Source organism: Bos javanicus, chromosome 11 (assembly GCF_032452875.1).
Source record: "Bos javanicus breed banteng chromosome 11, ARS-OSU_banteng_1.0, whole genome shotgun sequence".
NCBI lineage: Eukaryota > Metazoa > Chordata > Mammalia > Artiodactyla > Bovidae > Bos > Bos javanicus.
This window is the reverse complement of record NC_083878.1, coordinates 6,879,976-6,952,064: the sequence shown is the minus strand read 5'-3', so window position 1 is coordinate 6,952,064 and position 72,089 is coordinate 6,879,976. Positions and strand designations below refer to the sequence as shown.

The 72,089-nt window shown below is 46.2% G+C and overlaps 1 protein-coding gene across 3 annotated transcripts; it reads right to left on the bottom strand.

The window, feature by feature from the left end:
• Nucleotides 1-23,518: 23,518 nt before the first annotated feature.
• On the bottom strand, nt 23,519-70,897 carry IL1R2 (interleukin 1 receptor type 2). Of its 3 annotated transcripts, none has more exons than XM_061431753.1 (10): nt 70,503-70,897; nt 66,013-66,355; nt 46,364-46,491; nt 45,163-45,421; nt 42,993-43,173; nt 39,374-39,545; nt 36,363-36,425; nt 32,552-32,687; nt 30,865-31,007; nt 23,519-27,492 (listed from the first exon to the last, which is right to left on the bottom strand). In XM_061431753.1, the coding sequence occupies exons 3-10, from the start codon at nt 46,428-46,430 to the stop codon at nt 27,311-27,313; spliced, it is 1,203 nt and encodes a 400-aa protein (XP_061287737.1). In that variant the 5' UTR covers nt 46,431-46,491; nt 66,013-66,355; nt 70,503-70,897; the 3' UTR covers nt 23,519-27,310. The 3 variants fall into 3 exon arrangements, with proteins under 3 accessions (XP_061287737.1, XP_061287735.1, XP_061287736.1); XM_061431751.1 differs by having other exon boundaries at nt 66,034-66,355; nt 70,503-70,883; XM_061431752.1 differs by lacking the exon at nt 70,503-70,897 and having other exon boundaries at nt 66,013-66,444.
• Nucleotides 70,898-72,089: the final 1,192 nt, after the last annotated feature.

Here is a 72,089-nt window from a genome sequence, read left to right as displayed (position 1 = left end):
TATTTCTCCATCTATTAGTGTCCTCTTTGATTTCTTTCACCAGTGTTTTATAGTTTTCTATATATAGGTCTTTAGTTTCTTTAGGTAGATATATTCGTAAGTATTTTATTCTTTCCGTTGCAATGGTGAATGGAATTGTTTCCTTAATTTCTCTTTCTGTTTTCTCATTATTAGTGTATAGGAATGCAAGGGATTTCTGTGTGTTGATTTTATATCCTGCAACTTTACTATAGTCATTGATTAACTCTAGTAATTTTCTGGTGGAGTCTTTAGGGTTTTCTATGTAGAGGATCATGTCATCTGCAAATAGTGAGAGTTTTACTTCTTCTTTTCCAATTTGGATTCCTTTTCTTTTTCTGCTCTGATTGCTGTGGCCAAAACTCCCAAAACTATGTTGAATAGTAATGGTGAAAGTGGGCACCCTTGTCTTGTTCCTGACTTTAGAGGAAATGCTTTCAATTTTTCACCATTGAGGATAATGTTTGCTGTGGGTTTGTCATATATAGCTTTTATTATGTTGAGGTATGTTCCTTCTATTCCTGCTTTCTGGAGAGTTTTTATCATAAATGGATGTTGAATTTTGTCAAAGGCTTTCTCTGCATCTATTGAGATAATCATATGGTTTTTATTTTTCAATTTGTTAATGTGGTGTATTACATTGATTGATTTGCGGATATTGAAGAATCCTTGCATCCCTGGGATAAAGCCCACTTGGTCATGGTGTATGATCTTTTTAATGTGTTGTTGGATTCTGATTGCTAGAATTTTGTTAAGGATTTTTGCATCTATGTTCATCAGTGATATTGGCTTGTAGTTTTCTTTTTTTGTGGCATCTTTGTCAGGTCCTATCAAGCTACCAAAAGTATTCTTCACAGAGTTAGAACAAATAATTTCACAATTTGTATGGAAATACAAAAAACCTCGAATAGCCAAAGCTATCTTGAGAAAGAAGAATGGAACTGGAGGAATCAACCTACCTGACTTCAGGCTCTACTACAAAGCCACAGTCATCAAGACAGTATGGTACTGGCACAAAGACAGAAATATAGATCAATGGAACAAAATAGAAAGCCCAGAGATAAATCCACACACATATGGACACCTTATCTTTGACAAAGGAGGCAAGAATATACAATGGATTAAAGACAATCTCTTTAACAAGTGGTGCTGGGAAATCTGGTCAACCACTTGTAAAAGAATGAAACTAGAACACTTTCTAACACCATGCACAAAAATAAACTCAAAATGGATTAAAGATCTCAACCTAAGACCAGAAACTATAAAACTCCTAGAGGAGAACATAGGCAAAACACTCTCCAACATACATCACAGCAGGATCCTCTATGACCCACCTCCCAGAATATTGGAAATAAAAGCAAAAATAAACAAATGGGACCTAATTAACCTTAAAGCTTCTGCACATCAAAGGAAACTATTAGCAAGGTGAAAAGACAGCCTTCAGAATGGGAGAAAATAATAGCAAATGAAGCAACTGACAAACAACTAATCTCAAAAATATACAAGCAACTCCTACAGCTCAACTCCAGAAAAATAAATGACCCAATCAAAAAATGGGCCAAAGGACTAAACAGACATTTCTCCAAAGAAGACATACAGATGGCTAACAAACACATGAAAAGATGCTCAACATCACTCACTATCAGAGAAATGCAAATCAAAACCACTATGAGGTACCATTTCACACCAGTCAGAATGTTTGTGATCCAAAAGTCTACAAATAATAAATGCTGGAGAGGGTGTGGAGAAAAGGGAACCCTCTTACACTGTTGGTGGGAATGCAAACTAGTACAGCCACTATGGAGAACAGTGTGGAGATTCCTTAAAAAACTGGAAATAGAACTGCCTTATGATCCAGCAATCCCACTGCTGGGCATACACACTGAGGAAACCAGAAGGGAAAGAGACACGTGTACCCCAGTGTTCATCGCAACACTGTTTATAATAGCCAGGACATGGAAGCAACCTAGATGCCCATCAGCAGATGAATGGATAAGAAAGCTGTGGTACATATACACAATGGAGTATTACTCAGCCATTAAAAACAATACATTTGAATCAGTTCTACTGAGGTGGATGAAACTGGAACCTATTATACAGAGTGAAGTAAGCCAGAAGGAAAAACACCAATACAGTATACTAACGCATATATATGGAATTTAGAAAGATTGTAACAATAACCCTGTGTACGAGACAGCAAAAGAGACACTGATGTATAGAACAGTCTTATGGACTCTGTGGGAGAGGGAGAGGGTGGGAAGATTTGGGAGAATGACATTGAAACATGTAAAATATCACGTAAGAAGTGAGTTGCCAGTCCAGGTTCGATGCACGATACTGGATGCTTGGGGCTAGTGCACTGGGACGACCCAGAGGGAGGGTATGGGGAGGGAGGAGGGTTCAGGATGGGGAACACATGTATACCTGTGGCGGATTCATTTTGATATTTGGCAAAACTAATACAATTATGTAAAGTTTAAAAATAAAATAAAATTAAAAAAATAAAAAATAAAAAAGAATGTGTGTGTGTATATATATATATAATGGAATCACCTTGCTGTACAGCAGAAATTAACACAACATTGTAAATCAGCTATGCATGCATGCTAAGTCACTTAAGTCATGTCTGACTCTTAGTAATCCTATGGGTTGTAGCCAATCAGGCTCCTCTGTCCATGGGATTCTCCAGGCAAGAATACTGGAGTGGGTTGCCATGCCCTCGTTCAAGGGATCTTCCTGACCCAGGGATCAAACCCAGTAAATTAACTATACTTCAACTTAAAAATAAATAAAAAATATCACACCAACAATGATCTTCCTATCCATCTTAATTCACTGTACTCTTGATAATGGTGTCTCTAATATACAGTGAAGAGGATGGTGGTAAGGGTATGAACTTTGCAGTCACAGCCCACCATGGTGCAAATCCCTGCTCTATCATCTACTTGCTGTGAAAATTTGGGCAAGAGGCTAGCATTTTCTGATCCTTATCTTTAAAATGCATATAACACCTGGAGCAGGTGTCTCCGGGGACTGTCGTTACTGATCTGTGTCATTCTCTCAAGCGAAAAAACAAAAACTGTGGGAGACCTTTCATACACCCCTCAGGCAGCCCTGGCAACAGCTGGTGACCCCCATAAATCTCCCTTCGTGTGTTTTTTTAATTCTCTCTGGGTTCCCTGGCTCCTGAGCTCTGGAATCCCCTTCCTCATCAACTACCAGCACCCACTGTGTCTCAGAATTTATTTTCAGGAGAGCCAAAACTAAAGGGACTCTCACCTCAGAGGACTGTTCTAAGCATAAACTACCTAGTTCAGAACATGAAAAACATCTGGCCGAGAGCCTGGTATCCACTGTCCCAACCCCTGCTCACGCTCTGCCTTCTTTGGGGTCCAGGTCCCCCCAGCCCTGCTCACGGCCAGCCTGTTCTTCTAACGGGGCCCTTCCTCCCCTTGCTGAAACCTCACTTGCCCTTGAACACCCTTCTCTGACCTCCTGAGTGGGTGAAATACCTAGTCCCTCATCTAGTCTCCTTTCTTATACTTTGCACAATTTCACGTTTTATCTCGTTCCCTTCATGATTGTGGTCTTCTTCATGAGGCTTAAGCTCCCACAGGGCAGGAGACATGTCTGGCTAAGGAAGGAAAAGCTAAGATCCATTGAATGAATAAATAAATGGACTAAATGTTCTTTCTTCTATGACTCATGCACTGTCAGCCTCCCAACAACCAACATACAACCACCCTGGAAGTCATTTCTCCTCTGTGTTCCCCCTGCTTGCTGTCCTAACACATGTCTGCCACACTCTGGTGTCTGAGACACCTCGTCCTCTTTGGCTCTGCCACACCAGCCTTCTGCCAACCCAGCCCACAGAAACACTGTACCAGCTTCTTAGGAAACTAGGCTGTAATAGGTGAAAAAAAGAAAGGCTGCTGGCAGGGTTTTACTCTTGTATAGTAGCAAACTGAGTGTGCAAGGCTGGGACATGGCATTCCAGTCTCCCCTGGGGCCAGGGAAGTCCATGGAGCCGTTTTGATCAATGAGACCCAGTGGAAGCCTGCAGGGAGCTCCACAAAGTGTTTCCAGATGAAGGTAAATACAGAACTGAGGTGTTCTTTCCCTTTTCCTTGCCTAGAATGTAGGTACTATGTCTGGCGCTCCAGCAGTCATTTTGTGACCATGAGGAAAAGTCAAAAACTCAAGAGTCACTGACCATGACATCATTGAACTGCCCAATCTCTATACTTCTAGCAATATGGGAAAAAATAAACAACAGTTTTTATATAAACTATTCTGTTGTTTTTTCTGTTACTTGCGAGCAAAGGCATTCCTCAGTTTAGTTGAGTTCAGTCACTTGGTCGTGTCCGACTCTCTGCGACCCCATGAATCGCAGCACGCCAGGCCTCCCTGTCCATCATCAACTCCCGGACTTCACTCAGACTCACGTCCATCAAGTCAGTGATGCCATCCAGCCATCTCATCCTCTGTCGTCCCCTTCTCCTCCTGCCCCCAATCCCTCCCAGCATCAGAGTCTTTTCCAATGAGTCAACTCTTAACATGAGGTGGCCAAAGTACTGGAGTTTCAGCTTTAGCATCATTCCTTCCAAAGAAATCCCAGGGCTGATCTCCTTTAGAATGGACTGGTAGGATCTCCTTGCAGTCCAAGGGACTCTCAAGAGTCTTCTCCAACATCACAGTTCAAAAGCATCAATTGATGCTTCGGCACTCAGCTTTCTTCATAATCCAACTCTCACATCCATACATGACCACTGGAAAAACCATAGTCTTGACTAGACAGACCTTTGTTGGCAAAGTAATGTCTCTGCTTTTCAATATGCTATCTAGGTAGGTCATAACTTTTCTTCCAAGGAGTAAGCGTCTTTTAATTTCATGGCTGCAGTCATCATCTGCAGTAGAGCTACAGAAGATTTTTAGTTGCCATTCATGTGTGCCCAGTGGCTCCCAGGGCTTGTGTGGTCTGCAGCAGCAGGTACAAAGTATGAAAATGTCATGCCTGCTCTGGCTCCACAAGCTCCAGGTGGGCAAGGACATGCTGGGTCACTCCTGATGAGTTTCCCCCAAACCCTCACCTGGGACAGCATTTACTCATGGTGGGTGTTTAACAGGTTTTTTGTAAATAAATTGCTTCTAAGCAGGTAAAGAACTTGCCTATCAATATAGGAGACATAAGAAATGAGGGTTCAATCCCTGGGTTGGGAAGATCCTCTGGAGGAGGGCATGGCAGCCCTCTCCAGTACCCTTGCCTGGAGAGTCCCCTGGACAGAGGAGCCTGGTGTGCTATAGTCTGTAGGGTCACAATGAGTCGGACAAGACTGAAGGGACTTAGAATACAAGCAGGAAGAAATAGAGAATCTGCTTTGGGCTATGGGAGAAAATTTGTAAGGTAAGAAATACTGGCGTCAGTGAGCATGGGGAGGTCAAGCGGCTCATGGTTCCCCAACTCCCTTCCACTCACCCCCACCTTGGCCACCCAATGCTCTGTGTGCAGGGGATGGTGCGGCAGAGAATGGGAGGCTGATGGTGGTGTCATCATAAATCTTCTCCCCTGAAAGACTGTCATTTCAAGTGTGTTTCAGGAAATTTGTATTTAAAGAGAGGTGAAAGAACATAAAAAACCCAAAGCACTGCCCGTGAGATAGCTCACCAGGACCCTTTCTCTCCAGGAGGTTCCTGAAATCAATCCTGGCTTCTGACTCTGAAGATAAGTCTCCTAAATTTCCTCAGGATGTGCCCGCTGAGCAAAAGCTTCAGAAAAAGGCCTGGCAGGTCCAAGTATTTACCAAAAACTGTGTGCTCAGCACTCGGCATAATTCCCAAAAGACTTTACTCTAAAAATATTTTTATTAGAGTCTAAAATAATTTAATCATAGGCATCTATTAGTCAGAGTCCAGAGTACCCTGTTGCCTGACAGCGATATCCTCCCAGACTTTAAAACAGGAAGCTCTAAGTCCATGGCACAGAAAACATTCGGAACCCTGCCAGGGACTCCGAAAGTCATCCTCCACCCTCACACAGAAGGTATGATACACCTAAAACCAAAGAGGGGATTTGAGGATTCTTTTCACAGAGTGCTCGGGCTGAAGAGACAGAGCCTGGAAGAATTACCTCTTTATGAAACAGCCTCTCTGTTTATGGTTGCCAGAGAGAAGGATGGGGGAAAGGGACAGTTGGGGAGTTTGGGATAGACATCTACACACTGCTGTACTTAAAGTGGATAAACAAGAAGGACCTAATGTACAGCAAAGGGAGCTCTGCTCAATGTTATATAGCAGCCTGGATGGGAGCAGGGCTTGGGGGAGAACGGATGCATGTATCTGTATGGCTGAGCCCCTTGGCTGTTCACCTGAAACCATGACCGCATTGTTCGTTAATCAGCTATATTCAATACATCTTAAAATACTTAAAAAAAAAAAAAAAAGAGCCTCTCTGACCTCTGAGTGCAGGAGGGAATGATTCCTGGAATCAGGTTCTAACCTTCTCTTTCAATCACAGAAGAGAAACATCCTCGTTAGCCCTCAGAACAAACCAACTCCCATGAACACCCAGCAGCCAGTATAGTCCGCTCATCCATTCATTTGATGTCTTTGAGAAATCTGTGGACCTCTGCTTTCTAAGGAACATTTATGAGAATGGATTCATTTAAAGCATTGAGGTACACACAGGAACAGAGATAAATGGGCCCTTAAGGAAGAGCTGATTCTTGGACACTCCAGGAGTTAGGAGTGAGCTTCCTAGACCGACACGGAGGTGGGGAACAGGGGCTGTGCTTCACATGCCCAGCACCCTCGCACTGTCCTTCATTTATTCATTCACTCATTAACTCACCTAGTATTTAGTGGGTGTTTAATGTGTGCTAAGCCTGAGTCATTACTTTGCCAACAAAGGTCTGTCTAGTCAAGGCTATGGTTTTTCCAGTGGTCATGTATGGATGTGAGAGTTGGACTGTGAAGAAGGCTGAGCGCCGAAGAATTGATGCTTTTGAACTGTGGTGTTGGAGAAGACTCTTGAGAGTCCCTTGGACTGCAAGGAGATCCAACCAGTCCATTCTAAAGGAGATCAGCCCTGGGATTTCTTTGGAAGGAATGACGCTAAAGCTGAAACTCCAGTCCTTTGGCCACCTCATGCGAAGAGTTGACTCATTGGAAAAGACTCTGATGCTGGGAGGGATTGGGGGCAGGAGGAGAAGGGGACGACAGAGGATGAGATGGCTGGATGGCATCACTGACTTGATGGACGTGAGTCTGAGTGAAGTCCGGGAGTTGGTGATGGACAGGGAGGCCTGGCGTGCTGTGATTCATGGGGTCGCAAAGAGTCAGACATGACTGAGCGACTGAACTGAACTGAAGCCTGAGTCACCAGGGCAAAGCCAAGGTGTAGAATGTAAAGACCCTACCCTCAGGGAGCTTAGGATCCATTTGAAAGCACAGACAAGGACACAGACAACTGCAGTGACTGGGGAAAGGCAAAATCAGAGGCTAAGCATGTGGCATCTGACTTAGAAAATTAAAGAGCTGAAACCAGGGCCCCAGCTGGGCCCTCATTAGACTCACCCGCAGGGCCTCAGAGGCCCCAGGAGCCCCAGCCATCAGCAGCAGGGCCCACGTGGTGAGCTCAGAGGGCAGAGCACCACCTTCCTCTCTCCAGATGGTCCTGTGAGCAGCCAAGGCTGGAACCTCCCGCTCACCTGGCCCACACACGCTTGAAGCAGGTCCTCCACATCAGAACCACATGCATGGGAGAGGAGGAGCTAAGATGGCGGAGGAGTAGGACGGGGAGAACACTTTCTCCCCCACAAATTCATCAAAAGAACATTTAAATGCCGAGTAAATTCCACAAAACAACTTCTGAATGCCGGCAGAGGACATCAGGCTTCCAGAAAAGCAACCCAAGTCTTTGAAAGGAGAGAGAAGAAATACAGCTCCACCCACCAGAACACCGACACAAGCTTCCCTAACCAAGAAACCTTGACAAGCCACCTGTACAAACCCACACAGAGCGAGGAAACGCCACAATAAAGAGAACTCCACAAACTGCCAGAATACAGAAAGGACACCCCAAACTCAGCAATTTAAACAAGATGAAGAGACAGAGGAATACCCAGCAGATAAAGGAACAGGATAAATGCCCACCAAACCAAACAAAAGAGGAAGAGATAGGGAATCTACCTGATAAAGAATTCCAAATAATTATAGTGAAATTGATCCAAACTCTTGACATCAAAATGGAATCACAGATAAATAGCTTGGAGACAAAGATTGAGAAGATGCAAGAAAGGTTTAACAAGGACCTAGAAGAAATAAAAGAGAGTGAATATAAAATGAATAATGCAATAAATGAAATTAAAAACACTCTGGAGGCAACAAATAGTAGAATAACAGAGGCAGAAGATAGGATTAGTGAATTAGAAGATAGAATGGTAGAAATAAATGAATCAGAGAGGATAAAAGAAAAACGAATTAAAAGAAATGAGGACAATCTCAGAGACCTCCAGGACAATATTAAACACTACAACATTCGAATCATAGGGATCCCAGAAGAAGAAGACAAAAAGAAAGACCATGAGAAAATACTTGAGGAGATAATAGTTGAAAACTTCCCTAAAATGGGGAAGGAAATAATCACCCAAGTCCAAGAAACCCAGAGAGTCCCAAACAGGATAAACCCAAGGCGAAACACCCCAAGACACATATTAATCAAATTAACAAAGATCAAACACAAAGAACAAATATTAAAAGCAGCAAGGGAAAAACAACAAATAACACACAAGGGAATTCCCATTAGGATAACAGCTGATCTTTCAATAGAAACTCTTCAAGCCAGGAGGGAATGGCAAGACACACTTAAAGTGATGAAAGAAAATAACCTACAGCCCAGATTATTGTACCCAGCAAGGATCTCATTCAAATATGAAGGAGAAATCAAAAGCTTCTCAGACAAGCAAAAGCTGAGAGAATTCAGCACCACCAAACAAGCTCTCCAACAAATACTAAAGGATATTCTCTAGACAGTAAACACAAAAACAGTGTATAAACTCGAACCCAAAACAATAAAGTAAATGGCAACGGGATCATACTTATCAGTAATTACCTTAAATGTAAATGGGTTGAATGCCCCAACCAAAAGACAAAGACTGGCTGAATGGATACAAAAACAAGACCCCTACATATGTTGTCTACAAGAGACCCACCTCAAAACAGGGGACACATACAGACTGAAAGTGAAGGGCTGGAAAAAGATTTTCCATGCAAATAGGGACCAAAAGAAAGCAGGAGTAGCAATACTTATATCAGATAAAATAGACTTTAAAACAAAGGCTGTGAAAAGAGACAAAGATGGTCACTACATAATGATCAAAGGATCAATCCAAGAAGAAGATATAACAATTATAAATATATATGCACCCAACACGGGAGCGCCGCAATATGTAAGACAAATGCTAACAAGTATGAAAGGAGAAATTAACAATAACACAATAATAGTGGGAGACTTTAATACCCCACTCACACCTATGGATAGATCAACTAAACAGAAAATTAACAAGGAAACACAAACTTTAAACGATACAATAGACCAGTTAGACCTAATTGATATCTATAGGACATTTCATCCCAAAACAATGAATTTCACCTTTTTCTCAAGCGCACATGGAACCTTCTCCAGGATAGATCACATCCTGGGCCATAAATCTAGCCTTGGTAAATTCAAAAAAATAGAAATCATTCCAAGCATCTTTTCTGACCACAATGCAGTAAGATTAGATCTCAATTACAGGAGAAAAACTATTAAAAATTCCAACATATGGAGGATGAACAACACACAGCTGAATAACCAACAAATCACAGAAGAAATCAAAAAAGAATCAAAATTTGCATAGAAACTAATGAAAATGAAAACACAACAACTCAAAACCTGTGGAACACTTTAAAAGCAGTCCTAAGGGGAAAGTTCATAGCAATACAGGCATACCTCAAGAAACAAGAAAAAAGTCAAATAAATAACCTAACCCTACACCTAAAGCAACTAGAAAAGGAAGAAATGAAGAACCCCAGGGTTAGTAGAAGGAAAGAAATCTTAAAAATTAGGGCAGAAATAAATGCAAAAGAAACAAAAGAGACCATAGCAAAAATCAACAAAGCCAAAAGCTGGTTCTTTGAAAGGATAAATAAAATTGACAAACCATTAGCCAGACTCATCAAGAAACAAAGGGAGAAAAATCAAATCAATAAAATTAGAAATGAAAATGGAGAGATCACAACAGACAACACAGAAATACAAAGGATCATAAGAGACTACTATCAACAATTATATGCCAATAAAATGGACAATGTGGAAGAAATGGACAAATTCTTAGAAAAGTACAACTTTTCAAAACTGGACCAGGAAGAAATAGAAAATCTTAACAGACCCATCACAAGCACAGAAATTGAAACTGTAATCAAAAATCTTCCAGCAAACAAAAGCCCAGGTCCAGATGTCTTCACAACTGAATTCTACCAAAAATCTAGAGAAGAGCTAACACCTATCCTGCTCAAACTCTTCCAGAAAACTGCAGAGGAAGGTAAACTTCCAAACTCATTCTATGAGGCCACCATCACCCTAATAACAAAACCTGACAAAGATCCCACAAAAAAAGAAAACTACAGGCCAATATCACTGATGAACATAGATGCAAAAATCCTTAACAAAATTCTAGGAATCAGAATCCAACAACACATTAAAAAGATCATACACCATGACCAAGTGGGCTTTATCCCAGGGATGCAAGGATTCTTCAATATCCACAAATCAATCAATGTAATACACGACATTAACAAATTGAAAAATAAAAACCATATGATTATCTCCATAGATGCAGAGAAAGCCTTTGACAAAATTCAATATCCATTTATGATAAGAACTCTCCAGAAAGCAGGAAAGAAGGAACATACCTCAACATAATAAAAGCTATATATGACAAACCCACAGCAAACATTATCCTAAATGGTGAAAAATTGAAAGCATTTCCTCTAAAGTCAGGAACAAGACAAGGGTGCCCACTTTCACCATTACTATTCAACATAGTTTTGGACGTTTTGGCCACAGCAATCAGAGCAGAAAAAGAAATAAAAGGAACCCAAATTGGAAAAGAAGAAGTAAAAATCTCACTGTTTGCAGATGCCATGATCCTTTACATAGAAAACCCTAAAGACTCCACCAGAAAATTACTAGAACTAATCAATGATTATAGTAAAGTTGCAGGATATAAAATCAACACACAGAAATCCCTTGCATTCCTATACACTAATAATGAGAAAACAGAGAAATTAAGGAAACAATTCCATTCACCATTGCAACGGAAAGAATAAAATACTTAGGAATATATCTACCTAAAGAAACTAAAGACCTATATATAGAAAACTATAAAACACTGGTGAAAGAAATCAAAGAGGACACTAATAGATGGAGAAATATACCATGTTCATGGATTGGAAGAATCAATACAGTGAAAATGAGTATACTACCCAAAGCAATTTATAGATTCAATGCAATCCCTATCAAGCTACCAATGGTATTCTTCACAGAGCTAGAACAAATAATTTCACAATTTGTATGGAAATACAAAAAACCTCGAATAGCCAAAGCTATCTTGAGAAAGAAGAATGGAACTGGAGGAATCAACCTACCTGACTTCAGGCTCTATTACAAAGCCACAGTTATCAAGACAGTATGGTACTGGCACAAAGACAGAAATATAGATCAATGGAACAAAATAGAAAGCCCAGAGATAAATCCACGCACATATGGACACCTTATCTTTGACAAAGGAGGCAAGAATATACAATGGATTAAAGACAATCTCTTTAACAAGTGGTGCTGGGAAAACTGGTCAACCACTTGTAAAAGAATGAAACTAGAACACTTTCTAACACCATGCACAAAAATAAACTCAAAATGGATTAAAGATCTCAACCTAAGACCAGAAACTATAAAACTCCTAGAGGAGAACATAGGCAAAACATTCTCCAACATACATCACAGCAGGATCCTCTATGACCCACCTCCCAGAATATTGGAAATAAAAGCAAAAATAAACAAATGGGACCTAATTAAACTTAAAAGCTTCTGCACAACAAAGGAAACTATTAGCAAGGTGAAAAGGCAGCCTTCAGAATGGGAGAAAATAATAGCAAATGAAGCAACTGACAAACAACTAATCTCAAAAATATACAAGCAACTCCTAAAGCTCAACTCCAGAAAAATAAATGACCCAATAAAAAAATGGGCCAAAGAACTAAATAGACATTTCTCCAAAGAAGACATACAGATGGCTAACAAACACATGAAAAGATGCTCAACATCACTCATTATCAGAGAAATTCAAATCAAAACCACTATGAGGTACCATTTCACGCCAGTCAGAATGGCTGCGATCCATAAGTCTACAAATAATAAATGCTGGAGAGGGTGTGGAGAAAAGGGAACCCTCTTACACTGTTGGTGGGAATGCAAACTAGTACAGCCACTATGGAGAACAGTGTGGAGATTCCTTAAAAAACTGGAAATAGAACTGCCTTATGATCCAGCAATCCCACTGCTGGGCATACACACTGAGGAAACCAGAAGGGAAAGAGACACGTGTACCCCAATGTTCATCGCAACACTGTTTATAATAGCCAGGACATGGAAGCAACCTAGATGCCCATCAGCAGATGAATGGATAAGAAAGCTGTGGTACATATACACAATGGAGTATTACTCAGCCATTAAAAACAATACATTTGAATCAGTTCTAATGAGATGGATGAAACTGGAACCTATTATACAGAGTGAAGTAAGCCAGAAAGAAAAACACCAATACAGTATACTAACGCATATATATGGAATTTAGAAAGATGGTAACAATAACCCTGTGTACGAGACAGCAAAAGAGACACTGATGTATAGATCAGTCTTATGGACTCTGTGGGAGAGGGAGAGGGTGGGGAGATTTGGGAGAATGGCATTGAAACATGTAATATCATGTATGAAACGAGTCGCCAGTCCAGGTTCGATGCACGGTACTGGATGCTTGGGGCTGGTGCACTAGGACGACCCAGAGGGAGGGGAGAGGAGGGAGGAGGGAGGAGGGTTCAGGATAGGGAACGCGGGTATACCTGTGGTGGATTCATTTTGATATTTGGCAAAACTAATACAATATTGTAAAGTTTAAAATAAAATTAAAAAAAAAAAAAAAAGAACCACATGCATGAGGGAGCAAGGTTGCATGGGGTCCTGACCATTCATACATCAAGAGAACACCATCACAAGGCCAGAGGGTCATCCTCATGAGTCCGAGGGCACAGGGGAGGCCACTGATCTTCTGAGGGTGGTTCTGTAGCTGAATCTGGGCAGGGAGAGAGTGCTTCCCTTGGAAAGGCCTAGAACATTCCACTCACAGGCTTCCCTGGTGGCTCAGTGGTAGAGAATCCTCCTGCCAGTGCAGGAGACATGGGTTCAATCCCTGGTCCAGGAAGACCCCACGTGCCTCGGAGAATCTAAACTGATGCCCCACAACTACTAAGCCTGTGCTCTAAGAGCCCACACGCTGCAACTGCTGAAGCCTGTGCCCTTGAGCCCGTGCTCAGCAATGAGAGAAGCCACTTCAGTGAGAAGCCCAACACTGAAACAGAGTCGACCACCTCCCCACGCCACCCCACCCGCCACCCCCCACAACTAGAGAAAGCCCGCGCAGAGCAATCAAGATAGAGGGCAACCAAAACTAAAGAAATTAAGTATTTTTTTTAAATTGATGATTCATTGCTTTGTTCCACTGAAGGTAAATCATGAAAATCAAAAGAAAAGAAATTTCTGCTCAGGAGGCCGTGGTCCTCAGTGTTCTGGCCCAGGATAGTCTGTGCCCGACGATAACATTCCTGGGGACAGTTTGTCACCAGAAAGGGCCCAAAACACATGACTTAGGGGGAAAGACCCAGTAAGAAGTTCTGAACATGCTTGGTAGGGAAGAAAGGCTGCAAAATGGCCCAGAGCCTGGGAGATGAGGGTGGAGGGAAAGACTACCCTTGCAAATGCCTGAATTAGTCATGAAAGCATCAGAGGCTGAGCTACAATGCACAGGTTGGATTTCACAGATATGGTCACCGTGGTGCTGTTGCTCATGCCTGTTGGAGGAACTGGCCCAACAGAACTCACATTCCCAGGCCATGGGTTATAGACAGAGCACAGCGGGGCCCAGACCTTGAGGAGCACGAGACCACTTGAGAGGGCCCATGAGCAATGGGTCCCGGGCCCAGCCCTCGGCAGCCCTGTCACTTCCAGTGAGTCCCTGGGATGCTGATGCTACTGGTCTGCAGTCCACGCTCTGTGCTGGCACCTGTCTTCGCTTCCACCTCCAGGTACCCCTGAGGCTCTGCTGACACTCAGCACCTGGCTCTGGGAGCAGCATTTGCCTGGGAAGTCTGCCCCCAGAGACCAGTTCAGTTCAATTCAATTGCTCAGTTGTGTCCGACTCTTTCGACCTCATGGACTGGAGCACACCAGGCTTCCCTGTCCGTCACCAACTCCCAGAGCTTACTCAAATTCATGTTCATTGAGTTGGTGATGCCATCCAACCATCTGATTCTCTGTCCTCCCCTTCTCCTCCTGCTTTCATCTTTTCTATGAGTCAGTTCTTCGAATCAGATGGCCAAAGGATTGGAGCTTCAGCTTCAACATCAGTCCTTCCAATGAATATTCAGAGTTGACTTCCTTTAGGATTGACTGCTTTGATCGCCTTGCTGTCCAAGGTACTCTCAAGAGTCTTCTCCAACACAATTCAAAAGCATCAATTCTTCAGCACTCAGCATTCCTTATTGTACAACTCTAACATCCATACTTGACTACTGGAAAAACCATAGGTTTGATTATATGGACCTTTGTTAGCAAAGTAATGTCTCTGCTTTTTAATATGCTGTCTAGGTTGATCATAGCTTTTCTTCCAAGGACCAAGTGTCATTTAATTTCATGGCTGCAGTCACCATCTGCAGTGATTTTGGAGCCCCCAAAATAAAGTCTCTCAATGTTTCCACTGTTTCCCCATCTATTTGCCACAAAGTGATGGGACCAGATGCCATGATCTTAGTTTTCTGAATGTTGAGTTTTAAGCTAACTTTTTCACTCTCCTCTTTCACTTTCATCAAGAGGCTCTTTTGTTCTTCTTCACTTTCTGCCATAAGGGTGGTGTCATCTGCATATCTGAGGTTGTTGATATTTCTCCCAGCAATCTTGATTCCAGCTTGTGTTTCATCCAGTCCAGAATTTCTCATGATGTACTCTGCATATAAGTTAAATAAACAGGGTGACAATATACAGCCTTGATGTACTCCTTTCCCAATTTGTAACCAGACCACTGTTCCATGTCTGGTTCTAACTGTTGCTTCTTGACCTGCATACAGGTTTCTCAAGAGGCAGGTCAGGTGTTCTAGTATTCGCATCTCTTTAAGAGCTTCCCATAGTTTGTTGTGATCCACACAGTCAAAGGATTTGGCATAGTCAATAAAGCAGATGTAGATGTTTTTTCTGGAATTCTCTTGCTTTTTATGATCCAATGGATGTTGGCAATATGATCTCTGGTTTCTCTGCCTTTTCTAAATCCAGCTTGAACATCTGGAAGTTCACAGTTCATGTACTGTTGAAGCCTCACTTGGGAGAATTTTGAGCATTTCTTTGCTAGCATGTAAAATGAGTGCAATTTTGCAGTAGTTTGAATATTGCTTGGCATTGCCTTTCTTTGGGATTGGAATGAAAACTGACCTTTTCCGGTCCTGCGGCCACTGCTGAGTTTTCCAAATTTGCTGGCATATTGAGTGCAGCACTTTCACAGCATCATCTTTTAGGATTTGAAATAGTTTAACTGGAATTCCATCACCTCCACTAGCTTTGTTTGTAGTCATGCTTCCTAAGGCCCACTTGACTTCACATTCCAGGACGTCTGGCTCTGGGTGAGTGATCACACCATCATTGTTATCTGGGTCATTATGATCCTTTATGTATAGTTCTCTGAATTCTTGCCACCTCTTCTTAATATCTTCTGCTTCTGTTAGGTCCATACCATTTCTGTCCTTTATTGTGCCCATTTTTGCAAGAAATGTTCCCTTGGTATCACTACAATTTCTTGTAATTGGGCCCAGAGACGTGATAATCTTGTACTAATATCAGGGTCATTTTTCAAAGGGTGTGTAAAGTGAAGGTTGCACTAGTGGTAAAGAATTCACCTGCCAATGCAGGTTAGATGCAAGAGACTCGGGTTCTATCCCTGGTTGGGGAAGATCTCCTGGAGGAGGAAACGGCAACCCACTCCAGTATTCTTGCCTGGAGAATCCCGGGGACAGAGGAGCCTGGCGGGCTGCAGTCCATAAGGTGGCACAGCGTTGGACATGACTGAAAGAACTTAGCATGCACGCAAAGTGAGATAAGTCAGATAGAGAAGGAGAAATATCATATGCCATCCCTTGTGTGGAATTTAAAAAGAAATGATACAAATGAACTTACAAAACAGGAATGACTCACAGACTTAGAGAATGAACTTGTGGTGGCTGGTGGCGGGGGAGCAGGGGCACAGGGATAGTTAGGGAGTTTGGGATGGACATGTAGACATTGCTATGTTTAAAATGGATAACCAACAAGGACCCACTGTATGGCATAGGGAACTCTGTTCAGTGCTATGTGGCAGCCTGGATGGGAGAGGGGTTTAGGGGAGGAAGGATACATGTATATGTTCGGCTGAGTCCCTTGGCTGTTCACCTGAAACTATCACAACATTTTAATCGGCTTTACTTTTTTTTTTTTTTTCTGGTACGTTTTTTTTTTTTTTTTTTTAAACTTTACATAATTGTATTAGTTTTGCCAAATATCAATCAGCTTTACTTTAACAGAAAAGGGTTTTTAGTTTTTTTTTTTTCTTTTTAAATAAAGGGGTGTGTGGGAGGTCAAGTTGATGACACAGGCCCAAGAAGCCACACCTTTCCCTGCAGACGACAAGGCAGCCTGGACTGTGGTCCCCTTCCCAGACAGAGGAGTCTCCCTGCTGGAACTAGGGAGGAAGGAATTGATGAGGAGGAAACACAGACCTTGATTTCAACATCTGTGAGGTTTGGTTTCATTGTACTTCAATTTACAAGGGCAAAGTAACTTAATCTTTGGACTTTAATGTCTTCTCAGGAACTAGACCATGGGAAAAGGCTGAAAATCAAACGTGGGACTACAGGATAATACCTTGTGTGTGTGTTGGACACAAAACCACAAGCAAGAGGCTCCATTTATGTGCAGCACTAGCTTCCAACTGCTAATGCTTCCCAGGTTTATGGTGACTGTTCTACTGGCTTGACTGTGCTTAACAAACGCTGTTTCAGCCATGTGATCCAGCAGTCCCACTCTAGGGCATGTATCCAGACAAAATTATGATTCAAAACAATACGTGTGTCCCTATGTTCACGGCAGCACTGTTCGCAATAGCCAAGGCATGGAAGCAGCCTAAATGTCCATCAGCAGATGAATGGGTAAAGAAAATGTGGTGCATGGACACAATGGAATATTACTCAGCCAAAAAAAGAACAAAATAATGCCGTTTGCTCCAACATGGATACAACCAGAGATTATCATACTAAGTGAAGTAAGTCAGAAAGAGGACAAATTTCATGACATCCTTATACGTGGAACCTAAAATATGATAGGAACAAACGTACATGTGAGACAGACTCACAGAGAACAGACTTGTGGTTGCTGAGGGGGCGAGGGTTGGGGAGGGTGGAGTGGGAGTCTGAGGTTAGCAGAGGATGGACAAACAAGGTCCTTCTGCATAGCACAGACTATATTCACTATCCTATGATAAAAGTGGAAGACAATGAAGTCACTCAGTCGTGTCCAACTCTTGGTGACCCCATGGACTGTAGCCTACAAGGCTCCGTCCTTGAGATTTTCCAGGCAAGAGTACTGGGGTGGGTTGCCATTATCCTTCTCCAGGGGATCTTCCCGACTCAGGGATCTAACCCTATGATAAACCATAATGGAAAAGAACATTTTAAAAAGAATGTATAACATATGCATAACAAAATCACTTTGCTGTACAGCAGAAATTAACACAAACATAAAACTCAGCTATACTTAAAATATTAAAACTGAAAAAAAAAAAGGATATTTGACCATCTCCTTGAAAAGAATAAAACTAGGAGCCTCTCTGTTTGGCTGGCACTTTACTTTTGGCCGTCTGATTTCCTTGCATATCATGTGATGCGCTGTGTCAGACTAACTGGGCATAAATGTATTAACCACTTGTTTCTGAGGCTTTGATATCCAGGCCTTGCTTGCTCTGAAGGGACTTCCCCTCCCCAGGCTAGCCAATTCCCAGAGCATGTGTTTCGAACAGTCCACACACCAAACATCTCCTTTATCAGCTTTCACATTCTGGGCCACCCTTTACCTGCCCCAACCCACACACCAGACCACCAGGGACAGCCCCGTGCCCCAGAGCCCACTGAAATGATTCAGACGAGCTGCCACTAAGCCCACTTCCCCTGCCTCACCGATTCCTTCCATAGGAACCACACTAAGGGCTCTCTCCTCGGCCCCCTGACCCACACCGGTGCTTCCCCGTGTGACCCTACAAGGTACGGCATGCCGCTTCTCTTGGGATCTGTGAGTAACACGCCATCTTTCCAGTGACACTCATCTCTTGATCTGCTGGCCTCACCAGCCCTGAATAATAATAAAACCTACATTTTCATGTGGTTACTGGGGACAGGAAACACAGTCAGGTGAATTTCCAGCTCTGAGTAGATCGTGGTTTTGCTGCTAATCTCATTCCCATCATGTTCTGAATCATTTCTGAGCCTTCTGGAGGCTAAATGAATGTTGTCCGACAGCAGGCTCAGAATGATCTGGAAAGTACACCTGTATTTCCAGGACTGAGCAGGACTGTATTGGTGGGCTGCTCACCTCCATCCCCGTGGGGTAAGCAGGGCCCTGGCTGGAGTCCCATGAGCCAGGAGAACAAGCCCCAGCGAAGGCGACAGGACCACTTGGCTCCCATGTCTGGGTTTGGTGCTTCCTCCCGTGTGGAGGTACCCCCATGAGTCACTCTGGTCCCCTCACAGATTCTAGATGAGTGGGGAGAGGAGCTGGACACACGTAGCTCAGCGCTTCTCGGCAGCCAGGCTGTGCTTCCCCCCCCCCCACCCCTAAAGACAAATATTTGCCCTGCCCCTTCCTCCCACGTTCTTGAAAAGAACTTGCCCCCAGCTGTTCTCAACTGTGCCGAGTTCTGGAATCCAGTCTTAGGCAACCCTTTGTGGCTGCACATCTAAGCCACCTTCTCTGGGAAATAATATTTAAACTCCTTGGTTTCCTCATCTCTCAAACATGAGTTACAGTATCCACCTTGCAGATTTTTTTTTGAGGATTAAATTAGGTAAAACATAGAAAATCTTGCACATTTACAGACGCTTAAATGTCTGTTTCCCCTTGTCCATTCTTGCTTTTTTTCTCCTCTCTCTCCCACATCAACAGTTTTTCTCTCCCAGTCCCTGCCTCTGGCCAAGCAGCTCCTGGCCTCCCGGAGCCCGAGTCCTGGGCCTCCCTCAGGGCTTACAGCCGAGCTGTTTCTGAAGAAGCAGTGGTCAGCACCCCTGGGAGTCTCTCTGCAGGAGGGTTGATCTGGTTTTTCTCTGTCTGCCAAAGAATGAGGAAGTGGTTTCGGCAGGCAGCCAGGGAGGAGGAGGGTGGCTCCATGGCCAGACCCGTGGGAGAGAGGCTATCAGGCCACCAGCACCACCGTTGTGATGCCTGGAACAGGGGGCCCTACAACAGTACGAGGCGGCTCCTGACACCATAGCTGACAGAGGCTGCAGCCCGGGGAGGGGGCAGCTGGGCCGCTTGCTCCCCAGTCAGGTCACCCCAGAACACTCTGCAGGGTGACAGCGCTCTCAGAGGCCAGCAGCTGTAACAAGGGGCCCCGACAAGATGGCATGAGTGACAGGTGCCAGTGGGGATGGAGGGGCAGACAAGAACAGGTAAGAAACCACAAAAGCTCAAGCCCCTTTTCATGTCAGAGTGAGCCATGGTGAGAGCCATGGAAACAACCACAGCGAGTTTGGGAGCAGGATCAGGAAAAGGGAAAATCGAAGGGTCTCACTGAGGCCATCCCGTTTGTTCACACAGGCTCACGAGTCCCCGGAGAACTCAGGTCACACACAATTTATCCATCCCCCCAGCAGACACTTCCTCAGTGCCTGTGGGAGCTGGGGATACATCAGAGAGCAAGAACACCTCGCCATCACGGTAGACAGACAACCCAGCCTTCTCCGAGAAGCACCTATCTGCTCCCGAAGCATTTGAAATGCTTGAGACATCAAATTTCATTTCTCACGCAGAAATTATTGTTGATACCTGGTCCAGGTGTCCACTGTCATCCTCAGGCAGTCCTTGGGCTGGTGGGATGGGATGACCTCGGGCTTGTTTTTCCTATGGGCAGCAGAGAAGTGTAAGGTGGTCAGATGCTATCTCCCCTCGCCCCCACATTTTGTAGGAGGAGGTGAAAAAATTCACCTTAGGAAAGTGAAACCAATGGAATCAAAGTAAAATGGATGAGATCAGCCACATTAAGAAACCATCTTGTTTCTTTTTGTTTAATTTGGACTCAGGGGCTCAGAATTAGATTAATCAGAATCTTTGGTTCAGGGCACATACTCTTAAGCGGCCTGTTTCTTGACCTGTTTGATAAAAATAAAAGCCCACCACTCAGTATAAAAGCCAGGGCATTCTTGGTGGCTCAGTGATAAAGAATTCACTTGCAATGCAATGCAATACAGGGATGTGGGTTTGATCCCTGAATCACAAAGACCCTCTGGAGAAGGAAATGGCAACCCACTCCAGTATTCTTGCCTGGGAAATCCCACGGACAGAGGAGCCTGGTGGGCTGCAGTCCATGGGGCTGCAAACAGTTGTACCTGACTTAGTGACTAAACAACAGTGTGACAGCCAGCACTTGAGGAAACTTACACCTCCCTCCGTATCTCCACCCTGGTCCTACCTGTCACCTGATGACGTCACTATCCTGAAACTTACATTTCTCATCTCCTGCTTTCTTAAGTGTCAGTCACTCAGCTGTGTCCAACTGTGTGTGACCCCATGGACTGTAGCCCGCCAGGCTCCTCTGTCCATGGGATTCTCCAGGCCAGAATACTGGAGCGGGTTGCTATTCCCTTCTCCAGGGGATCTTCCCAACCCGGGGATCAAACCTGGGTTTCCCACATCGCAGGCGGATTCTTTACCAGCTGAGCCACCAGGGAAGCCTGCTTTCTTAAAAGTACAGGCAATTTTAAATGCTTCAAATCACATATGTGCTCTTTAAATACAGATACATTCACATACAGTTAAAATAGTTTTATCGTATGTGTTCAGATACAAATTTGAATGTATGTTAATATATGTGCATGTATGTATTTAGAGAGTTTAGTTTTAGTTGTTTTCCACTTTCTATAAAAGAATGTATGTGCGTGCTCGGTTTTGTCCAACTCTTCGCAACACCATGAAATGTAGCCTGCCAGGTTCCTCTGTCCATGGGATTTCCCAGGCAAGAATGCTGGAATTGCCATTTCCTTCTCCAGGGGATCTTCCCAACCCGGGGCTCAAACCTCAGGTATCCTGCATTGGCAGGGAGGTTCTTTACCGCTGAGCCACCAGGGAAGATCATATAAAAGGACATCATTCTACAAATCAATGTTTCTGGGATTTGATATTTCTTCAAGAATATCTTTCTAAGAGTCAACTGCAGGTAGCTGTCCTTTATTCATTTTAACCTTTGCAGAAGATTGCACTGTGCTATGACATCTCAGTTTATGTAGCCATTGTCTTGTCTAGTGGGTATCTGCGTTGCTTCTACGCTCTGACGGAAACTTTTTTTTTTTAAACTTTACATAATTGTATTAGTTTTGCCAAATATCAAAATGAATCCGCCGGTCATGTGTGCAGGACATTCCTTACACCAATCTCTCTATAAAAGTTTCTGTCACAGGGGAACACATGTATACCTGTGACGGAAACTTTTATAGAGAGATTGGTGTAAGGAATGTCCTGCACACATGACCGGTGTAAGCAACGGTCAGCACACGGCCAGTCTTATTCCACGTGCATCACTCCCACTCCAGCGCTAGACTGTGCATGCGTGCTAAGTCGCTTCTGTCATGTCTCACTCTGCAGCCCCATGGACTGCAGCCCACCAGGCTCCTCTGTCCAAAGGATTCTTCAGGCAAGAATACGGAGTGGGTTGCCATTTCCTCCTCCAGGGGATCTTCCCAACCCAGGGATCAAACCCACATCTCCTAAATCTCCTACACGGGGAGGCGGGTTCTTTGCCACTAAGGCCTCCCGGGAAGCCCAGGTGTCCCACTTACCCCTGGATATGATCATAAATCAGTGCCCCAGACTCCCCGAGTGTCTCCCACTTTCTCTGACAATGTGACCCAGACTTCAAATCTTCAGAGAGGAGAGGAAATGCATAAGGGAGCTGTCAGGTAGAGTCTGGTAGTGGTGGCTCTCCTGGCTGCAGGCTGCTCCTTTTCTGGGTCATGGCTGAAGCCGCCCAGATCTGAAGGTGGGGTGAAGAGCCCGCAAGGAGGGACCCCAGGAGGGAAGCAGGATGAATGCCACGTGGCCCCCGAGCTGAAGACCCAGCAAAGGAGAAACATCTGGAGCAGCCGTTCACAAGGCTCTCACCTGTCCACCATCTCCAACCTCACTTTCCACTCCTTCACGTGAAAGTTCCTGATGGATGCAAAAGACCTCTGCCTGCTCCATCTCACGTCTCTCTCTTCACCAGCTTTGAAAACAGGCAAAGAAGGGGAGAGATGATAGTAACAGGGAATCTAAAATGAAGGGTCAAAACTGCCCATCATCTCCTTGTCTAAACCAGCCATCTGCAAACCTTTTCTGTAAAGGGCCAGAGGGTAAATTCTCCAGCCAGAACTCCACTACTCAGCCCCACCTTCAAAGAGCCAGGGTAGCCGTGGACGGTCCATCCACAGATAGGCCTTCCTGTGTCCTGATAAAACTGAATTTATAGAAACAGAGGCCATGTTGGATTTGGCCAGAAAACTCATCTGCTGACCTTTGGTCTAAACATTTACTTCTAAATGTTTAGAAGTAATGGTTCTAAGTAAATGGTCTAAATATTTACTTCTGTCTATTCCTAGGTGTTTTTGTTTTTGTTTTTGTTTTTGCCTTGCCACTCAGCTTGTAGGATCTTAGTTTCCCCAACCAGAGGTGAAACCCGACCTCCACAGCAATGAAAGCCCCGGAGTCCTAACCACTGGACTGCCAGGGAATTCCCACTATGGTTTTTGATTATTAAAGAGCCAAAGACTCAAAAAATAATAATAATAAATAAACAAAAAGAGAAGAAGACTCTATTAAAGACTCCAGGGTCAGGCCTGTTACTATCTCCATTTTTCAGATAAGAAGACTGACCTACCATGAGATGAAAGGGCTCGTGCAGGATCACGAAGGCAGCTTGACGTGAACCTAAGAAACATGTGTTCAAAGTCTCTGGGTTTTGTTTTTCTCCTTGTCTCAATGCAAACAAATTTTAACATCGCTGCAACCATTTAAACTGCATGGGCCCAGGACGCAAGAGTAGCTCCTCTCTTGCTCTCTGTGCGTCCCACACGTGAATCATATGGACTTCCCCTATGCCCACTCACACGAGAGTGCTCTCCCTCTGCTCCAGGCCCAAGACTGTTCTGATCCTTAGGCCAGAAGGGCTCCACCTGCTAGCTTATTAAGGGGAAATGTCTTTAACCTGAGGGCCTGTGAGGTCAGGCCCGAAGCTGGTTTCTCGGGTAACCAATAAGCCAATCTGCATCAGTTCCCTTTAGAACCGGTAGCTTTCTGCTCTTCACTGGTAGCTCAGCTTAAGGAATCTGCCTGCAATGCAGGAGACTCAGGTTCAACCCCCAGGTTGGAAAGATCCCCTGAGAAGGAAATGGCAACCCACTCCAGTATTCTTGCCTGGGAAATCCCATGGACAGAGGAGCCTGGTGGGCTGCAGTCCATGGGGTGGCCAAGAGTTGGACACGACTGAGCAACTAACACTTCCTGCTCCCCCAGGAGCGAAAACTGCCACCCTGTGCTGCTAGCCAGCCATGGTGGGTGGTGGCTCCAGGCCACTTGGCCCCATCCAACAAGCCACTCATGTCTCTGCCACCGTTTCCAAGCTTTCTTGGGTCTCCAGGCTGGGCAATTACAAGGCTTGCAGACCTGTGGGGTGCAGTCCAATTGTATAAGACAACTTCTGTTTTGCATACAAACTTACTTTAATATTATTAATATCCTGGTCTCAGAATCTTGATAATTATCACTTATTACTGAGGCATAATGTTTCATCATCAGGGTGGTAAGTTTCACTGAATGCTATCTCCTATTTTACTGAATCAGGTCCTAAGTTCCCAGGAATAGCAGTACTGGGCATCTCTATGGTCCTCATAGTGGGGTACCGCAGAGGGGAAACTTGTGGCATTTGCCAATTTCTGTGATGTAAATTCTCCTACCAGAGTTGGTTTTAAGCTACAGATGACATCACTGAACAGAGTAGAGAGGAGATGACACACTGGCTCTTTAAGAAGGTGCAAGCTGGTCCCAGGTGGTGCAGTGATAAAGAACCTGCCTGCCAACAGGAGATGCGGGAGACTCTGTTTCGATCCCTGGGTCAGGAAGATCCCTTGGGGTAGGAAATGGCAGCCCACTCCAGTAATCTTGCCTGGAAAATTCCACAGATGGAGGAGCCTGGAGGGCTACAGTCCACGAGGTCGCAAAGAGTCAGATGCGACTGAACCCACACTCACAGGACTGGAAGCTGGTCCCAGCACCCCACTGGCATCGCGGGTATACCTTGTCACCTCCCAGTGCCAATGTATACATGGTATCACAGGGTGTGAGGGTGACTGTTTTGTAATGATCTTGGTATCACCTTTTAACACTGGATAGTAGAGGATGAGATGGTTGCATGGCATCACCAGCTCAATGGACATGAGTTTGAGCAAACTCCAGGAGATGCTGAAGGACAGGAAAGCCTGGTGTGCTGCAGTCCATGGGGTCACAAAGAGTTAGACAGGACTTAGCAACTGAACGACAGCAAAAGTATGTGAGTGCTTCTTTAATTCATCTCTGATTATTACGGAAACCACAGTTCCTCGGTGCTTGTTTCCTCTGCAATTCTTTACTCATGTTCTTTTATCTGTTCAGTTCTGACACCTTTCTTAAAACCTTGAATCCCTCTGAAAATTATAGTTATTAATGCCTTGATCTTGCTTGATGCAGTTTCTTTGACATTTTGCTTTTATTGTTCTATTATGCAGAAATCGTAACATAATGAATCCTGTCCATCTATTGCTATAAAGAGAATTCATCCTATTTTCTTCTATTCTACAAATAATTATTAAATGCACAGTGAACAGCAGGCTTGATTCTAGGTACTGGGAGTATAGTTGAGACCAAAATAACATCTCTGCCCTCAAGGATCTCCCATGCTGGTGGGGAAAACAGACATAAAATAAACAAGCAAATATAAAACGGAAGGTCTGGTGTGGGTAAGAGCAAAAATGACACAAAGCACAGCTGGTGGGGGGACACAGAAGGATGGAAGTAGAGGGGCTCTTGTTTAACTTATACGCAGAGGACATCGTGGGAAACGTTGGGCCGGAAGAAGCACAAGCTGGAATCAAGATTGCCGGGAGAAATATCAATAACCTCAGATATGCAGATGACACCACCCTTATGGCAGAAAGTGAAGAGGAACTAAAAAGCCTCTTGAAGAAAGTGAAAGAGGAGAGTGAAAAAGTTGGCTTAAAGCTCAACATTCAGAAAACGAAGATCATGGCATCCAGTCCCATCACTTCATGGGAAATAGATGGGGAAACAGTGGAAACAGTGTCAGACTTTATTTTGGGGGCTTCAAAATCACTGCAGATGGTGATTGCAGCCATGAAATTAAAAGACGCTTACTCCTTGGAAGGAAAGTTATGTCCAACCTAGATAGCATATTCAAAAGCAGAGACATTACTTTGCCAACAAAAGTCCATCTAGTCAAGGCTATTGTTTTTCCTGTGGTCATATGTGGATGTGAGAATTGGACTGTGAAGAAAGCTGAGCGCCGAAGAATTGATGCTTTTGAACTGTGGTGTTGGAGAAGACTCTCGAGAGTCCCTTGGACTGCAAGGAGATCCAACCAGTCCATTCTAAAGGAGATCGGTCCTGGGTGTTCTTTGGAAGGACTGATGCTAAAGCTGAAAGTCCAATACTTTGGCCACCTCATGCAAAGAGTTGACTCATTGGAAAAGTCTCTGCTGCTGGGAGGGATTGGGGTCAGGAGGAGAAGGGGACGACAGAGGATGAGTGGCTGGATCGCATCACCGACTCAATAGACGTGAGTCTGAGTGAAGTCTGGGAGTTGGTGATGGACAGGGAGGCCTGGCGTGCTGGGATTCATGGGGTTGCAAAGAGTTGGACATGACTGAGCTACTGAACTGAACTGAACTATAAGGGCCTTTGGGAAGATCACATTTGAACAAAGACTTGAATAGGTAAAGGAGTGAGTCATGCCAATTTCTCTGCAATTTGATTTTTAAATTTAACTCATTAACTTAGCAGGAATTTATTTTTGGTATATTATATAAAAGAGGCTGTGATTTTTTTCCCCACAATGTGTATAAACCATCTCAACACTCTTCCTCTTTATTTTCAGGAGTTTAATTATGAAAGCTGAATCCATTTCTCCATTTACTGGTACGTTACGTATTTTTCAGACCATCTATTTGAAATTACCATTTTCTGGACCATCCTTTTAAAAAGCATTTACCAGTTCTTGAGGATTCTTCCCCTTTAGTATTTCTAAATCATCCTTTCCAGTTTCGAGATAAAATTCCACCCTTCCAAAAGGAAAACCACGCCCTCACTATTTTTGTATCTAGAACATCTGCCATAGAACATAGTCAACATAGAACTTTTAACAAACTTTTATGAAATGAATAAATGAATTTCAAAACTCATTTTGATGTTTTCAACTCTTATTCAAAGAGCGCCTCACACCCACCCACACGCACCCTGGTTCCCGTGATCTGGTTTCACAGTAAACATTACGTGGACATTTCAGTCTTTCACTACAAACCCACTATAAACACAGTAGCTTTGGTAAATAACTGAGGAAAAGAACAGCATCCTTCACAAAGCTGAGCCGCTCCCGTTGGAAAGGACATGGTTTGATTTGAACTATTTTATTTCCTTTATTTTACTCGGATAGGATTGCGAATCTGGATGGCCAGTCTTTAACTCCATCAAACCATAGGCTTTTCCAGTTCTGCGTTTATACCGTCTGTGCATCCATATGCCCCCCAGAACCAAGACGATGAGGGACAGCGGGGCAAGCATGATCTCCCAGGAGAACGTGGCGGCTGTAGGAAGAACAGAGACACGTGAGCGGTGAACAAGCTCCTGTGGCCAAATGGGACACTGCCGTGCACTCTACAGAGAAGGACGCCCAGATCAAGAGTACTGAGAATGACATTGACGGCATTATGGAAACAAGGAAGGTAAACAGGAATTTCCTGGCAATCCAATGGTTCACTAGAAAAGCCCCAGAAGCTGGGCGAGACTGCAGGCAAAAGGAGAAGGGGATGGCAGACGATGAGTTGGTTGGATGGCATCACCGACTCAATGGACATGAGTTTGAGCAAACTCTGGGAGACGGTGAGGACAGGGAAGCCTGGCGTGCTGCAGTCCGTGAGGTCACAAAGAGTCAGACATAGTGACTGAACAACCAGTGGTTAAGACTCCAAGCTTCCAGTATAGGGGGCATGGGTTTGATCGCTGGTTGGGGAAGATCCCATGTGCCCCACAGTGGGTAAAGAAATAAATAACAACAACAACAAAGTCAGGTAGAACAAATATCCAGCAGAGAGAAGCAGTGTGGATTTCGGCGGGGGTGGGGCATGTGTCAAGGTCTAATTTTGTTCCACCTGCTGGACTGTATGCAGTAAGGGGTCTATCGAGGTCTTTGCTGGCTAACTGTGATGTCGCCAGGGTATAATATGTCCTTTTCCGGGGAGCCTGGGTGTCAGGAAGAGTCAGTAAAGTAACAAAGGAAAAGAAAAATCTGGGATAAAGGAGCTTTAGGTGTCAAGATTATTGCCTGGATCCAGCTGTTTTTAATTCTGTTCCTTTGCAGCTCTGTGTTATGAAAATATAGGAAGCAAGTGTTGATTAAAAGTTAACAAGTGCTGCAGGAGAGGGATAAATTGGGAGGTTGGAATTGGCATATACACACTATATAGAATAGATTACTAACAAGGACGTGCTGTATGGCACAGGGAACTCTACCCAATACTCTGCAATAACCCATACGGGAAAAGAATCCAGAAAAGAATAGATACGTGTGTATGTATAACTGAATCACTGAGCTGTACACCTGAAAATAATACAACATCATAAACCACCTATACTCCAAAATATAATAAAAATTAAATTTTAGAAAGTTAACAAGTATATTTTAACACTTTAAAATGGTGACTGTTGTGGTATGTGAATAATATCTCAATAAAATAAATATAAAAGCACAAAAAAGAGTAAAGATGGAATTAGAGAAGGTGTAGTTCAGATGTAGAGAACAAATGCATGGATACCAAGAGGGAACAGTAGAGGTGGGGGATGAACTGGGAAGTTGGGATTGACATATATACACGATTGACACTGTATAAAACATGATTAATGAGAATCTACTGTATAGCACAGGAAACTCTACTCAGTGCTCCGTGGTGACCTAAAAGGGAAGAAAATCCAAAAAAGGAGGAGATAAATGTAAACATATAGCTGATTCACTTTGCTGTACAGCAGAAATTAATACATGGTAAAGCAACTATGCTCCAATAAAAATTGATGAAAAGGTTAACAAGTATATTACTTGTTAGATTCACAAAAGAGGCTCTGATTATTGATCACACATGGATGAGGAGGCCAGAATTCTACATTTCTGAGATACTATTTATCCTACTCTGCCGATTTTCGGGAAAAAACACATTCTCAGGCAATTTCTCCAGATGATTCTTGCATCTTAAAATTCCACAAACCTAGTGAAGCTTTCGTTTTTGGAGCCACTATTGGGAGGCACCTCTGAGCCCTGGTGGAAGCTTTCAGCTGTGAGCTCTGTGGTCAGTCAGGCTTTGGCCTCCCCCCGAAAGAATTTCACTGGGTAGGTCTGGGGGTGAACCCAGGATTCTGCATTGTCAACCAGTGGCTCAAGCAGGGCATGCTGGTGTGTACAGAGAATGGTTGCAGAGAAGTTACACTGTGTGGTCATTCCTGCCCTAAGGCTAATCCAGATCCTCAACTGTCCATTAAAAGCTTTCCTGATGTTTCAAGTTAAGGAATTCAGTGCTTTTCTCTGTATGGGAAGATGCAAGAGTCTGGGCTAACTAAAACCATCCTTTCCTATACATCTCAGCTTTCTGGGGCCAGTATCTGGTGGTTTTTCACATCCTCCCCCCACCCACCCCAAGCTCCTCCATGGTCACTGTAGGAAGTGGGTGCAGCCTGGTGGGGGCCTGGATCATAGGTATTGTTCTTTCTGGGTGCCCTCCAGAAATAACTCTCAACTTAAAAAAAACTTGTCCGCAGCTGCCTCCTCTGCAAACACCCAAATGTAGGGGGGCTTGTGTTTACTGATTGTGATGAAGTCAGGGTAAGGTCCCCAGTGGGAATCACTTTGTCTCTTCCCTTCTTGTCCTTCGAGCAGCTGACAGACTACATCACTTACACCTCCCTTTTCTGCTCAGCACTCAAACACTGAGAAGAAATCGATCTTTCAAAGTGATTTTTTTTAATTTTAAAAGTTGCTCAGTTGTGTCCGACTCTTTGCAACCCCATGGACTATAACAGTCCATGGAATTCTCCAGGCCAGAATACTGGAATGGGTAGCCTTTCCCTTCTCCAGGGGATCTTCCCAACCCAGGGATCAAACCCAGGTCTCCCACATTCCAGGAGGATTCTTTACCAGCTGAGCCACGTCAAAAGGATAATCAGGTTTTTCTTTCCTCCTTGTTTCAATGTTCTTCCATGAGCAGTGAGTTGATCTAGCTACAGTCTTGCACTTTATTTCCTAATGTTGTTGTTTAGTCACTCAGTTTTGTCCAATTCCTTGTGACCCCATGGACTATAGCCCGCCAGGCTCCTCTGTCCATGGGATTTTCCAGGCAAGAATAGTGGAGTGGGTTGCCATTCCCTTCTCCAGGGGATCTGCCCAACCCAGGGATCAAACCCCTTTCTCCTGCATCACAGGCAGATTCTTTACCACTAAGCAACCAGAGAAGCCCTATTTCCTGGTGACTGATAGCTTTAACCCTAAACCCACTTGAGCTCTGGGTACCTCCCAATCCCCAGTCCTGGGAGGATGAAGTTTCTCAACCTCAGGATGAAAAACCTCCCACCCGCCTCGAGGGGTCAGGGAAGCACACTGGCCCTGCTGATCCGGCAGAACCACAGGAAACACAGGGTTTGGTTTTGTTTTTTAACCTATCACAGAACCATTTTGTCTTTTTTCCAAAAAATCAGCTTCCTCTTTAAATTTTCCTTTGAGTATAATCTCCCAAAGCCAGCCTCCACCCTACCAAAAACATTCACAAATACGGAGAGATGTGTTTTCTGAGCTCCACTAACAGAAAACTCACAGATTCACCTAAGTAACCACCTGATGAACCAGGACCTTTGTTTCACATCCACAGAGCACCCAACACTTGTCTTTCCCTTTCATGACCCGCCCCCGAAATCCATACCTTCTTTGACCGTGGTACGAAGCGTCTGGGAACTCATCGTATTACGGACAACACATTTAAAATCCGTGTGCAAATCCTCTCTTCTGACAGGATCAAAAATCAGTGGCACTTCAATGTAGTTCTCATTGTTTTCTGAGTATGCCCTGAGTGAGAAAACAGTTCAACATCCGCTGTCAAAGGCCGGCTTGTCTTCTCAATGCAGACACCTACACATCCTCAGAGCTCCGCTGGACTTAAACTGATGGCATGATTTACCAAGTTAGGGCGACTTGCCATTACAGTTGTTATTTACTTGGGAGATTTTCTAAGCCTATTCCTGAAGATAAGAGTAACTCTCAAGATGCTGGTAGCTGTGATAGGATGCTTGTGACAATGCGAACTTACAGAAGCCAGCTTCTTTGGATAAACAGGTGGGGGGGCTCACTTTTTAAGGCTCTTGATGAACAATGAACCATTGGTGGGAACAGAAATGTCTAGTCTGGGGAAATTGGACTGCATGACCAGCCAATCATTTGCATATTGAAGGGAGGGAGGGAGTTTCCAGGAATCCATCCTCCTCTGCGTCTGTTCTCATCACCATTCACTGCCAGCTCTCTGGAAGTTCAAGTTCAGAACCAAGGGCAGCAGACGTGGGGGAGGGCTCTAGTCAACATCACTGCCATTTGTAATGTTACAGGAATCCAAAGATGCCTCACATTATTTATTAGTACAAATAAAAATATCATGGCTGTGGGTCCACTAGGACTATTTTCTTTTTTCATCTATGGGGGAAAAAATAGGCTCCTTTAAGTAAATGGATAGTATGAGCAAGCTGGCATGTGGCATGTGAGTCCTGCCCAAACTTCTTGCAATGAGGATCCACAAGCAAAAGGTCATGCTAACCACACCTAATTTCTATCCACTAAACTGCATCTAGAAAGGTCATGTTGGATAGATCTTTCCAAAAAGACAAGAATTTGGCAGGCAAAAATTCAGGCAAATTCAGAGTACTGACACTACAATTTAAAAATCCTTTATAAAAAATAAATAAAATTAAAAAATAAATTAAAATCCTTTATAATTTGGAATATGGAAGGGTCTGCCTTCCTCACACAAAAAAATGGTTCCCATTTACAAGGCGTGACTGTTCTGCATTCAGAGGGAGAAAACGTTTTCCAGAGAAGGCTTATGAGAACAGAGTTCTCGCTTTCTTTCATAGCATCCTTCCTTAGAGACTGTGGTAGCTCACGGTTTCCTGAGAAATAGGCGGGGCTCAGATCCAGCTGCTACATCTCAGGGTCTCTTTAAGGGCTATGAAAATGTTGGACTCCTAAGTTGCAAAGTCAGGAATGGACACATGTTAGCTCAAAGTATTTGTTTGAAAACTGCAACACTCGAGAGAAAAAGATTTAATTAAACAACTAGAAGAAGCAACACCAACCAAGTATTAGGCTGCTACTCAACTCATAGCATTACAAGCCTTGATTCTCAAGAGTAGTTCGTGATTCTTAGCAAAGCTCAATGTCAAACATGCTAAAGATCCAACAGATTAGAATAAAAATATATATATAGGTTTGTCCTGTGGTGTGTGTGTATACGTCATATAGGATGGGTTGGCTAGGACACCGTCTGTACAAGGAAGTGACGTCTGCGGAGGGTCACAAACAGCTGTGCCCAGGGGACAAGGAAGATCCGCCCCATCACTTACTGGCGCTCGCCCTCGGTCACGCGGCCCCCGTGGTAGGCATCCTCTATGAAGGTGTTGTTGGCCATCCACCACAGCAGAGTGGTTGTGTGTATGCCGGCTCCCAGAAACACCTTACATGGGATTGTCAGCCTGGACCCTGTGACAGCAAGACAGCGCATCAGACGTCAGAACCCAGCTGGCGGACAGGGGTCACGTGTCATGCGGAGTGAATAAGTCAGACAGAGAAGGGGAAATATTATATGACATCCCTTATATGTGGATGAGCAGTGGGCCTTTCACTTCTTCTCAGACACCCTCAACACACTATTATTTTTTCTTAGAAGGAATGTTAGTTCCCGTAAGCTTTCACCTTGAGCGTCAGTATTTACTAAGCATCTCCAGCTCCTTCCTCGTGGCAGATGGAAAGCCAGAAGCAAACAGCTTCCCAAGGCCACTGGGCTCCTACAGAGCATTCTGAAGTCCCAGGCCACCTTCCTCCACAGTTCATTCTCGCTGCCTCCAAAAATCCGGGTGTGTGTGTGCATTCTCTTTGCCCACTGCTGGTCTCGGCTCTCCTGTTTGCCCAGGGCGCTCTCCACCCAGGTCGTGCTCATCTGGGATTAACCCCTTCAAAGGTCACTGTGTTCTACATGCATGGTCCAAGAGGATGCACGCACCTCAGTGTTCACTGCAGCACCATTTACAACAGCCAGGACATGGAAGCAACCTAACTGTCCACAGAGGAATGGATAAAGAAGATGTGGTATATATATACAAGGGAATATTGTGTGTGTGTGTGAGTCGCTCAGTCGTGTCTGACTCTTTGCGACCCTACGGACTGTAGTTCGCCAGGCTCCTCTGTTCATGGGACTCTCTAGGCAAGAATCCTAGAGTGGGTTTCCATTCCCTTCTCCAGGTTAATCTTCCTGACCCAGGGATTGAATCTGCATTGCAGGCAGATTCTTTACCATCCGAGCCACCAGGGAAGCCCAAAGATGTGGCACATATATACAATGGACTATCACTAAGCCATAGAAAAGAACAAAATAACGCCATTTGCAGCAACATGGATATTCGTGGAGATTGTCATGCGGAGTGAAGTGAGTCAGACAGAGAAGGAGGAATATTACATGACATCCCTTATATGTGGAGTGTAAAAAGAAATTATACAAATGAACTTACAAAACACAAACAGGCTCACAGACTTAGAGACTGAACTTACGGTTGCCTGCAGGGAAGAAGCAGGGGAAGGGACAGTTAAGGAGTTTGGGATGAACAAGTACACACTGCGATATTTAAAATGGATCAAACAAGGACCTACTGCACAGCACAGGGAACTCTGCTCAATGTCATGTGGCAGCCTGGCGGGGAGGGGAGTTTGGGGGAGAATGGACACATGTATGTGTGTGGCTGAGTCCCTTTGCTGTTCACCTGAAACCATCACAACATTGTTAATTGACTATACCCCAATACAAAATCAAAACTTCTTTCAAAAGAAAAAGCCACTGCGTTTTACACGAAGGGTGCCTTCTACAGTTGTGTGATGTGATGGTCCTGAGTCCCTTGCCTCAATCACTCTAAGTTTTTTTTTTTAGTCACCAAAGTGGGGAACAAAAGAAGAAATCCTTCCCATGCGTATCGTCCTCGAGTGATGGGCCTCCCTGGGGCATGGCCTTTAGCCCCCCTGGCCCCACTTCAGGCTCAGAAAGCCTGCTTTTGTTCTTCCTGCACACCCCTCTGACCTTAAAAGATTTCTCAGGCAGCAGCAGCCCATTCAATCTGGCCACAAGTGACTCTGCCAGGCATATCCATGCGTGCAAAGCAACGGGGTGGGAGGTAAAGTTTTGTGGGCTGGGGAACATGGAGGAGCCAGGGTCAGCACTGACCTGGGTCCCCACCTCCCCAGGCTTCCAGAAGGCTCTTCTGAGAGCCAAGATAGCTGAGGCTTCCGGAGCTGCAACTCAGGTGTCAGGCCACAACCCCAGTATCTGCAAGAGCCCCCCTAGGCTCCATGGTCACCAATTAAAGTTTAAAATATAAATGCTAGTTGCTCAGTTGTGTCCGACTCTGCAACCCCACAGACTGTAGCCCACCAGGCTCTTCCATGCCTGGGCTTCTCCAGGCAAGAACACTGAAGAATACTGTTTGAACCACCAGGGAAGCCTCAAGAATACTGGAGTGGGTAGTCATTCCCTTCTCCAGGGCATCTTCCCAATCCAGGGATCAAACCCAGGTCTCCTGCATTGCAGGCAGATTCTTTACCATCTGAGCCATCAGGAAAGCCCTTAAAATATAAGCCTAAGACCAAACAGAAGAGATAGGTAGGTAGGTAGATAGATGGATGGATGGATGGATGGATGGGTAGATAAATGATTGATGGATCAATAGACATGTGATTATAGATGGATAGATAGACAGAACTCTGCAGCCAGGGTTTAATAAATGAGCATAAGACCTAAAAAACGATTATATAAAAACAAACACACACAAAAGGTTCAGGCCTCACAGACACACAGGCCTGAGTCTGAACCCCAGCCAGACTCAACTGAGACTTTTTGACAGACGCTGAGCCAATGACCCCCACCACCCTCACCCCAGGCATCTTTTCTTCTGGAAAACGGGAGAAATAAGACCATCCCACAGGGTTGATGCTGGCATTGAAAGACATCTTATTAGACTTCACAGTGTTTGATAAGAAAGTGTGTGCTGCTGTTTATAATAGCCAGGATATGGAAGCAACCTAGATGCCCATCAGCAGATGAATGGATAAGAAAGCTGAGGTACATGTACACAATGGAGTATTACTCAGCCATTAAAAAGAATACATTTGAATCAGTTCTAATGAGGTGGATGAAACTGGAGCCTATTATACAGAGTGAAGTAAGCCAGAAAGAAAAACACCAATACAGTATACCAACGCATATATATGGAATTTAGAAAGATGGTAACAATAACCCTGTGTACAAGACAGCAAAAGAGACACTGATGTATAGATCAGTCTTATGGACTCTGTGGGAGAGGGAGAGGGTGGGGAGATTTGGGAGAATGGCATTGAAACATGTAATATCATGTATGAAACGAGTCGCCAGTCCAGGTTCGATGCACGATACTGGATGCTTGGGGCTGGTGCACTGGGACGACCCAGAGGGAGGGTATGGGGAGGGAGGAGGGAGGAGGGTTCAGGATGGGGAACACAGGTATACCTGTGGCGGATTCATTTCGATATTTGGCAAAACTAATACAATATTGTAAAGTTTAAAAATAAAATTAAATTTAAAAAAAAAAAAAAAGAAAGTGTGTGCTGGCCGGAACAGGGAAAGGGTGAAAAACGAAAACCTCTGACAAGTATTACCTCCCTTGACCCACTGACCTGATAGGAAGCGACAAGAAACTGTCTCCAGGGAGCCAGCAGGGCAGTCTGAGCCTTGGGTGTAATGCTAGCATTAGCCACATGTTGGTGAAGTGAATTATTAATATTTTAAATACACCTCAGTTGCTGCCTGGGACATCATGCCATCAATTATTTCTTTCATGTAGTTAACAATGGCCAATAAATGTTCTGATTTTTTACATTGAGTGTTTTTGTTGGTAGAGTTTTCAAGAAGTTAAATATGCATGCTTCTCAACAATGCCATTTCTATGAACATTTGACAAAGAGAAATGTTCGCTCACACTTGTTAATTCGCGCTGGGGTAACAACATTGTTATTTCTTGCAGGGAGGGTCTCCACCCGAGACATGCATCCCCTAGGGCAGGCACAGTGGGTGACACGGGGGTCCCGGGGCCCCAGGTTTGAGATTGCAGACACCCCCATAGGTCACATGGTCCTTACCCAGTGAGGCTGAGATGGTCTGGTGGGGAGAGATGATCACAGGAATAGTCTCCTCGTCTCTTTCTGAGAAAGACAGGAGGAAAGGAGATTCAATGAGGAAGCACTTCATTGCGAGCTGAGGGTCAGGGTCTATTGTTTAGCTAATTAGCTAAATTCTCTTTTGCAGCAGAGCCAGACATTGTGAGTCTCGGCTTTTGTCTGGCAAAGGAAACCGGCTAGCCACAAAATTGAGGCTCTTTGGCCAACGCTTTTCCCAGAAGAGAGATTACTGGAAGAAGCCGCAGTTATACACACATTCCTCTCGCAGATGTTCTATGCTCTGCGATAACAATTAACCATTCCACTCCCCAGCTTCCTGAATGAACCCTTAACAGGAATGTTCTCGATGTCCACGGGACGGGTGTTACTTCAAAGGCTCCTCACCCTAAAGTAGCCCCCTCCACACCTGCCACTAGAGTCCTGGAGTCACTTCTGAAAAATAAAAAAGGCACAGGACATCCAGAACCACCTGTTCGTGATGCTAACCCCACGTGTGTGTGTGCTAAGTCGCTTCAGTTGTGTCAGACTTTGTGCGACTCTATGGACTGTAGCCCACCAGGTTCCTCTGTCCATGGAATTTTCCAGGCAAGAATACATGCCCTCCTCCAGGGGCTCTTCCTGACCCTGGGATCCCACCTGAGACTCCTGCATTGGCAGGTGGGTGCCGCTGGGAATGGCCACCTGGGAAGAGAAACGGGGTAGCCCAGCTTGGCCACCTGCTTGTAATTGAGGAAATCGACTCTTTGTGGAGGAATCAGAGCCCAGCTCCCCAAGAGGCAGTTCTCCCTGCAGCTTGAAGAAACTGGGCATCTAAACTGGGGCAGAAAGGACAGCAAAGGGTGGATGAAGGGCTGCCCATGTCCACCACGGCTCTATCCTCGTGTCTCCCACTAAAGAGCATCTGAAACCCTAGTGGGATAAGCTTTAGGCAGCATCCCCGGCGAGCCCAGAGAGCAGCCGGCTTCTCCATTGTGACCGAGATCACGACCAGGAGCCTGCGCCTCCCTCCAAGATCACAGGGCTGCTTCAGGGAGGCAGATAGGGGAGAAAGATGCCCCAAGGACGAGATACATCCGTGAGTCGAAACTCCAGGGCATGTCAGGATCACCTGGGAGCTTATTAAACATGGGTTGCTCATTGTTTCTTATTCAGTACGTCTGGGAGGAGGCCTGAGAGTCTGCATGTCTGATGAGTACCCAAGTGATGCCGCAGCTGGCGGAGGACCACCCTAGAAAACGGCTGAGACATACTGTGGTCGGGACACAGGATAATAGGTAGGTTGGCGCCCCCTCGTGTTCCTGTGCTGTATCACATGAACAGGATAACGGTGGAGGGGGGCGGGATTCTAGGGGATCCCCTCTGCGGGGGAGCAAGGGGCTGATGCGATTGAATCCTCACCAGACACAGAGATTTCCATTCATGGAAGACTCGATTTCCCCTGTAATAAGACTGGATCTCTGTATTCTCTGGGAGAAGAAAATCTTTTCCCTTCGTAGACTAATTATATGCCTGAACATAGTTTCAAAGCTCTCTGAAATGTCCGTGTGTGTGTGTGTGTGTGTGTGTGTCTGCTCACTTGCTCAGTCATGCCCACCTCTTTGCAACCCCATGGACTGTAGCCCGCCAGGCTCATCTGTCCATGGGATTCTCCAGGCAAGAACACTGTAGTGAGTTGCCCGTTCCTCCTCCAAGGGATCTTCCCGACCCAGGGATCGAACCCTCATCACGTATATCTCCTGCATTGGCAGGCGGATTCTTTACCACTAGTGCCACCTGGGAAGCCCTGAAAAGACCCCGACTGTGTAGTTATTCAGCGTATAAAATTAAGAGAAGCATCACACTGTCCAGAGCAGGGGCCAGGACTTTACCGCTCGTGTGCCTCTGCACCAAGCTTGATGCCCAGCACGTATGCCCACCATGCCCAGGCGTGGAAGAAACAGTGAACAAACTTGACTTGCTAATTGGTGCTGTTCACACATTATTTTCAGGTAGAACTCATGTAAACCAATGCCCACCCTTGCTATTTCAAACCCTGGTTTCAAGAGCCACGAGACACTCTTGTGTGTTAGTCGCTTAGTTTTCTCAGATGTGCCCGACTCTTTGTGATACCCTGGGCTGTAGCCCACCAGGCTCCTCTTCCATGGAATTCTCCAGGCAAGAATACTGGAGTGGCTTGTTGTTTCCAAATCCAGGGGATTTCCACAACCCAGGGATTGAACCTGGGTCTCCTGCACTGCAGGAAGATTGTTTACCGTCTGAGCCTTCAGGCTAGACATGCTTGGGGAAGAACAAAAAAGAGAGATTTTTTCACCAGCTATACCAGTGTATAGACTTCTCATTAAAAACTCCAAAAAATCCTAGTATCCTAGAATTAGGAGAAGGAAATGGCAACCCACTCCAGTATTCTTGCTTGGGAAATCCCACGGACAGAGGAGCCTGGTGGGCTACAGTTCATGGGGTCACGAAGAGTCGGACACGACCCACCAAGTGATCACGCATGCACATCCTAGAATTAGACACAAAGTTGTGGCAACTGGGTTCTGATGACTGGCCCTTGAGGTGCAAGCCTTCCAAACCGACCTTGCAGAGGGACCTTCCAAGTGAACTCCTGTTTGGCTCCCTCTAGTGGTGTATATTTTAACTTCAGACTTAGAACCCTGTCACCTACCCAGGGATTCACTGTTCATAACATTACCCAGCTTTCTATCCTTCCAAGTGTCTTATAAGCCTGGTGCCAAGAGATTTGCCATATCTGTTTTCCCCTCATACCAAAGACACTCAAAGAATTCTACGTGAAATCAAACCAACTGAAATCAAAGCAATTTTCCCTCAATTAAAAATATTTCTTTAAAAAAATCAATCAAGAAATAACAACCTGGGGGTAAAAAAGAGTTCTACGTGAGCCCTAATTTTTTCCTTCCATGCTTGTTGCTGAACCAGGGTACAGAGGTTTCTTGGCGGCAAGTACTCACTCTTAACTCGGAGTTTGATATTCCTGGTGATGTTGTATTGCCTGCCTTTGTGGGCATACGTCATGGCACAGGTATAGTAGCCTGCGTCCTCCATGGACACATTGTTTACGAGTAAGCGAGTTCCCCTCACATTGAGAAACTTCTGGTTGTCTTGATCCAAAGGGACAGAATCCTTAAGGGAAAATGGTTTTCAAAGTTACACTGTATCCTTGTATATGTATGGCTGAATCTCTTCATTGTCTACCTAAAGCTATCACAATATTGTTCATCGGCTATATCCCAATGCAAAATTATACGTTTTTTTAATAAGTTAAACTATATTCTAACCGATATCTCAAAAGCTATGAACAGCATTGGTATTGTGCATCACTATTGAATTTGCAACCCAAGAATCACCTTGGTATTTACTTCTCAAATATTGTCCTTTGAGGCGTGGTTTTATCTGTATTTTGAGGAGAGGGAGTTTGTTAGCATATAAAATAAAATGGCTGGATTGAAAAGAATGAAATAATGCCATTTGCAGCAACATGGGTGGGGCTAGAGATTGTCATACTGAGTGAAGTAAGTCAGAAAGAGGAGAAATATCATATGGCATTGCTTATATGGGGATTCTAAAAAGAAATGATACAAATGAACTTATTTACAAAAAAGAAATAGACTCACAGACCTAGAAAACAAACTTATAGTTGCTGGGGGGAAGGATGGGGGGAAGGATAGTTAGGGAGTTTGGGATGGACATGTGCACACAGATATATTTTAAATGGATAACCAACAAGGACCTACTATTTAACACAAGGAACTGCTCAATGTCATGTGGCAGCCTGGATGGGAGAGGCGTTTAGGGGAGAGTGGATACACGTTATATATGGCTGAGTCCCTTTGCTGCCCACATGAAACTATCACAAGATTTTTGTGAACTGGCTATACCCCAATACAAAATAAAAAGTTTGTAATAAATGGCTGGGTCTGTTTAACCACAAGGTTTAAAGCACGTTTGCTTCAGCACAATGGGAAAAAAAGAAACTATCTTCTTTGAAAAAGTAGGCCATTAAAATATAGATATATTTATGGCCTAACTGCTGCCTATAGGCCCTGGGAAACATCCAGAAAGGAGTGCTGTGATGTAGTCATGGTGAATGCCCCCAAGAGTTGATGTTGCAGTAATCACATTAAGAATCATTTCTAGTTAAAGAGTCAGGAGAGATGGAGAAAATTTTGTAAGAGAAAACTGAGTGTGAGACATGAAGCCGCACTTTGGACAAAGGTACTGCAGAGCAGAGCAGGGGAAATACTTCACAAGCACAAAATGTTCTCAGGAACATCTCTTTCAAAACCATGACGATTGCAATCGTCAGATAGAACCCTGAGTCAGTTCACAGACTTATTCTGAATGAGAACATGGGCATAACTGGAAGAGTTTGTCAGCCACATGACTCATTAAGTCTAATTGAACAATATACTTAATTAAAAACAGATTTCATCATTCCCGACACATGTTATCAAATATGAACAAACCCAAACAGGGCTCAGATGGTAAAGAATCTGCCTGCAATGTGGGAGACCGGTTTTGATCCCTGGGTCAGGAAGATTCCCTGGAGCAGGAACTGGCAGCCCACTCCAGTATTCTTGTCTGGAGAATTCCACGGGCAGAGGAGCCTGGCGGGCTACAGTCCATGGGGTCCCAAAGAGTTGGACACGACTGAGCGACTCACACACACACAGAGTGTGGGTTTCTGATTAGTGTACTTGAAATGTGAACAGTCTCTAGTGTGCTGATTAAGTTTAAAGTTAAAACAGGGCAGAGCCACATGGTTCTTCCAGGGTCTACAAGTCTCCAGGGTTCCCTGTGTGCCAGGGATGTGCGTGTTCTGGCCTCCACGATCATAGGTCAGACTTCACCCTCTGCCAGCTGAGTGACCTTGGGCACAGTACTCGCATTTGTGTGTCTCCCTCTCCTAATCCATAAAATGGAGATGTTAACAGCCCCTACTGCACTGGGCTCATGTCGGGGACCTGAGAACAGACTTGGACACAGTCATGCTCAGCGACGGTCAGCACTCTTAGGACGGGAACCGACATCATGAAGAGCTACCAGGATGCCCCTGTCCACCCACATTTACACACCAAGCACTTCCCAGGGTGTTTCACACACTTGCTCCATGTCAACTCGAAACAGTCCCAGGTGGTGGGAGGGATGAACTGCCCTCTTGCAGAGAAAACAGGTTAAAGAAGGAAAAAAGCTGACCAAGGCTAGACAACAGGTCACTGAAGGTGCAGGGTTTCCAATCCAGACTGGTCACCCCCAGAATCGGTGCTCTTTCCTCTATGGTAAAATCTCTCACTTGACCTTTTTATACTCATGAAACCAAGAGTTCCTCTATTGGGCGGACTAATTCATAAGAGCTGGCTACTTACTGGGTTCATTAAAAAGGTCGTTCAGGCTTTGCCATGCCACCCTATACAAAAAACTGAACAGACTTTTTGGCTAACTCAATATTTTCTCTGAAAATCACTTAAAAGTTTTCAATATTAACCTGACATACTCTGGCTATTTTGCAGTTAGAATGCTTGTCAATTGGTCAGCCTATTTTTTTTACTGAAGTGTTCATTTCTATCCATTTTTAAACAAGTAACTGTACTTTTCAGTATCAACTCACAGTCTATATCAGGGGTCAGCAAACTTTTTCTGTAAAGAATCAGCAAGTAAATATTTTAGGCCACATATCTTCTGTCCAACTATTCAACTCAGTTGTCGCTGCCCCATAAAAACACAGAAACAAATGAGCACGTCTCAGTAAAACATTACTTACAGACACTGAGATTTGAGTTTTATATCATTTTCACAGGTCATGAAATAATAGTCTTCTTTTAATTTTTTAAACCATTTAAAAATGTGAAAACTATCCTTAACTGGATAGTTAACATCCAAAAATGAGTAGCAGCTAATATTTAAAATGGATAATAACAAGGACCTACTGTACAGCACAGGGAACTCTGCTCAATGTGATGTGGCGGCCTGGAGGGGAGGGGAGTCTGGGGGAGAATGGGTTCATGTGTATGTGTGGCTGAGCCCCTTTGCTGTCCACCTGAAACCATCACAACATCATTAATTAAATATACTCCAATACAAAATAAAAAGTTAAAAAACAAACAAAGGAGCGGCAGCTCACCGGCCCACGGCTGTCTTTTGCCCACCCCTGGTCTACCCAAGGGAGCTGACAATGGTATTTATCAAACAAGATAGGAAATCGTGTTTACATCAATATTTACTCCTTTAACCCAAAGGCTGACTTTCATGTGCTTTTACAAAAACTCTACTAACATGTATATAAAGTTGTTAAACAGTTCTTTCTAAATTTCTATAGACACAGCATAGAGTAAAAAGCTACTTTCTTCAGCTTTTATTTATTCTGCATTCATTTCACACTCTGTCTTTTCAAATAACTATCTGAGGATGCTTACTCAAGCTTATAAAGATGCATAGAATATACTAATCATGGTCCTTTTTAACAAAATAGAAATAGAGGAGTGAACATATTGCCTTCAGAATGGGTGTTTTATGTCTTTTCTATGGCTCTTCAAACATGTATTCATTAAATGGCAACTTTTAGAGACGTACCTTGTACCACTGAATCTCCACGTCAGTTCTGTTACCGATGAATTCGCTCAGATCAGGACAAACTAGTAGCCCAGAGGCTGACAAGGGTATAATTTGTGGGTAGAAGATGAGAGGCACGGAGGCGTCTGTCTTCTCGAAAACCCTGAGCTCAACGGACATTTTGTCACAGTAAGAGGCATTTCTGATTGAAAAGAGGAGAAAAGAGTACTAAATGGCAAGGCAGAATGAAAGTAAAACTAAATGAAATGAAGAATAACTTCCCCAATCTCAGTGAGTACTTCATTCTGTATTTTTCTCATTAGTATTGTAGTATTTCTGTCCCTATAGTCCTTTCAAATCTTTGGGGGGCAAAAGAAGTACCGTGTCATAACTGTCATATAGGAATGGTGATGTATTCTGCTTGTTTCTCAAAGGACCCTTCACAAGACTGCTTTCAAGGCCATCGAGGCCACTAAGAAGAAATTCCAGTGTCTTAGTGGAGAAGGAAATGGCAACCCACTCCAGTATTCTTGCCTGGAGAATCCCAGGGACAGAGGAGCCCAGCAGGCTACAATCCATGGGTTGCCAAGAGTCAGACACGACTGAAGTGGCTTAGCACACGTACAAGAAACTCCAAGTCCTCTTCAAAGGGGTCTACACCCTCCCAGGTTCTGGGGGGTGCTTCAGCACAGCTCCAGCATGCTCCAAATCCCTAGCCCAGGAAACCTTATCCAGATGGAGAGGCTGTTTCCGAAGAGCCACTGTTTCCACAGAAAGAATATCCCCTTTACTTCTCTTGGAAATCATGTATCAACTGAAATCAAATATCAGGAAACTGTTACGATCTTTGGATAAGATCTGTGAAGTATTTTTTTCAATACTGCATGGGGGAAATGAGCTTGGTAAGTTTGTTTGGGTTTTTGGTTGGCCTAACAATAATCTCAATATCATCATTCTATCAAAACCTTAGAACTGGGGAAAAGGCAGAGGCAAAATGGTGGTATTAATGGAAACAGAGACTTGGAAGACTGCAGTTGACACATATACGCTATTGATGCTATGTGTAAAGTAGACAATTGATGGGAACACAGTGCATAGCACAGGAAGCATACTCAGTGCTCCGTGGTGACCTGAATGGGAAGAAGCCCAGAAGGGAGTGGATGCATGCATAGGCACAGCTGCTGCACCTGCTGTGCAGCAGAGACCGATGCAACACCGCAAAGCAGCTGCGTGTGCTTAGTGACTCTGTCATGTCCAGCTCTTTGCGACCGTTTGAACTACAGTCTGCCAGGCCCCTCTGTCCGTGGGGTTTTTCAGTCAAGAATACTGGAGTGGGTTGCCATTTCCTCCTCCAGGGGATCTTCCCGACCCAGGAATCGAACCCACGTCTCCTGTGTCTTCTGTACTGCAGGCAGACTCTTTACCCACCGCGCCATTGGAGAAGCCCTAAAGCAACTACACTCCAGTTAAAATTTAGAAACAAATAAAAATAAATTCAGCTGATATTAAAAAAAAATTTTTTTAAGGTTAAAATGGTAAATGTTATATTATCCTTGTGTCGCCACAATTAAAGAGGAAAAAAGGCAACAGGACAATAAAGGGGGAACTAAGTCCCATGTCAGGAACTGCGGGTTCCAGCCTCAGCTCCACACCCACCACCTGGGAGAACTTTATGAGCCTGGCTCTCCCCGCCCCATAAGCATTTGGATTAATTGCTTCCTAAAGTCTCTCCCCCGTCTCCAATCCGACTCAGGGTTCTGCATGTATTCCTTAAGTCCTTGTGGATTCAGCAGTGAACGAAACAAACCACGCCCCTGCGCTCCGGAGCGTATGTTCTAACGGGGTGGACAAGTCCTTAAATACATCAAACCAGTACGTGTGTGTCAGATGGAGACAAAGGAGAGAGAGTGACAGGAATCCCGCTCTAGACAAAGTAGCCAGGGACATCCTCTTCCTAGAGCTGATACTTAGACAAAGACTTCAGTGAAGGGGAGAACGGGCACCATGAGGACGTCTGGGGACAAGCTCCTGGCTAGGAGGCATTTCAGGAACAGTGAGGTTCCTGAAACAGTGAGACGGAAAGTAGGTTCCCACCTATGGGCTGGGTGCGGAAGTCCAGGTTGTTATGGCAATGCCATGCAAGCATCCGTTGTGGAGGAGCCCCCTCCCCTCTTGTCCCCAAGGGGCTGACCTGACAGTGCAGATGTAGGTGCCCGAGTCTGCCTGGGAGGCTGGCACGATCCAGAGAGCTCCGTCTCGGACCCACACACGCGACTCTTCTTCCCCTGGGACCGCCACGGCGGAGTCATTTCGACGCCAAGTCACGTTGACATGGGTGCTGGTAGACTCCCAGTGGAGAACTTGGGGGCACGTCAAGACCAAAGGCTCCCCTTCTACCTTGAACCTTGTTTTGGGGTGCCTGCCATGAAATCGGCAGCTTCCTGCGGCCACTGGAGGACAGAGAATCCATGGTCAGGTTTTGGGTCTCTCCAGGCGCACTACATGCCCTGACGATGTGGGGCCCCACCAACAAATCTGAGAGCTCACAATGCTCTCCAAGCTCCCAGATAATGACATTAGGGCTGCTAACAAGGTCCATCTACATCTGGTGGGAAGAGTTAAATTAGGTTCACAAGATAAAAAAAAATTTTGGTCTTTTTTAAGAATTTTTTTTTAATGTGGACCAGTTTTAAAGTCTTTACTGAATTTGTTACAATACTATCTCTGTTTTATGTTTTGGATTTTTGGCTGTGGGGCATGTGAGATCTTAGCTCCCTGACCAGGGACCAAACTCACAGACCTTGCATTGGAAGGCAAGCTCTTAACCTTACTGGGCCACCAGGGAAGTCTCAAGTTTGGCCTTATTTTTTATTTGATGACAGCTGGCCATTCAAAGTCGATCCTGATTGAGTTTAGCTTAGTTCCAACACATTGGACGGTAAAAATCCAAAGCCACCTTTTATCAAGGGCAAAAGCACAGTCTCTTTGGTTTGTTCCTTTGGCAGGAGTGACTGACGCCCACAGGAAACTCATCCACCAGACGAGACCGGCAAGAGAAGACTGTGTCTCCTACCAAGGCATGGATGGCCACACCTTGCTTCTCGATAACAACAAAATCTCCCTAGATAAAAGCAACTCCTATCCCCAGGTGGCTCAGCGGTAAAGAATACGCCTGCCAATGCAGGAGACGTGGGTTTGATCCCTGGGTCAAGAAGATCCCCTGGAGAAGAAAATGGCAACCCACTCCAGTGTTCTTGCCTGGAGAACCCCATGGACGGAGGAGCCCGGCGGGTTACAGTCTATGGGGTCACCAAGAGTCAGCTTAGTGACTAAACAACACCATCCCCAGAGAAGCTGCAGGCAAGCCCTTCCAGCTGAGAGTCACTACTTACCCGAGTGCTCCTCAGACTGCACGGCGAAGGTGGACACACCCATTATCAATACGGACAAGAGGAACATGGCTCCCAGAAACTTCTGGAGGACACAGGAAGGGGAGGCTGCCAGTCCAGCACACCAGAGCCTAGCGGAGGAGACAGACGGAACGGTATCACCAGGAGCCACCACACCAGAAGAGTGGACCCGTAAGGGTGGTCCCGGGCTGGTCTCTGGAGCTTTTACCTGACAACAGAAATCTTGTAGCCTAGATTTTTTTTTTTAACAAGAAAACTCAAAAATTTTTAATCTGTTCTTCCTCTCTGGCAATTTTCACTTGAAATAGGAGTTTTGTACCCTAAGTCTCCTGAAATGTGCCTTAGCACTCCCGGCTCCTTGGCCCAAGAGGTTCGTTCCCCACCTAAGGCCACTGCTAATGTTTTGGCTCAAACACCACTCTTCACAAGGTCTTCCCTGACCTTCCCGCATAATTGCACCCCCTTCTGCCCCAACACTCCATCTTTCCTTTCCAGCTCTATTGCTCTCTTGACATTTATCATCAACCTTGTCTTTTCTCACCATCATGTAAGCTTCAGGTGCTCAGGATTCTAATTCGTTTTGTTCAGAGCCATTTCCTAACTCCTGTCTGTTGAGTGAGGGATGAGTGAATGAATCACAAAGTCAAAAGGCCCTCATATTTAACTTGTCAGAGAACTTTTGCCACAGTCCTTATGGATTAACTCTTATTTTACACACAATTCTGACATAACCTGAGGAATTCTATATAATCTGTGGTCTAGAGCATCCCAGAGGAAAAAGCAAAATGAGGGCCAAAACCTGAATATTTTACACCAGTTCACGAAGCGTTCCTCCCCATCGACCTCCCCAAAGCTGGAGTATCAGATGCCCCCTGTACTTCCCCCCAGGCCCCCCGCGCCTCCCCCGTGGGGCCCCCGCACCTGCCCCCTGGACCATCCACATCTCCCCTGGTCCGTCTCACACTCTATCACAGGTGCCTCTTGTATCGCTAGCCACTGCCACAACCATACTGCTAACAAGCCAGCCCCAAACCAGTGCCATAGAACACCAGTCTTTCGTTCTCGCTCACAGGTCTGTGGGTGAGATGGAGGTTGGCCGACCTAGATTACGCTGGGTTAGGCTCAGCTCCGAGCTTCAGGTGGGACCCAAGTCAGCTCCATGGATGTCTCGCTCTCCTTGGACCAGTGACTTTCTGGGAGGTGATGTTTTCATGTGATGCCAACACATAAACAACGTGGGCAAAAGCACGCGAGGCCTTGCTTGCTCAGAACTAGCTCACTCTTGTTGGCCCACATTCCATTGGCCAAAGCAAGACACGTGGCCAAACCTGCCATCCGTGGGGCAGGTAAATACCCCCACCTGTAGAGGGAGGAGTTTCCCCAGGAGGGAATGAAGTGGGCGCCATCAGGCCTTGGACCACACCTCTGGACCCCAGGGGTGGGGATGGATTTGAGGACAATTGTGTCAGCGGCTCAGTGTCCCACTCTTTGCGACCCTATGGGTTGTAGCCTGTCAGGCTCCTCTGTCCATGGTATTCTCCAGGCAAGAAAACTGGAGTGTGTAGCCATGCCTTCCCCCAGGGGATCTTCCCAACCCAGGGGAAGAGCAAACCCACATCTCCTGCATTGGCAGGCAGACTCTCTACCACTGAGCCACCTGGGAAGCCATGAGGACACTGGCTCCATCTTATTCAGTTTTCACGGACTACGTGGTGCCCACTCCCAGAAAGTACCAGGGAATGCGCACACCTGAAAGTCAGCTAGGGAGCTGGGAGTGATGAATGAATCCAGACAGAAACGCCCTTGCCAGCATTCACCTTCATATTCTTGAAGGAGTTTGGCTTGTTCCCCATTCCTGGCACAGATATCATTCAGAATGGCTCACAGTAAACCCAGATGGCTCTCAGCTTGCCAGGGCAGTGTTGGCAGACAGAGGAAGTGACCCTTGAACTCTAGAAACCTCCCCCACCTCATCACTGGGCAACCACCAGAAGATGGGGGCTCAGAGCTGTGTCCCGAGCTCTCCTGCCGGTGACAAGTGGTGACATGGAGGACCCGAGACTTTCCCCTTAGCTGGGTGTCCACCCTGGGCTGTCTCACCATCAGCTCATCCTGCTTCTATTCCTGTAACTTTGCCTCCAACCCCACCCAAGGTTCACCAGGCCATTTACTTAGCATAAAGGTCACCCCAACATTGACCATGTTGCTTTATCCTCTTTGGACAGGGACTTCCCTGGTGGCTCAGACGGTAAGGAATCTGCCCACAATGTGGGAGACCCAGGTTCGATCCCCAGGTCAGGAAGGTCCCCTGGAGAAGGAAATGGCAACCCACTCCAGTATTCTTGCCTGGGAAATCCTGTGGAGAGAGGAGCCTGGCAGGCTACAGTCGAAGGGGTCGCAAAGAGTCAGACACAACTGAGTGACTAACACACGCAGCTAATCACATCCTAGTTGTCCTGGTCCTAGCCAGACTCATGAGATCTCTAGTGAGGACTGAAAGAAATAGGAATTAAACACACGTACAATCAATACCAGTAGTCATGTACGGATGTGAGAGCTGGACCATAAAGAAGGCTGAAGAATTGATGCTTTTGAACTGTGGAGCTAGAAAAGACTCTTGAGAATCCCTTGGACAGCAAGGAGATCAAACAAGTCAATCCTAAAGGAAAGCAACCCTGAATATTCACTGGAAGAATTGATGCTGAAACCGAAGCTCCAATAGTTTGGCCACCTGATGTGAAGAGCCGACTCATTAGAAAAGACCCTGATGGTGGGAAAGATTGAGGGCATGAGGAGAAGGGGGTGACAGGATGAGATGGTTGGATGGCATCATTGATTCAATGGACATGAGTTTGAGCAAACTCCGGGAGATGGTGAAGGACAGGGGATCCTGGTGTGCTGCAGTCCATGGGGTTGCAAAGAGTCAGATACAGCTTAGTGACTGAACAACAACAATCAATACCACACACCTGAATAAATGAATGAAGTCAAAGATACTGACACAGAGACCAGGGGACCAGTGACGGCTGCTGTGCTAAATACTGAGTGTTGATTCTTTCGTTTTGCCCGTGCTGTGAGTATCGTTCCAAATCTGTGGATGATCGAGTAGAAGAGATTAAAGAGGTGAAGTAGCTTGGCCACAGCTAGTACATGGGGTTGATGTTTAAACCCAGGACTGGTGATTCCAAAGCCCTTAGTTTTCAGAAACAAAGTTTCTACGACAGATGCTAACTTCCTTCTCCAGGGTCTGCTTCCCCAATAACAGAAACCCCCGAACTCTTAACTGAACACCTCCCATCCCACACAAAGACTACATTTCCCAGCCTCTCTTGCAACTAGCAGTGGCCACATGACAAAATTTGGGCCAATGAAATGTAAGTGGAAATGTATTATCCTCCCGGATGTCAACTTAAAAGTCTCCGAAAAACTTAAAAGTCTCAGCTCCAAAGTCTGCCTTCTGCCAGCTCAGTGTGGATATGGTGGCTGGATGGGGCCATGTGCAGACCATGTGCGGAAGGAGCCTGGTCCTCAGCGCCTTCATGGAGCTGCCCCCACCCCTACCCCGACTGCCCTCTTTGTTCAGGCTTCCTGTCACCCTTATCCTGAACCCCTAATTTCAAGGAGCTCAGGGAAGGAGCCCCTCAGGGATCTGTCACACATAACATTCTCTCTGCTCTTCTTTCTGAGACCTGACTCTTAAAACATTTCTGCCCGTTGACCGTAAAAAGTCATCAACTCTCCTGGGATGAAAGCACCCCCAAGGCTCAGGCTTAGCCTCCTCTGATGGGGAGAAGGTTTGCAACCACTTTTAAAGTCACTCTGACTCCAGGAGTTAGGCTGCGTCCACTCTGGGGTGGCTGCCTGCTGAAGCCTTGGAGCTGGGAGGGGATCCAAGAAATCTCGCACCATCACTTTCTCGTCAACCCTCCTCTCAAAACCATATCTGGTGGGGGTGAGGAGTAGGGCTGACCCAACAAGGACACCCTGTTCCAGGGGAACAAAATTCTACACTGTTGCTCTCCTCCCAGACCAGCCTCTGCCCATCCATCCCTGACCCCAGCTGGACCCTCCAGTCCCACCTGGGTCCCCGATACCCACCTGGACCCTGAGCCCCACCTGGGCCCCTGACCCCCTACCTAGACCCCCCAGTCCCACCTGGGTCCCCCAACCCCCACATGGACCTAGGCCCTGCCTGGACCCCCAGCCCCACCGTGGCTCCCCAAGCCACCACTAGGGCCCCCGTAGCCCCACCTCGTGCCAACCCCCGTGTCACCTGGGCTCCCGACCCCCCGCCTGGACCCCCAGCCACCTCTGGGCCACGGATCCCCTCCTGGGCACCCAGCACCCCCGAGGCTCCCCATTCCCTGGCTTGGACCCCCAGACCCGCCTGGGCCCCCAGCCAAAGGCAGCTGTCTCCAGTCCTCTCTGTGGACTTTGGCAAAACAGCAGCTTCCCTGTGACCTCTTCAGGAAGTGGCTTCAGACAATTAAACCACAAACACATAGCCGTGATCATTTTCAATCATCTAAACCTCAGAAGCAGGCTGGAGCCGGAGCTGCCGCAGTGTGGGAAACATCAGTTTTTGGCAGCCCCGAGGAAGAAGAATTCACTTTGCAGCAAAATGCCGTTTTCCTGTCCTACTTTCTTTAAATGTGTCTTTAAATTACAGGCAGTTTGACATTTCTGCTTGAATCTGAGATGACCTTCTTACTGGAAGAAAGAAATTGTAAAGGCATTTTGTTCCAGTATTTGAGTTACAATTCTAGCTTTAGTTTTTTCTTCTGTCAAATGACCTGTTTTGCTGAACTCAGTGTAAAGTAGAGAGGAATAAGAGGCAAAGCAGGGCCAGACTCTGAAAACGACCAAAAATGTGGGAAAAATTGAAAAAAAGAAAAAGAATGAAGTAAGGTGGAAACTGTTGATGGTTCAACCTAAGCCAGGGGTGCCAGGGAGGGGAAGGGGCGGGAAGGAGGCGGAGGCCCGAGCAGCGTCCACCACAGGCCCCCTGAGGCCCAGGTGACTGTAGCTGCCGGTGACCCTGGGCCTGACTCCTGCTCAGGGAGGGACGTGCAGCCTACGGCGGTGCAGGTGTTTACTTCACCTTTAATTCTGAACAATCCCAACAGACTAAAAAGTTGCAGAAAGCAATTCCAACAGACTAAAAAGTTGCAGGAAGTTATATGTACTCTAAAAAGTAGAACACCAGTATGCATCTTATCTTGTTATTATTGTTTAATCGCTCAGTTGTGTCTGACTCTTTGAGACCCCACGGACTGTAGCCCGCCAGGCTTATCTGTGCATGGGATTCTCCAGGCAAGAATACTGGAGTGGGTTGTGACTGCCTTCTCCAGGGGATCTTCCTGACTCAGGAATCGAACCTGTGTCTCCTGCATTGGCAGGCGGATTCTTTACCACTGAGCCACCTGGGCGGCCCGATGTATCTTACCCAGAGTCACCAATTTTGGTTTATCCTCATCTTCTCTGTCTTTCTGTCTGTCTCTCTTTCTGGGCCCCTGAGCCCTTCATGACCCCTCATGACCTCTGTGCTTCTCAGAAACTTAGATCCAAATACTTTTCATTTTGCTTCAGCTTTCAATTTAGAAAAAATTTCCAAGCTTAATTTTGATGTAAATAGTAATTTCCCATAGTTTTCAGAAGTGGGGCCTGGGCCCCCAGCCCTGCTTGGACCCACCCCAATCCCATCTGGGCCACACACACACACACACATACACACACACACACACACACACACACACACTTTCCCCTGAACACCTGAACATTTATTGAGAGTAAATAAGCAAACGTTAGCTCCAGAGATAAATCTTCAGGCATTTAAAAGGAGCAAAAATTTTATTCTCTAGTATATTTGAGTATCTCTCTTAATTCACCTAGAAGATGAAACTTTTCTTTATTTCTACCTTCACCTTGTTCCCGGAAGGTTTTAAGCCATTACAAGTGCCTCTGTCTGTGAGTCAGGAAGTACAGTCACCCAGAACACAGATGAGGTGACCGATCTTGACTATCAATGAAGTCAAATAGCTCTCCAGCCTCACGCCTACCACTGAGTCACGTCCAGTTTGCAAATTCCTAAAAATCTAAACAGGGTGTTTCAGGCATGTGATACAAAAGCCCCTGAAACCTATGGGGAAATAAATATTTACATCAAAATTAAGCTTGGAAAAGCAATTACTAATTCAATGTTGAAGCCAAATAAAAAGTATTTGGAACTAGGTCTCTAGGAAGCACAGAATGTTAAGCATTTGATATTCTCTAACTTCAAATGCAGAGAAATAAAAGACAGGTTTGAGGCAGACAAACGTGTTGGTTCAGAGCAGAATCCCTGAGAGATGTCCACACACTACTTCTGTCCTGTAGAAAAGAGAAGCTAGCATTTCCCTCCCTTCTGGGATTAAGAGAATTTGGAGCAGGATGGTAGGACTCCTTCAGGTTTGCGTGGCTGTGTCAGCGGCAAGTCTTGACCCTAATGGGGTCAGGGGGACAGATGTGCTAACTGGAAGCCAGGGCACAGGAAGACCCATCTTTGGCAGAACCAGCCTTTGGGCCACATTCGGCGGAATCTCAAAGGGGAGAACTTGGTAAGGCTCAGACTCAGCTCCACCATGGGCTACACACTCTCTATTTTACTGTCTACCAGTAAGTGTCTTTCTCTCTAAAATCACCCTTTCCCAATGAATTTATCTGCAAAACAAAGTAGAGTTACAGATGGAGAAAACAAACTTATGGCTACCAGGGGGTAGAGAAGGGTGGAGGGATAAATTGGGAAATTGGGATTGACAAATACACACCACTTCATATAAAACAGAAAACCGACAAGGACCTACTGTACAGCACAGGGAACTCTACTCAATACTATGTAGTGACCTATATGGGAAAAGAATCTCAAAAATAAAAAGGAGCAAATATGTGTATATACATATAACTGACTCACTGTGCTGTACATCTGAAACTAACACAACATTATAAATCAACTATATGCCAATAAAAAAATTTTTTAACAAAAATAAATTTTAAAAATTAAATTAAAAAAGTAAATAAAACCACTCATTCCCTGTCAAACTTTTTGAACTTTGAGGAACATCTGCCCCAGGAACTATTACCCAAGAGATTCAGCAAATCAGCCCAGCTCATCCCGCCACTCAAATACTCCATTCACGTGCTTCATTCCCAGCAAGGCACAGTCGTTCAGAGCCCCTGGGGGTTCTGGACCAGCAAGCAAAGACACTTCCTCCTGCATCAGCCCCTCCCACAGGCCAACCCTCAACAAGCCCTTCTCTAGCTCAGAATAGTCACCTGTAGTCAGCCAGCGGGACAGACATGGAAGCTGGACCCCTGAGGCCCTTGGCAGCCACAGTACAGACCCACCAGGCTTCCAATTCTCCCAGCCCGAGGTTTGTGTAGAAGGGACTCGGTACTCTGAACAACTCCACAGAGCAAAGCTCATGGGTCTGGTAAGAGTGTGTCATCCCCAGTGTAAACATGAACAATGGAAACAGACTCAGATACATTAAGCAGGTTCCCCAAAGCCAGAGAGCTGATGGAGTGATGGAGTAGGACGTAACCCTCGACCTACACGATCCTCATCCTTGGGACTGGATCTCGGCTCTGTGGAAGCACCAGCACCTGGAGCTGGAGGGGGTTCCAGGAGCCATCAAGCTTAGCAGCCCACCTACACAGTCTTCCCAAACTAGCATCCTCCACAGATGGCCACGCTGGCACCTCTTAAGATGGACACTTCCAGTCTTAGAAAGAACTCCTCATCGGAAACATCTGTCATTTCAGGATGCAGGTTTGCCTACCCCTAAGCTCCACTCAATGGCCAGATTCCATCCTGGGGGAAGCTCATAAGAAGTCCTTCTGTATCTTCCAAGAGCCTTGAGGGTCAGGGAAAGGTGACCAGATTGTTCAATGAGAAGCAGAGAAGAGGTTGTTGTTCATTTGCTAAGCTGTGTCCAACTCTTGCGACCCCATGAACTGCAGCATGCCAGACCTCCCTGTCCCTCACCATCTCCCAGAGTTCACCCAAGTTCATGTCCACTGAATTGGTGATGCCATCCAACCATCTCATCCTCTGCTGCCCTCTTCTCCTCTTGCCCTCAATCTTTCCCAGCATCAGGGTCTTTTCCAATGAGTGTGGTTCTTTGCATCAGGTGGCCAAAGTATTGGAGCTTCAATTTCAGTATCAGTCCTTCTAATGAATATTCAGGGTTGATTACCCTTCGGATTGACTGGTTGGATCTCCTTGCTGTCTAAGGGACTCTCAAGGGTCTTCTTCAGCACCACATTTCAAAAGCATCAGTTCTTAGGTGCTCAGCCTTCTTTATGATCCAACTCTCACATCCATACATGACCACTGGAAAGATCACAGATTTGACTATACAGACCTTTGTCAGCAAAGTGATGTCTTTGCTTTTTAATATGCTATCTAGATTTGTCATAGCCTAGACATAGAAGAGGCAGCTACTCAGAAAAAGAGGGAGGGCTGATGGAAGAAAACACACCCACAAAGATGCAGCAGCTGATTGCCCAATGACAGAGAAGAAAAACTAGTAAGAAGAGTGCAAGAACCAAACAGCACAACAGAGCCCCGTAAGAGCAGACACAATTGTCCCCCTCCCACCTCTCCATGCTTCGTGAAAGTATCTAGGTGTTCCAGCACAAAACAGTTGGTGTCTGTAATGATTTCCCCTGAATCATGAAGAACAGTTTAAATCCTGCTCTCAGTCATTAAAAAGAATATAATGTCATTTGCAGCAACATGGACGGACCTAAAGATTGTCTTACTGAGTGAGGTAAGTCAGACAGAGAAAGAGAAATCTCATATGATTCCTTATTGGTGAATCTAAAAAGAAATGATATAAATGAATGTATTTTCTCTGGACCTTCTTTCTCAAGCTTAGGAGGTGCATTATGCATGTGGTGGGGACAACAGCGAATTATCTACCAGTGTATTTCCCTTCCTGTTTCCTCTGAGTCTTCAGCCACTATGGCCCTAAAAGAGGGGAAGAGCAAAGGCTTGCTCGGTAAGGAGGGCAGGAAGTGGACACAACGCAGGGGATGTCCAAGGTGGGAAAGTAGGTTCTGCCCCCACTTCCAGGCTCAAAATCTGAGTGCAGAGGGACAGCTCTGCTTTCCAACTGGATCCCTCGAGGAATTCCCACCAGGGTAAAGTAGGGAGCCCTGATCAAGACGGCAGCACCCAGGGAGGATGGAGACATTGGCATGTTAAGGTGGAGGGAGGCAGCGTTAGTTACCTGTGAGTCTCAGTTCTTTGCTGATAGGGAGGAAATACAGCTCCCCTTGTGCTTCCAGTGGAGAACTGGGGCAAGCTGAGATCTGAGCTGATATGGGGCTGCCATGATGGAGGACAAGATGACCTAGAGGCTGCGGGACACTCAGTCTATAGGGAGCAGTACAGCCGATTATGCAAACATGTTCCTGCGAACGTGTGTGCTAAACTGCCTCAGTCATGTCTGACTCTCTGCGACCCCATGGACTGTAGCCCGCCAGGCTCCTCTATCCATGGGACTCTCCTGGCAAGAATACTGGAGTGGGTTGCCATGCCCTCCTCCAAGGGATCTTCCCAACCCAGGGACTGAACCCATGTCCTTCCTGTCTCCTGCATTGGCAGGCAGGTTCTTGACCACTAGTGCCACCTGGGAAAGCCAGAAACATCCTGACCAGCTAGTAAATAACCACTTACTTAAGCCCTGAGCTCTCTACACTCTGCCTTTCCAGAGACGCACCCGAGATCCTCATGGTCCAAAGCCTAGTGCAGCACCTGCTCTGACTGATGGGTGCTCCTGCCCTGCTGGTTGGTACATGTTTGGGGTATCACCTGCACAGGTAGCAGTCTAAGCCAGGGGAGAGCCAAGGCCACGGCTGGGGCACAGGAAACCATGGGGCCATCAAGGGGCACAGTGGGGCCATGTCAGCCAATGCATTGGCTCTGACTCCCAGGCAAGACCAGACCCTGGGTTTCCCAGCCACAAACTTCAGCAGAAGATGTAGAGGGACACTGTGTGACCAGCCAGGCCCAGGAGCATCTTCATAGAAGCCAGTGAGAAGCCCCCAGGCCAGCAGATGGGGAACAGCCACCCTCCCCATCACACCCTGGGGACACGGCTTCCCCAGTTCTCAGACTCTGGCAAGAAGTAGGTGGCAAGGTCAGAAACTCTAAACGACTGAGCATCTACCCAAAGTGTTAGTCACTCAGTCATGTCTGACTTCTGGCAACCCCATGGACTGTAGCTTGCCAGGCTCCTCTGTCCATGGGATTTCCTGAGCAAAAATACTGGAGTGGGTTGCCATTTCCTTCTCCAGGGGATCTTTCTGACCCAGAGATCAAACCTGGGTCTTCTGTATTGCAGGCAGATTCTTTGCCATCTGAGCTATATACCCAAAAGAGACTGAATAAAACCCAGAAAGGCAGAGTTGGACCAACCTAGACCAGAATAACATGAGCTGGCAGCTTAAATTCCCCTTTACTCATTAATAGGAGTGAGAAATGGAGTATTTCCTGCCATATCAGTGAACAAGGATGTCACAGTCATAAGCATTTCCAGCCCTCCAGGGCACTCAGGAAGAACACCTTCATGCCCTGGCAACCATTGGGGTGCAGCCACTCTCTACAGTGAGCCCTGAAGAACTCAGGATGTGAAAAAAACACAGGATACTGGCTGTGTGTTTTGAGATGCATATGAAAGGAATGATTTCAGTGAGCCCAGACTCTTGCATCTTACCATACACAGGAGGGCACTGAATTCCTTCATTTGAGATTGGTTTTCTGTAATTCACAAAAATACTTTGATGTTCAGACTACCTACCCTTCGTTGCAAACTCGTATACAACCTAACTCCTCCCCACCACCTCCTCAGAGTAATTCTCTCAGGGTTACTTGAGATGCTGTCTCCCAGGCCTGAAGTCCTAAAAAATTCCCGTCAAATAAAACATAGCTCTCAACTTTTAGGTTGTGACTATTTTTTAAGTTGACAGAAGCCTCAGGAACCAAATGAGATTCTTATTAGAAAAATTATTAAAAGCTCATTTTTGTGACATCAGCTTGCAGTGAGTACAAATACTCACCCCCATACATATATTTTAGAAATATTTTCTCCCCAAGTTATTAAGCTGTCAGAGGAGATTTTTCTTTTTATGCTTCAAAAGATCATCTCTTACTCCCTGGAAAATATGCCCACCCAGAATGGCTTGTCCCCTAAGGGTCACAGAAGGCATAATTCCCCCCTAGCCCTGTGCCCAGCACAGACAAGAGAGCAGGTGAAAATCAAGCCCAAATAAACCAATCATGCTAGGAAACCCAAGCGATTCTGGTCTATCGGGTGTGGGGAAAGTCCTTGGCACAAGAATCCCCAGTCATTAGCCTGAAGACAGGCCAGAACTGATTGGATTGTCCACCAATCCAGGAAGCCCCACCAAGAAACTCTTTGCTCTCTTCTGGGCCCAGAGGGAGAGTTTCTATTGGAGGGAAAAGGAAAAAAGAGGAATGAGTTTTTCTTTTCTTTCCTGAGACGGAAGAAGATAAAGAGAACAGTGAGCAGGCCTGGCCACTCTTAGTTTTTACTTTAATTGCTCCTAATCTGTAGTCTGTAACTAGGTTTGCGTTTCTGCCCCCCAACTCACATTTTGCACCTGTTATCCTTTGACTCTATGCTAATTGCATCCTGTATCTGCTCATCTTTACAGCACTCTCCCCACAGATCACCCCTTGTGGCTTTTCTCTTTTTTACATTATAGAAAGAAGGCCCAGTACAACACACAAAAAAGAGTAGACCCAACTACCAGGCTACCAGACTGCCGGCCTCAATTAACAGACTCCCTGATGCCAGCCTATGACTGTCTTTAAAACAATGCAAGAGAAAGAATACAGGATCCTTACACCTCCGTTCCTCATCACCTAGCCCTGACTGTGAGCCCTCAGCTAATATAAGCCCCCAGGTTCCTCATGGAAGGGGGACACAGTTCTTGAGGCACAAGCCTATCATGTTCTCCCCCTCTGCCAGCTGAGGAATAAAGCTGCCTTTCTATTTCCTCTGTGTTTTTTTATTCCACTTCGGTGGGCAGAGAAAGCCAAGATTTTGGCAGCATTCCCTTCACACACATGTGCTCCCTCTGGCTTCTCCCAGGCGGCCAGGACAGCCAGATCCATCCCTGGTGTGAGACAAGCATCCTGAAGCTGAGCTATCTGAAATTCTGCCTCCTCTCTGGCAACACAGGGGTTGACAGACTCAGGTTCCCAATATCTGGACCGGTGCTACCTTGAGGCGCACAAGGAATTTCACTTCTCTGTACCCTTGACGTTAGGCATGGTCACAGGACTGGTTATCATAAGAAGGAAGCAGGAAGGACATGGGTCACCCCCAGGAGTTTTATTTCTTTTTTTTTTTTTTTTAGAATTTTTTTTTTTTTTTAAATTTTGGCATTCCATCTTATTTTTTTTTCTTTTTTTTTTATTCTTCCAATTTTATTTTATAACATAAATACAGTATACTAACGCATATATATGGAATTTAGAAAGATGGTAACAATAACCCAGTGTACGAGACAGCAAAAGAGACACTGATGTATAGAACAGTCTTATGGACTCTGTGGGAGAGGGAGAGGGTGGGAAGATGTGGGAGAATGGCAATGAAACATGTAAAATATCATGTAAGAAACGAGTTGCCAGTCCAGGTTCGATGCATGATGCTGGATGCTTGGGGCTGGTGCACTGGGATGGCCCAGACGGATGGTATGGGGAGGGAGGAGGGAGGAGGGTTCGGGATGGGGAACACATGTATACCTGTGGCGGATTCATTTTGATATTTGGCAAAACTAATACAATTATGTAAAGGAGTTTTATTTCTGGTTGCTCCCCCCACCCCAGCTCTCTTCTACCATGGTGAACCCTGAGCCCTTGTTGCTGGATGGCGGCCACCTAGGATAGTCAGGACACCCTGATAGGAGGCTGAGATTTACTTCTATCCATGGGTCCATTCCCTTGTTCCTGAGTGTCTGTTTTCCCTTTGGTCATGTACAGATGTGAGAGTTGGACCATACACAGGGCTGAGTGCCCAAGAATTGATGCTTTCAAGTTGTGGTGCTAGAGAAGACTCTTGAGAGTCCCTTGGACAGCAAGGAGATCAAACCAGTCAATCCTAAAGTAAATAAATCCTGAATATTCATTGGAAGGACTAATGCTGAAGCTCCAATACTTTGGCCACCTATGTGAAGAGCCAACTCATTGGAAAAGACCCTGATGTTGGGAAAGATTGAGGGCAGGAGAAGGGGGTAACAGAGGATGAGATGTTTGGATGGCATCACTGACTCAATGGCTATGAGTCTGAGCAAACTCAGGGAGATAGTGAAGGATAGGGAAGCCTGGTGTGCTGCAGTCCATGGGGATGCAAAGAGTAGGACACAACTTAGAAACTGAACAACAACAAATAGAAATACCAATTTTTCACCCCAGCACTTGTGTCGAGATAATCTGAGGCCAATGTTGTCTACAAAAGTTCTCTTTAGGCACAGCAATCCACGAGAAGAATGAGGACATTGGATTTGCTTTCTATTGCCCTGGAGCAAAAGACCACAGACTCAGTGACGTGAAACCAAGCCCCATTATGAGCTCACATCACTGTGGGTCTGCCTGCTCGGATAGATTCTGTTCAGGGTTCCACAGTGAAGTGAAAGCCGCTCAGTTGTGTCCGACTCTTTGCGACCCCATGGACTATACAGTCCATGGAATTCTCCAGGCCAGAATACCAGAGTGGATAGCCTTTCCCTTCTCCAGGGGATCTTCCCAACCCAGGGACTGAACCCGGGTCTCCTGCATTGCAGGCGGATTCTTTACCAGCTGAGCCACCAGGGAAGCCCCACAGGCAGATATCAAAGCTTGGGGTCCCAGCCCACTTGCCTGGGGCTGTTGGCAGAATTCAGTTCCTTGCAACTCTACAGCTGGGGTCTCCACTTTCTTGCCGGCTGTCAGCCAAGGCCACTCTCAGCAACTAGAGGCCGCTGCCGCTTCCTGCCCCAGGGCCCTTTCCTCAACAGGACAGTTTGATTCCTCAGAGCCAAGGGACAATCTCGGTTCTATTTCACATCTCTCTTACTCTGGACTCTGACCCCAGATCTTCTTTTAAAGAACTAAGGGCTTCCCTGGTGGTCCAGTGGTTAAGAATCCACCTGCCACTGCAGGGGACATGAGTTCATCCCTGGTCTGGGAAGAACCCACATGCTGCAGGGCAACTAAGCCCGTGAACCACTCACACCACAGAAGCCCACACACCTCAACGAGAGAGGAGCCCCCACTCCCCACAACGAGAGAAAGTCCATCCGCAGCAACGAAAGCCCAGCACAGCCAAAAATAATAAATAAGGAGCCCAACTGGTTGTGCCAGGCTGGTCTTCCATTCGATTAACTTCAAGTCAATTGACTGGAGACCTAAAATACATCTGCAAAATTCCCTCTCCTTCGCTGCATATGGTCCTCTAATTGTGGGAAAGCCATCCCATAATGTTTGTATAACCCACTCTCATTCAAGGGGAGGCACTTAGACAAAGCGTGATCAGTGAGGGGTGTCTTATAATTCTGCCAACCACACACAGTTAAGGAAACATTCTGATGACTATTAGCTCTAGAAAATTTAGGGCATGTCCAAAGCCGTACGTTAACTTCCTTGCTCCCAGATAAGAAAACTTTGTCTCAAATGTTCTAAAGCCTTCCTACTCAAGTTGTGGTCCCTGGACCAGCAGCATGGACATACGTCACTTATGAGAAATGCAAAATCTCCGGCCCCAGCCCAGACCCAGGGAACCAGAATCGGCTGTGCTTCACCAAGACTCTCATGTGATTTGAGAAGCATTGATATTTAGGCCTGGCTTATCCTTAAACAAAGTAGGCAGATACCCACAGGAATTAGGAGCAGAGATAATGCTAAGTCCCTGTGCCTCTGATCGTGCCAGCCCTCTCAGAGTGGTTTTTTTTTTTTTTTTTTCAGAGTGGTTTTTGAAGTTTTGAGGTCAGTGATTCGTAATCGGATGGTAACGATGGTGAGGATGGTGATGGCAGCTAACATTTCTTGAACACCCACCATGTGCCAGGCACTGGGTGAAGTCTTGACATGTGTGATTTCTTTTAATGTTCCCAGTACTTTACAAACTAGATATTATTATTTTCCTTTTAGAGATAAAGACATTGAGGCTTACAGATGTTCAATAACACCTCCAAGGAAATACAAACAGAGGTGGTGGAGCCAGGATTTGGCCCTCGTCCCTTTAACTTAAGGGTGATGTGATCTGATTGTCACAAGGTGTCAAAGCTACACGGGGAATCACAGACTGGGGGTCACAGGCCTGTTCAACATGTGGGTGTGTATTTTCCAGTCAGAGTGGTGGCACTGTCTTCCGTTAAATGTCTTTCCAAGGGACAGACTCATTGCAGTGGGTCACAGGCCCTGTCACTCACAACCTCACAGATTTGACTTACTTCCTGGCCCCTGAACACACTCAGACTGCTGCTGCTGCTGCTGCTAAGTCGCTTCAGTCGTGTCCGACTCTGTGCGACCCCATAGACGGCAGCCCACCAGGCTCCCCCGTCCCTGCAATTCTCCAGGCAAGAACACTGGAGTGGGTTGCCATTTCCTTCTCCAATGCATGAAAGCGAAAAGTGAAAGTCAAGTTGCTCTGTCATCTCTGACTCTTAGCAACCCCATGGACTGCAGCCCACCAGGCTCCTCTGTCCATGGGATTTTCCAGGCAAGAGTACTGGAGTGGGTTGCCTTTGCCTTCTCTGACACTCAGACTAGCAATCCCCAATTAAGCCCAAGCACTCTTAAATTTCCTCTTGACGTGTCATGAAAAATTTGAATGAAATGGGTACTATCCCAAACCATTTTTAAAATAACAAAAGAACCCCTGCTCTCTAATCCATCCATTTCATCAAATAAATGAAACATCCAGAAACATAAAGTTATATGTCCAAGTCACATAGCAAGATAATATCCCGGTTTTAAACGGGGCTTTTTTGGCCCATAATCAAGTGCCATGATAACTGACCTCCTATGTTTAGGAAATTATTTATGTTTCATAGGAGGTTCTTAATTCAAGTATGCTCCAGAAATGTTTCCATGGAGTTCCATACAGATTCTCAGATTTCTCTCTGTTCATGCTCCTGGTGAAGCAAATGCCCATTTAGCTAATGAGAGTCAATCAGATACATAACAGGTTCAGAACCCAGGTTCTGAGGGGAGACTTAGACGTTTGTGAAAAAAGAAATGTAATTTTTTCCCATCTGAGTTCACAGACTCCCAGAATTGTAAGCCCCTTCAGTGGACCCCACATTAAGAATCCCTCCTCTGGGACTTCCCTAGTGGCCCAGGGGGTAAGACTCCATGCCCCCAGTGCAGAGGGCCTGGGTTTGATCCAACATGTCACAATTAAGATCCAACCCGCTGCACCTAAGGAGCTCGCGTGCCACAACTAAGGCCTCATGCAGGCAAATGAGCAGATAAACGTTAAAGAAAAAGAAGCCCCTGAGCCGTTTAATCAAGGGTGGCGGTGAGGAACACAGCAGGCAGAACGGAGCAGTGGATGTCGGCCTCGGCTACACATCAGAAGTGCCTGGAGAGCTTTAAAAACTAAAGATGCCGAGCCCCCACCCCCTCCAAGGTCCTGATGTAATTGGTCCCAGGTACAGAGAGTTTCAAAGCCTCTCCAGGTGATTTTAACGCTCAACCCGGGCTAAGAACACTGGAGCAGGTAGTCTGAGAAGCTAGAGAATCAACACCACCCTCATCACTATTTTTCTTGTGACCCCATCAACTGGCAACTTCCATATCCCTTTCATCTTTTCGCTGTCCTCTTCTTCCCTCCTTCAAGCAATGTGCCTTCATGAGTGGGGAACAAAGTTGAGAGGAACCTGAGGTCTGGTTTCGACACTGATATACTCACTTGTTACAGCTGATTCGCCTCTGGACATGAGATCTCTTAACCTCCTAAGGAAGTGGTTCTCCAGGTCCCCAGACCAGTCACCTCAGCACCACCTGGTAACTCAGGAGCAGCACAGGTCCTCAGCCCCCTTCCTCCCTGGCACCTGCTGAATCCAGAACCCTGAGTGGGCTCAGCCATCATTTGAGTAAAGTCCTCCAGGTGATGCTGAAGCAAGCTCAAGTTTGAGAACCTCCTGTCAAAGGCACTGTCATGAACAAGTATCCCCCATGTACAGAGCAGGTGATGGTGACATAAGAAGACCGCCTGGGGCTTCTTTGATAGTCTAGTGGTTACGCATGTGCCTTGCAACGCGGGGTTCGATCCATGGTCAGGGAAGATCCCACATGCCACGGAGCAACTAAGCCCGTGTGCCAAAACCACTGAGCCTGTGCTCTAGAGCTCGGAAGCTGCAATTACTGAAGCCCGTGTGCACAGTCTGTGCCCCACAATGAGAAGCCACTGCAACGAGAAGCCTGCATACTGCAATGAAAAGTAGCCGCCACTCACGCAAGTAGAGAAAGCCTGCATGCAGCAATGAAGACCCAGCACAGCCGAACATAATAAATCTTCACAAAAAAAAAAGCCCATCGGAAGCTGCACTGCATGCTTGCATTACTTCGGTTGTGCTATTGCTAGCTGCCACCTCTGCCATCCTAGCTCTGAGCATTCCTGATCACCCAGGTGTTGACTGTCAAACAGCCCGGTTTTGAGGGGCTGGTGGGAGTAGAGACACGGCGGGGAAGAGGGGGAAGGTTGGCTGGCAGCATGGAAAGGGGGGTCACAGACCAGCTGGGAACGAATGGGGCAGTAGCTGTCTTCATAGCCCCCTGCCCCATTCCACCTGAACTCCCTTCTTGCCCATTAGGATAACCAGACAGGTCAAAAAGTGGGAAATACAGTTAAAACAGACAAGACTGTTATGAGGTTTGAAGGAAGGTACACCTTCTATGATGCATGCGGGAGGAGCCCGCCTCACCACCCCTGCCTTGTTTGGAAGGCAGAGCTCAGGGAAGGGTGAACTGGGGGGCATGGAGGGCGCCCCATCACCCCACCGCAGACATTGAGCTGCAGGAGGAACTCCGAAGGGCAGGTCACTCAACGGCCTCAGTTTACCAGAAACTCAGAAGGATGACAAGCCCTGACCCGGGATCACACAGCATTAGAGGCAGAGTGGGGCCAGGGGCTCCCAGGGAGGGAGCTGGGAGCCAAGGAGAGGACAGGCTTCCAAAGCGGAGTTTGGATTTGAGAAGGAGGACAGTTAACACAGAGAGAAAACATTCAGATGGCACCCCCTGTGCCTGGCACTGCACCAAAGCTCCATGTGGGTTGGATTCATACTCTGCTGGGCTTCCCAGGTGGCACTAGTGGTAAAGAACCCATCTGCCAACGCAGGAGACATAAGAGATGCAGGTTTAACCCCTGGGTTGGGAAGATCCCCTAAAGGAGGAGGAAATGGTAACCCACTCTAGTATTCCTGCCTGGAGAAGCCCATGGACAGAGAAGCCTGGCAGGCTACAGTCCATGGGGTGGCAAAAGAGTCGGACACAACTGAAGCCACTTGGCACGAATGCACACATCTCACCACTAGCATTACGATTTACAGGTGGGGACACAGCAGGAGCTAGAAGGGTAAAAATAAACTGCGCGGGTTACTTAATGATAATTGAAGGTAAAAATGACTTTATAGAAAATCATGCCCAGTTTTATCATTACATCACAGGAATAGAGCAAGGGATAAAGGTAAGCTTAACGTTTCCTGACTGCAGATTACTGGTGAGTTGCTGGCCTTTGGGTGGACCATCTCTATTGATGGTACTCCTGATTCATTCAAGTACAGGGTTCTTAAAAGACAGTCACCTTAGGAACACACGCATGATATCATACAGTTATAACAGGCACAGCCGGACTTGAACCTGGACCCTTCAACCTCTGGGACTGGCACTTAAACACTCTGCCTGCTGCTCTTCCAAGGCGGCCAGAAGGTTTGGGGCTCAGCCAACCCTGAGAGCTCAGATGTTAGAAAAGTTACTCATACTTTGGAAAAGAAAGCATCCCGTGATCTTTCCAAAGAGGAAAGCCTCTAAGCTCAGTTTAAGTCCCAGAGGCACAGCCTCCCCTGAGCCAGACAGACCCTCTCAGGCATTCCTCCCCTATTCCTGATTCCATGGCAGTTTTGCCTGTCACTCCAATCACAGCGACAGTAAAGAATCTGCCTGCAATGCAGGAGACCTGGGATCGATCCCTGGGTCAGAAAGAGCCCCTGGAGAAGGGCATGGCAACCCGTGCCAGTACTCTTGCCTGGAGAATCCCATGGACAGAGGAGCCTGGCAGGCTACAGCCCAAGGGGTCACAAAAGAATCAGGACAGAGCGACTTTCACTCAGTCACTCCAATTGTAGAAAGTCCTTGGAAATCCTCTGATCCAGACCCTTTCTTGACAGATAGAGAAACTGAAACCGCAAAAGGTCCAGGTCACCTTCCCATGGGTGGGGAAGGTCACAGAGAGAGGGGAGCCCCCTGAAGGAGCCATCTGCAGTCTAGAGACATCAGGGAAGCTTCCTGAGGTTCCCTGGAGAAATGATGGAGCCCAGGCACCCTGACTCCCAGATTGAGCCCTCCCCCCACTTACCTGCTGCTCTGCAGTGCTCACCTGGAGCTTGTCTCCTGGGAAGGCTGCCAGGCCTTTCACCTTCAGTGGAAGCTCAGCGGTCGGGTAGGAATTTATATCCTCGTTGTCCAGGGATTTCCCAATCGGGCTTGCGTCCCTCCCCCGACTGGGTGGCTGTGAACACACCTTTTCCCTTCTCACTGAGAGCGCCCTCCGAGCTGCAGCTCTGGGTGTGTGATCACTCAAATGGGGAAGTGGCAAGGAAACTCTGTGAGTTTCCCTATTTTTTGTGACTCGCTAAAACTTGCGTACTTCCAGCTGCGAGGTGATTTTACAGGGATGTGTATTTTGCCCGGCCACAGTTCTGTTCAAGAGGAAAAAGAGGACTTTGGAACTTTAACCAGAGACAGAGTTGCTGTTTCCCCCATGGTGTCCTTCTGGGGGTAGAGAACCCCCACCCCCAGTCTTATGTGATGTTTAACTGTTAGTGAAGGAAGAAGGTGGTTTTTCCAAATATTTATTAGAGTTTGTGGGATTTGGCTGAGTAATCTGTACCCTGGAGGTAGAAATTCATGTCTGTGCAAGACAGATGGCGGTAACTCTCCCCTTAGGAGCAGTCCCTGGAGCTAGAAAGGATGGAGTCCCAGGGAGAGGATGAGCCTGGACCCAGGCTGGTGCTGGGGGATGGAAAGGAAAAACACCCTTCCAAATGTCCTTAAAAATCCCTGTTACTATCCTAACGGATACTTTCTGTCTGATTTATTCAGATACTGATGTTCTTAAAGGTGAAAATGCAGAAACAGAAACCTTTGTAGAGAAATCTTAGGAATTTCATACTCAGAGCAAATGGTTCCGAGTCAAAAGCACCCACTGACCCTAGTTTGATTCTTCTGCTGACAAGGAAGGTAAGGCTTCCCTGGTGGTAAAGAATCTGCCTGACAATGTAGGAGATGTGAGTTTGATCCCTGGGTTGGGAAGATTCTGCTGGAGAAGGAAATGGAAACCCACTCCAGTATTCTTGCTTGGTAAGTCCCAAGGACAGAGGAGTCTGACAGGCTACAGTCCATGGGGTCTCAAAAAGAGTTGGGCATGACTTAGCGACTGAACAGCAACAAGGAAGGTAATTCTCGGGGGTCTCAACTCAGATGGGTAAATAAAATCTGAGAAAAACACCATGTTGGAGCAAGACAGAGACCTTGAGATGGTCAAATCCATCCTCCAGTTTAAAGCAGAACAAACTGAGGCCCAGGCATATGGGGTACCACAGGTGAGCTTATTGGATTAACTTAGTGTTTGTATAACTTCATGATGAGGTTCTTATGGAAGCTGTCTGTTTGTGTGAGGTGCTCAGTCATGTCTGACTCTGCGACCCCATGGACTGTAGCCCACCAGCTTCCTCTGACCATGGGATTTCCCAGGCAAGAATATTGGAGTGTTGCCATTTCCTTCTCTAGGGGATCTTCCCAACCCAAGAATCAAACTTGGGTCTCCGGGAGCTGGGAATACCCACCAAAAGAGTTTATTAGGCAAAGAGTAAATGTTACACTGTATCCCTATTTAATCTTTTTCCAAGGACCAGTTGAAAGGAGAATATTTGTTTCTGTCCCTTAACTTTAACATGGTAAGATCAAAAAGTATGCTATAAATTTGCAGTCCAGCCAAAGAAGTTCCAAGGGTGTACATTCACCCCAGCAGGTAAATCTCACCAAACACCATCATCATCCCCAGATGAAAGGCACGTCAGGAACTGAATCCTCTCCATATTGCCACTGTGGTTAGCCAAACACACGAGTCCAGCTGACCCGCCTCTTCGGGATCCTAGTCACTGAATAGCACAGGGCAGCCCACATGAATAGTGCTGAAGAGAGGAACTGAAATCAGACCATGTGTCTTTCTTTGGCCATGCTGCAGGGTAACTGCTTATCTTATGATCCATAAAGAGGAATTTACAAACCTCAGTTTTTCTATGGGAAACCTTGATCCTCAAGCCACAAGAACTGTTTGAATAGTCCTTTTAAAAAAACTAATACTTCAGGGAATTCCCTGGCAGTTGGGTGGTTAAGGGGCTTCCCTGGTGGCTCAGATGGTAAAGAACCTGCGTGACTCCAGGCTTCCACTGCAAGGGAAAACAAGTTCAGTCCATGGTTGGGAAAGTAAGATCCTGCATGCCTTGTGGCCAAAAATTTAAAAAAAAAAAAACAAAAACTAATGCCTCAGACTCACAGCCATTCAAGCCAGTCTGCAGGGGCCGCAGCAGTGCAGGTTGCCCTCATTTTACCAGACTTTGTTTTATTTAGCAGATATTGCTTTTATTACACATTGAAGGTTTGCAGCAACCTGGGTTCGGACACATCTAGGGGTGCCACTTTTCCAATAGCATTTGCTCACTTGTGTCTGTTTCACATTTTGGCCATTCTCCACAAGTATTTCACATTTTTCATTAGTATTACAGTTGTGATGGTGATCTTTGACAGGACTATTGCAAAAAAGTGATGACCCACTGAAGGCTCACATGATGGTTAGCATTTTTTAGCAAGAAAGTATTTTTCAGTGAAGGGATGTACTTTTTTTAAGACATAATGTTATTGCATGCTTAACAGGTTACAGTAGAGTGTATTACACTTTTATATACACTGCGAAACCAAAAAAAAAAAAAATCCACGTGACTCACATTATTGCAAGATTCACATTATTGCGGAGGTCTGGAACCCACCCTGCAGTACCTCCAGGGCTTCATTTCTGCCTCCTCCTTCCCGTGCAGAGTTTCTCCACCAAGTGATGGGAAATAAACATGGCACAGCATGTTCTGTGCCATCTCGAAACCTCTGAGGTTTGAGGTGGTTACCCAGGATGTTTACTGCAAGGGTTGAAGCAATGAGTCTTCATCTTTTTAGACTCAGGAGGACTTTTCAAAGTCCGTTCTGGTTCAGAAATCAGCAGTGTCCTCTGCAAACCTAGCAGCAAGATTCCCCCCCACCTCCCTTTTCTTCCTTCCTTACAATGATGTGGAGGCAGAGGTTGGAGGTGATGAGAGGGGAGCTGGAGGCAAGGATGCTGTGGCTTGGCCACTGTGATGTGTATTACAACATGGGCTACTGGTCCCCAGTTTAATGGGACAGCCTCTGCCATAGTATCCCCATAGACCCACTCATTCTTTTCTATATAATTGTATTTATTCATTTATTTTGGGTTGTGCTGGGTCTTCGGTGCTTTGTGAGGGCTTTCTCTAGTTGCAGTGAGCAGGGGCTCCTCTCCAGTTGTGGCACACAGGCTTCTCATTGCAGTGGCTCCTCTTGTTGCAGAGCACAGGCTCTCGGGTGCACGGGCTTCAGTAGCTGTGGTGCACGGGCTCAGTAGTTGCAGTTCCCAGGATCCAGAGGACAAGTTCAATAGTTGTGGCACACAGGTTCAGTTGCTCCGCGGCATGTGGAATCTTCCCAGATCAGGGATCGAACCCATTTCCCCTGCATTGGCAGGCAGCTTCTTACCCACTGTGCCACCAGGGGAGTCTCACTCATTCCTATCAGATCAGAGTTCTTTCATTTTGATTCAAGAAAATACGGTCATCAAATCCACAGGATTGATTTAGTAATCAGACCCCGTAAAACTGAAAATTCTAAGGCCTGCTCTGGTCAGCGGGACAATAAAAAACTCTATGTCTTATTCACAGAGGCAGGAGAAAAGTCATTCCCTTCCGATAAATACTTTACAAGTTAGCAAACTAAAAATGAAAATATATACTGCAAACAGGCTTCCGCCTCCTCCGCTACAAAAAGAGAGGGCTGAGTTCAGTGAGTGCTGTTATTAGTTTACTTCATCTGCTATATTAAGTCATCACCAACTACGGCTAAAAAAAAACCATCTGATCTTCTAACCGCTCTGGAGGTCAGAAGTCCACGGTGGGCTCCAGGAGGTGGCAGTCAAGGGGTCAGCAGTGCCGTGGTCCTACTGAAGGCCCAGGGGACGCTCCTTCTCTCACCTTTCCCATCTCCCGTAGTGGTCCTCACTTCTCCCCAGCACATCACCGTCTCCTCCCTGCTCCCAGCAGCAGGCGGCCACTTTTCTTGACCTTCTCTCTCACTTTTGAGGACTCTCTCGGCTCTATTTGTGTGTGCATGCTCAGTGGCTCAGTTGTGTCCAACTTTTGGCAACCCCATGGGCTGTAGCCCGCCAGGCTCCTCTGTCCATGGGATTTCCCAGGCAAGAATACTGGAGTGGGTTGCCATTTCCTTCTCCAGGGGATCTTCCCAACCCAGGGACAGAACCCAAGTCTCCTACATCTCCTACACTGGCAGGTGGGATCTCTACCACTGAGCCACCTGGGAAGCCCCAACTCTATTGGGGGCCCACTAAAATAATCCAGGATAATCTTCCCACCTGAAATCCACCCACCATTAGGTTGTCATTCTGCAACCTAATGACACCCGTAAAATCCCTTTTGCTATAGAAGGTATCAAAATCACAGGTCCCAGGGAGGAGGATGCTGGCGTGTTTTGGGGACCATGGCTCACCGTCAACAAGCTCGAAGGTTCCTTTCCGTTCTCAGAGTCTGTGCCTGATGACGCTATACAGTGTGGGACACTGGTCTGCACACGTGTGGCCTGGAACAACGCGGTTCCCATCACACCTATGGGTCCAGGTTGTCTAGATGGTGTGGCTTAGAGAGAACACACAGAGCACTTGAGAGCTACAGGAGAGACTTTGTTTTGTATTCAGTTCAGAAGAGATCAGTCTTCATTGTGGAAAGGCCTGTTCTTCCCAGCTTGTCCTTGGCTTCCTCCTCCTCGCCCCGGTTTCAGAGACAGACACTCAATGGGATGAGGACACGAAGGGCCACTGCCCATTCTCCCCTCCAACCTGCCCGTGGGGCCTGGAGCATGGACAGAGGCCAGCTGGACACTGGACCCATGTCACGCTGATGCTCCCTCCCCGGGGCGCCCAGCCCAGACTCCCTGGTCCTCCTTCCACAGACCAAGCCCTCCCCCTGCGCGGGCACGGGAGGCTCCAGCAGGCCCCTCCTGCTCTGATTCGAGGCCTCCTGTCCCATAACTGTACCCTGCCTCCCTTAACCTTACCCTCCACCTTCGGGCCAGGGACACGGGGCCAGCACTGGGGATGTGGGCGGTCCAGGAGAAGACCCCTAGAAGCCGAACCCCCAGGGCACTGCCAGGTCACTTGTGGAGGACGAGCCCTGCTCCCTGCTCAGTGTAAAGAAACACTCCATTGCCTTGCAACCAGAAAGAGGAAGATCTCATCACAGAGACTTGATTTCTGTAATGAGTGACACAGGATTATTCACCGCATGGGATTCCACTGCTAAGAATCAGCCAGGCGTCCGCCCACCCAGGGTAGGAGGACGATGTGCCGCTGGCAGCCCTCCTTGCCTCCCAGTCTGGTCCAAATGGAAAGGGAAGTTTCCAGATCTTGCCTCCCCATCCCACACCACCCACCTCCTTTGGCCTTGATACCCTGCAGTCTCCACAGTCCGCCCCCACCCCCGCTCCCGCTGCATCATGGGACCCTCCTTTGCTTTCTAACAATCACAGTGACACACAGACACTTGCTCAGCTGACACCCGAGTGCCACGTTTCTGGGAAGCAGTGATGGCGGGGCCTGAGTCACCCTGCCGGCCCCGGGTGCACCCACGGCCGGCTCATGCATGTGTCACGTTACATAAGAAACCCCACCTGGGCACGGCACCTGCCAGCCCTCCCAACAGGCATGCAGGCTTCGGGCTGAGCCAGCTTTGATTTGTCGTCTTCGGGACACTCCAGCCCCCCAGGCAGGCTGTCACAGGCGGGCTCCGCAGGCTTTGGCAGCTGGAAGGAAGGCTCTGGTGCAGTGAATCACACGAAGAGATTCCTTGGTGTCCCGTCAGGAGGTACCTTCCATGTGGCTCCGGTCACCCCCCTGCCCCAGCACACCCCACACTGTTACACTTGTCCCCTGAGGGCTTGTAAGGGGTCTATGACCTCGCATGGCAACAGCTGGTCTCAGTCCATGAACCCTGAGCAAGGGACCCCCTTCCTCACCTATAGAGGAAAAGGAAGGGGATACCCCTAACCTGGCATCGGAGAGACTGGCTGAGCTTGGAGGAC

Excerpts from the sequence above, each read along its gene's own strand:
- IL1R2 (XM_061431753.1), bottom strand. The coding sequence starts at position 46,430 with ATGTTCCTCTTGTCCGTATTGATAATGGGTGTGTCCACCTTCGCCGTG. Across the intron at positions 45,422-46,363 it reads GCAGTCTGAGGAGCACTCGG|TGGCCGCAGGAAGCTGCCGA; the intron begins GTAAGTAGTGAC and ends TCTGTCCTCCAG. Across the intron at positions 31,008-32,551 it reads GTGACCGAGGGCGAGCGCCA|GGCATACTCAGAAAACAATG; the intron begins GTAAGTGATGGG and ends TTTCTCACTCAG.